Genomic DNA, 60948 nt, shown 5'->3' with positions numbered 1-60948 from the left:
ATATAATTCTTCGAGCAACCGCGTTAGGCATCTTGTACAAACTCAGGTAATAAATAGGCAGGCTGTTGATTACCGACTTAATAAGTACCAACTTACCAGCCTTACTAAGTACCTTTACTTTCCACAAACTGAACTTCTCTTCCACCTTTTCTATAACCGGTTTTCAAGTTTTTACCAATCGCGGATTCGCTCCTAGGATAATGCCAAGGTACCTTACCGGTAGAGCTGCCTCTTGACATCCTAGTAGCTGGCACATCCGATTAACCCACTCCTGACTGCAGTTCACTAGTATCAAGTTAGACTTCTCAAAGTTAATGTTCAACCCAGACATCATTTCAAAGCACCTCAGAAGTCTCTTATAGTTCCTCAGTGTCTCCTCCTCTAGTGGACATAATAATATAGTGTTATCAGCAAATTGTAAGTGTGATAACTTTATATTATCCCTACTGACTAAGAGTGGAGATATCCACCCATTTCTAACTGCCTCCCAGATCATCCTATTGAGCACATCCACCACCAGAACAAACAAGAACGGCGATAATGGGTCGCCTTGACGTAGTCCTCTCTCCATTTTGAACGGTTTTGATGGTTAACCATTAACTAGAATAGAGATAGAAGCCGAAGTAACACACTCCCTAACCCATGCCCTCCATTTCCTTCCGAAGCTCATCTTCTCCAGCACAGTATCAACAAAGCACCATTTGACTCTGTCATAGGTTTTTTGGAAGTCCAGTTTAATAATCGCTAATTCTTTCTTCTTCAGTTTCAACCATTGCACGGTTTCACATGCAATTAACGTTCCAACGTGTATCTTTCTCCCCTTCACAAAGGCACTCTGTAATTCCCCGATTAAGTCTGGCATAATCCTCTTCATTCTTCGTGTCAACAATTTAGAGATAACCTTATAGACACACCTATCATACTGATAGGTTTGAGATATTTTATCTCCTTAGCACCAACAAAATTCGGAGCCAACACTACCCATGTGACATTAGCGTCTGCTGGTAGTCGTGCTGTCTTAAAGAACTCCATCATAACTGCAGTGAATTCCGTTCCTATCTCGTTTGAGCACTTTTTAATAAAAATTTATGTTGTAGCCATCACTTCCTTGAGTCTTAAAAGATTCACAATCTCATACTGCCTCCTTCACTTCCTCTACTGATGGTAACATCTCTAAAGTTTCCACTTTCTCCTTCTCCAACTGATTTACTAATCCGTTCCTAAAACTTTCAAATAAAGATTACTATAAGTCATAAATAATATTTTTATGGCCGTTTCTGATTATGAGTTAGTGTTTAATTTTTGTGTAATTTATTTTTTATAATAAATTTTAAATATTTAAAAATAATTTAATTTTATATTTTTAAATTAAATATTAATTATTAATTTTTTAAATAGGTTAAATATTATATTTTATGTACTATAACAATCACTTATTTTTATATCCGGATATTTGTGGAGTATATATAATTCCAATACTCTATTAGAGCAACATTTACTTTAACTGACAAATTAACGGTTAAAGCAGGTATTTTTAAGTTGCTATAATGCTATTCTTATCTTTTCCTTTTATATTAATTGATGTAGATTACAGTATTATCATCAGGACCGTGATACAAAATACAGATAAAAGTTTATTTTTTTCGAATGTGTTTGTGAAATCATGTTTGGTATTAAAAACATGACATAAATATAGGTAATAAACTAATAATGATCCAAAAATTGTCTTCTGTATTTCGAATTTCTATGTCGAATATATATATATATATATATATATATATATATATATATATATATATATATATATATATATATATATATATATATATATATATATAAAGTGACCTTGCTGAAGCGATAAATTATATAAAAATTAATACAACGAAAAATATGGTTGCAGTTTGTTTTGTGTAAACAAATTAATCTAGATTTTAATTAAAAAATGTATATGTTAAAAGTAGAGTTAATATTCAAAATGATCTCTGAAATTTGACCCTAATTTAATTTAACCTTCAAAATTTCAATTGATTCTAATTTTATTTTGAAATTTTGACTCGCGCTTCAAGTTGGTCCTTCTATTGTTTTCTGTCACCGAAAAGCTGACCTGACAATTTTGGTTGACACCTAGCAGCAAAACAGTTAGATGACATGGTGAAATATTTGAAAGTATTAATTTAACCCCTAAAAATTTTAAATAAAACCTAGCAGCCCCAATTTTTCCAAATTGCAAGAGTCTCTCGAAGATAATCAAATAACATCAATCAATTGGATCCAAAAAACATTTAACTGTGTATGATAAACGATTACAAACTAGTCAACAGTTTATTAAATATTAGAAACCAATCACTATCTGTTCTTGATTTTCTGACTGTGAGTAATCTCTGAAACTTGTGTATCATCAACAACAAGATGTGGTGCTAATAGAACATTTTCAATCACCTCACCAAATCTCACATGTATTTTCATAGATCAATGCAATTTCTTAAAGATATACAAAAGTTGTTCGATTGTTCTATACCACGTCTCATAAATTTCACTGCATAGATTATTGTATCTATTAGATTTAAAATGATCAAAACATAACAAAAATATATTGAATGACATACAACATGAGTCTACCATTAACATTACATAGTTTTTCAATAAAAAATCAATTAAAAAGAACAAATAAACAAACTAACTAGAACTATGCAGCTAGAATGTCAAATTAAAAGCTAATATTTTACAACAAATAATAGAATCAATTTTCAATTAAAATGGAATATAAAGGAGTAAGATTGTTATTTTAAAATGGAATATGAAAAATCAATGATTGCGTTACAAAAAATTATAGAATTCAGTTGATCACAGCCACATACATATAAAAAAATAAACCCTAACATACAAGAACTCTACCATTATCAACAACTGTAATCAACCAAAGTTTTCCAAAATTTCATTGATAAAATAGTGCGAAAAAATGAAGAACAAACCTCATGCAACATTTTGCAGAAAATAGAACATCGTATGTTGAGAGTAACGATTGTGTTACTAACCTATTTTTGAAAAGATGGTAATTTCCAGACAATTAGTCTTTACAATGGAAGCGAAACAAGTAAGAAAAGTTTCAAGCTTTAGTTACAGCGACACTTATGGTTCTTCTCTGACGGTACGTATATGAGGAGAGGAGGAAGAAGAAGAAGGGTCGGTTGGAGGTTTCATTTTTAATTGGTTAATGTTTAGGTTTTGGTATTAACCTCTTTCTCATGTCAAACGACGTCGTTTTGATATTATCACGTGTCAATTAAATTTGTTAGATCAATTTTTTAATGACGAAAAATGACGAAAGAGTCAAATTAAGAATTAAATTTCAACAGCTATTATAAATATTAACTCATTTAAGTACCAAATATTAAGACTCTTTCTATGGAAGAGTTTCTAAATTAGATTAAAGGATAGAAAACTAACCGATTAGAATGATAATAACTTAAATTAATTGTTGTTTATACCTTTTTATGTTACTTAAGACAAAAAAATTAAAATAATATTCCAATATTTGTATAGCTGACAAAATGATTCAAATAATAATAAACAAAGTTTCTAATGAATTAAAATTATGATAAAAATAATGATTAAAACTATTATTCTTTTATAAACTACAAACAACTTTTGCAGTTAATAAATAGTTTGTTAATTTGATTCAATTTTTATAAAATATTTAAATAATTATTTAAAAAATAAATACAAAAATTAAACCAAAATTTGATCTATAACCTCCTTTTATTTAATTTTTTTGTAAAATATTACGTTAGAATCTTATTTATAAATCTCTTTCTAAAAGTATATATTTAATATTTAATTATTTTTATCATATTTTTAAATATTTTAAAAATTTATTTATTATTTGTATTTTTTAAACTTATTTTTTTCAGCAAGACAAATTTTTTGATATTATTTTATTAATTTATTTAAATAATTATTAATAAAATAATGGAATTTTTATGATCATATAAATTGGTAAAGACAAATTAAAAGCTTATTTTTAATCTAAGATACGAAGTTATTTAGAGACGGATGAATTAGAAATGTTTAAGAATGAATTCAAACTAAAAGTATATTTTGTGATCTAATTTAAAATATGTTTCGGGTCATTCGACCTTATCCAAATGTTTTTTTTATAATAAAAAATATTTTAAAATTAAAATAATAATATTATACTATATTTTTATATATCAATTAATATTTTTATATGATATAAAATTATTTTTATTTTAAAATAATTTATTTTAATATAATATAATATAATATAATATTTTTTAAAATAAATTTTTGTTAATTTAATATATAAAATTTATATATATTCATTTTATATGAGATGAATGTGATTTAATCCGATTTATTTTAAGTCATTTTTAAATTGAATCAAAATGGATCTAATGATCTATAATCTTTTATCATCTACACTCCTAGCATGAACGACGAAGGATGATCATGTTCTCTCTTTCTTGGTTCACTTTACTCGTTGAGTATTGTCTTTTCCTGTGATCATGTGATGCTAACCTCACTCTCAGAGCTTTCATATATATACCACGTTCCTCCCCAACCGTCCAGTGCTAAGATGATCATGATGTCGCACCTTGCCTAACGGTTAGGACGGACTTAACCCTTGAGGGAGCACCATCTCTCGTATATAGCCACCACACCCAAGCAAACACTCTCATGTTTATCTACATTTGAGAAAGTTAAAAAATGAATAAAAGACAAAGGAAAAAAAAAAAAAAGAAAAAACTTATCCGCGACAATTGACAATTGGTTATATATTAATTATTTAATACTAATCCTGATAATGCCGCCTCGTTGGTACCTCTTGTCCTTTCCGTCCAACGATAAACGCGTGTTGTCCAAAAGATTTGCCACGTGTCGCCCAATCACCATGAAAACTAGATTTTTTCTTTAAAAAATTAATTCTATTATTTCTTCTCATGACAACAATAAGAAAACGGAAAACCCCTCTCTAACATCGAACATTTCGTATGGATGCAACTTTAAGAATGTATTTAATTATAGATATAGATACAAAGAAAATAAAAAAATGTCCGTCTTAATAAATAAAGTGCTAGTTAAAAAGATACTATAATATAAAAATTTGAAATTGTATTTATAAATGTACATTGTCCGTATTGTGTTTAAAAAATACGGAAATGGTGTAGTGATTAGAGTATTAGAATACTAGAGTAGATGAATAAGAGTATGAATATGGATAAAGAATTGTGAGAAGTTGAGAAAGAGAAAGAGTAGTGTGGAGGAGGAGTATGTGTGTTGTGTTAGTGAGTAGCTAAGCTAGGTAGGTGGGTAGCAACTAGCAAGTAAGTGAATATTGTTTCGTTTCCTTGCTGTTTTCCTCTCTTAGCTGTTTCCCATCTCTTTCTCCCTCCCTTGCTTCACTGCCAGGTTCCAAACATTTCTTTTTCTTTCATCAGTAATCCAGTTGCTATGTGGGTATAGAAACATGTTCAAACCATTCTTCTAACTGCTGTCTTTATTTGTCAACAAACAAAAGAAAATGGTTTCAAGATCTTATTCAAATCTACTGGAGCTGGCATCGGGTGAGTCTCCATCATTTGGGACCATGAACAGGAGAATCCCTCGGATTATGACTGTGGCTGGTTTGATATCCGATGTTGATGATGACCCTGCTGAGAGTGTGTGCTCTGACCCCTCTTCTTCCTCTGTCCACCGTGATAGGATCATCATTGTGGCTAATCAGCTTCCTATAAGGGTTCAGAGAAAGCCAGACGGTAACAGGAACTGGCTCTTCACTTGGGATGACAATTCACTTCTCCTTCAACTCAAAGATGGCTTAGGTGATGATGACACTGAGGTTATCTATGTTGGTTGCCTCAAAGAGGAAGTGCATCCAAATGAACAAGATGAGGTTTCTCAGATACTTCTTGAGACTTTCAAGTGTGTCCCTACTTTTCTCCCTCCTGATCTCTTCACCAGGTACTACCATGGCTTCTGCAAGCAACAGTTATGGCCACTGTTCCATTACATGCTGCCTTTGTCACCAGACCTTGGAGGCAGGTTCAATAGGTCACTGTGGCAGGCTTATGTATCTGTCAATAAAATCTTTGCAGATAGGATTATGGAAGTTATTAACCCTGAGGATGATTATGTCTGGATACATGATTATCATCTCATGGTGTTGCCAACTTTCTTGAGGAAGAGATTCAACAGAGTCAAACTTGGGTTTTTCCTACATAGTCCATTTCCTTCATCGGAAATATACAAGACATTGCCTATTAGGGAAGAACTCCTGAGAGCACTTTTGAATTCAGATTTGATTGGATTCCACACCTTTGACTATGCAAGGCATTTTCTCTCATGTTGTGGTAGGATGCTTGGTCTAACCTATGAGTCCAAAAGGGGTTATATTGGGATTGAGTATTATGGTAGAACTGTTAGTATCAAGATTCTTCCGGTTGGGATTCACTTGGGACAGCTTCAATCAGTTTTAAGCATGTCCAAGACTGAAGAGAAAGTTTCTGAGCTTATTACACAGTTTACTGATGAAGGCAAGATAATGTTACTTGGTGTTGATGACATGGACATCTTTAAGGGAATAAGTTTGAAGCTATTGGCAATGGAGCAGCTCCTGATTCAGCACCCTGAGTGGCAAGGAAAGGTTGTGTTGGTTCAGATAGCCAACCCTGCAAGGGGAAGAGGGAAGGATGTGAAGGAAGTGCAGGCCGAGACGAAGGCTACCGCGAAACGAATCAACGAAACCTTTGGGAAGCCAGGGTATGATCCTGTTATTCTTATTGAAGAGCCACTGAGGTTTTATGAGAGAGTTGCATACTATGTTGTTGCTGAGTGTTGTTTGGTGACTGCAGTGAGGGATGGAATGAATCTCATACCGTATGAATACATAATCAGTCGTCAAGGGAATGATGGGTTGGACAAAGTTTTGAGAGTAGCCTCCTCTCCAAAGAAAAGCATGCTGGTTGTGTCTGAGTTCATTGGTTGTTCGCCATCTTTGAGTGGCGCAATCAGAGTGAACCCTTGGAACATTGATGCTGTGGCAGATGCAATGGACTCTGCCCTTGAAATGGCTGATTCAGAGAAGCAGCTTCGGCATGAGAAGCATTATAGATATGTTAGTACTCATGATGTAGGTTACTGGGCGCGCAGCTTCTTGCAAGATTTGGAAAGGACTTGTGGTGATCACGTACGGCGAAGGTGGTGGGGGATTGGCTTTGGATTGAGTTTTAGAGTTGTGGCACTTGATCCTAACTTCAGGAAGCTCTCAATGGAGCACATAGTTTCGGCTTACAAGAGGACGACAACTCGGGCGATACTTCTTGATTATGATGGTACATTGATACCTCAGGCATCCATTGATAAGAGCCCAACAAGTAACTCCATTAAGATGCTTAACAGTTTGTGTAGGGATAAGGACAACATGGTGTTTCTCGTCAGTGCTAGAAGCCGAAAGAGGCTCGCAGAATGGTTTTCTCCTTGTGAGAGTCTTGTAATTGCTGCTGAGCATGGTTACTTTCTAAGGTAACATTTTTGGACCTATAAGTTATAACATTTCTAAAGATTTGTTATTTTTCTCGCGGCTGATATTGGTTTGTATGGTTTGTGGTTTTAGATTGAAAAGAGATGCAGAATGGGAAACCTGTGGGCCTGCTATAGACTGTAGTTGGAAACAAATTGCAGAACCTGTAATGAAGCTTTATACAGAAACAACTGATGGATCCACCATTGAAGATAAGGAAACTGCACTTGTTTGGTGCTATGAGGATGCAGATCCTGATTTCGGATCATGCCAGGCTAAGGAACTTCTTGATCATCTGGAAAGCGTGCTTGCAAATGAACCGGTAACAGTCAAGAGCGGACAGAACAATGTTGAGGTTATACCACAGGTGTGTATAATTTGCAAGTTATATTTGTTTTTCAATCAGCTAATTATTTCGGGTTAAGACTGATAGAATTGGTGGTGTTAGATTCAGTATCAGTAATGGTTCATACTTCAATTTTGTCTCCCTGAATGAATTAATTTATGTATATGTATCAAACTTTGAGAAATGACTATTTAATGTGTATAAACGTGCAGGGCGTAAGCAAGGGGCTCGTGGCGAAGCGGCTGCTTTCCATGATGCATGAGAAGGGAATGTCACCTGATTTTGTTTTGTGTATAGGAGATGATCGGTCGGACGAAGACATGTTCGAAGTAATCACCACTTCCATGGCTGGTTCTTCGGCAACACCCAGGGCTGAAGTATTTGCATGTACTGTTGGTAAAAAACCAAGCAAGGCTAAGTACTACCTTGATGATACCGCTGAAATAGTGAGATTGGTGCATGGCTTGGCTTCTGTTTCGGAACAAAAAGTGTTACTCTAGGCATGGTAGTGCAAGGTATTGAGATTGCCCTTGCTTTCTTTCCTTTGTCACTCACTATTTAGCCTCAGTTGTGCTCTCCATACTTTTGAGCTTTTTTGCTTTTTCTTGGTTGTGATAATATTCAGTGTATATTGTTACATTTGTTAATGAGAATCCTGTAGGAATTCTCCTCTCAAGTGTTTGTTTCTATTATCAGGAGAACTTGTAAATATAATTTGTTTTTGCATTGTGAACTCTGTTTTTTGTTGCCCTTTAGTGCAGATGATACTTGATACTGGTTTGTTTTGGATATTGAATCTTCTCTTGAAATCAGTACTTTGACAAGGAAAATGACTATGTCAATATGATGCTTGTGTTCTGACTTGCAACAGTTGCGATTATGCATGTTATTTTCATATTTGTATCATATAAGTTGCCTTATTTGTCATAATACGATACATGCCAGGATTCATTGTCAATGGCTATTGGCAAAGCTTGAAATTCTTGTTTTCTCAAAGGAAGGGGACGAAAGAAAGCGATGAGTCAAAAGAAAAGGCAGCAGATGAAAGCTCTATGAAAATGCTTATACTCGTTTTCTTCAGGCATGGGTCAACCGTCAAAGGACTTTGACTCCTTAATTAGTACTATTTTCTTTATTCATTGCATGCACATTCCTACACCGCAAAATGCTCAAACAATGGAGATTTCTTTTCATAGTTTAGGGAGGAAAATATTTACCTTTGAATTTAAAAATAATAGAAATAGAATAAAGATAGAGAGATGGTGGATGAAGAAATTTTAACTTTTCTTGTATAGAAGAATCTTTCCCAATAAGGACTTCCTCGTTAAGGTTCTTTGTAAGAAGTCTCTAGTATTGCGTGTACTTTCTCTGGTATTTTGTTTTAGGATTTCTAACGGCATCTGTGATTTAATGACTGGAAATTTCGTTGTAAACTTGAGGAAGACAGCAGAAGGAGAGAGAAAAAAAAAGGGGGGGGGGGGAGGGTGCATAGTTTTTAAAGAACCAAAATAAGGTTGACATTGCAATGGGTGATATCCAATGATCATAATTCATAAGTTAGGTTAAATTTGACTGAGTTATCAGGGTCAAACTTAACAAAGATGTAATTGGACTTTAATTTGTAATCATAAGTTAAAACAATATGGGTTATTACCTGAAAAATGATCTAAGGGAAGAGCCTCAAATAACATTAATTGACAGATTCCACAACACCATTGTGGTTTTGCTGATCCAGCAATTCCTGAAAAACGAATTTTTAAGAACACAATGGATTATAAGTTATCAACAATTCCTGATTTCAGTGTGTGTGTTTGCCAAACTCTTGCTTAGAATTTTAATCCACCTCTCAGTTTATCAGTGCTGCAGCTTACCCTTCCCTTATTGCTGGCAAGGTCGCAATGCACATGATTGTCAATCATAGTTGCTACATTAATATTACCAATAATCTCCACATGAACAAGATCCATTCTTAAAATGGTGAAATCGGCTATTATCCCAGGAAATGATTTCTCTGCCAACTATTGCTGCAATAAACTTAATTGCTGCATGGCAGTCCACACAAACCCGAATATTCTTTATTACGGGGATAGTTGTACCAGAGTGCTAATGATTCCAAATGCTATGGCTAGCCTCTCACTGTAGGTGAGTAACAAGTCACGTCTGTGTTCCTCATCAACATCATGAAGTGCCTCACTTGTCAAGCACATAACCTTAGTTTATTTTGTCATAATATGGATGTGATTTATCTCCAGCAGTAAAAGTATGGACTTTGTTTCCAACTTCAATTCAGCTGCATGCTGAAGTCTTCTTCAAACCCCTTTTCCTCATCTAGATTCTCAACTTTGAAGCATCTTTCCATCCTTGAGCAGAAAAATAGATGTTTGACATCAAAGTATTGGCACCTATGTTTTCAGGATCAACCAATATTATCTTGTCAAGAACCTTCTCAGCTAATTCAACATTCTTATGAGGCCTACAAGCAGCCAATAATGTCAACCACACACTTGCTGAAGTCATAGGCTTCCTCCAATCTTCCAGCTCTGCCAAGCAAGTCTGCCACAGCAACATAATGGTCCATGCCAGGAGTAATACCAAACTCTTTCCGTACTGTTTAAATACTTCCAAGCTTCATCTACCAATCCTGCGTGACTGCATGCTGTTAGAACAGCCATAAATGCTACATAGTCAGGCTCTACTCCATCCATTAGCATCTGCTCAAACAAGGAAACAGCATCAAGAGCATGGCCACGCATAGCGCATCCCATAATGATGGCAGTCCATGATACCATGTTATTTGCCTCTATTTTGTCGAAAATACATCTAGCCATCTTGATGTGGCCACATTAGGCATACATGTCATCAGAGAGCTCGCTATAAATTCGTTATCAAGTCCAATTCTAATTATACATCCATGGATCTGTTTCCCCAAACTGAGGGCAGTCAAGTGAGCACAAAGCTTGTATTACACTGGAGAAGGAATCATGCATAGGTTTGACTTTGTCCTTCAACATTTGACGGAATATCATTCGCCCCTGATCGAATTTACCATTTAGCACAGAGCCTGCAATGATAGTGTTCCACAAAATAGTGTCTTTCTTGGGCAAGAGGTAGAAGGAACGAAGCTAGTCTTCCAGGCGAGTACATTTTGCGTACATATCAATTAAGCTGTTTCCAATGACCGTTTCTGCTAGCATTATGAATCTCCTTTCCTTTCATAAGATCAACATGCTATGCAAAGATAGGGAGAATGCTTGACAAAGTATAGGAATCGGGCTTCATTTTGAGCATTTCCGGCAATAACAGTGCTCCAAGAAACAACATCCCTGACAGGCATTCTATCAAAAACCTTGCTAACACTATCTATGCCTCTGCGTCTGTCAGGCGATCCATCAAGCACCTTACCTGCATAGCCACCCAAGACATGTTTGCATTCCCTCTTACTTCTCTCTGCAACTCTCATTCCGACATTCATCAACACCACCACAGGTAGAATCTAAATGGGCCTGCCATTTAGGCAAGTCCAACCCAAATACTTCTTGCGTCAGCTTGACGTCTTTTTTCTAACTCACAACACAGCTTTCGTCACTTTGCGCCTTCTTCTGCTACTGCTATGCTCATAAGTCATAACTTTTGACCATGCGCATAGCACCCACATACTACGTTTGAGACCCAAAACGGTGCCTGATAACTTAGGCAATTTATGTAGCAAATCAAATTGAAACTATAACATGAGGTCCATGAATAAATGAACATATGCTTTATTTTGTTTTGCGATTAAATTCTGAAAACGACACTTGTTTATTTATTAACGCTAGAGACCCTTTCAACTCCTTGATCCTGAGTGCGTGTGGCGTACGTCATTTTTCTTTTAACTGTTTCCATTTAATAATATAAATCACTCTCCATATAATTTAATTTTAATTAAGTACATTTTAAAAATGATTCATATCGTTAGAGATAAGAGCCATTAATCTAGCCATAAGTCCGATCCTACTTACAATTGGTTTAATAAGATATTTGGATATGAATTTATTTGAACCTCACAAAACGAGATTATGGTAAATAAATAAATAAATATTTTTGTTGTTTGTATTTTGCCTTATTGTACTTACCAACCCAGTGTGTGAATGGGGTCCCATGTTTCCTTGTTTCCATAGCAACCGGAAAGAAATGGAATTAAAAAAAAAACTTAGAAAACAGAATGACCAAACAGGAATTCAAACTCTCCAATTAACCTAAGGAATCACAGTCAACCCCAAGAAAAATAAATGATGGCACAAACGATACAACCTAGAAAGTTAAAAAATAAGTGGCTGTGTCAATTCCATTTTACACTATAAATGAATGAGTTGATCAATTTCATTGAAAAAGGGAATAGAAGGAAGGGAGAGAGAGAGATATATGATGGGAAAAGAGGAGATAGTGGAGGAAGCATTCAGAAGCTTAGGAAAAGGGTTTGACTTGACCTCAGATTTCAGACTCAAGTTCTGCAAAGGCGAAGAGCGTATGGTTGTTCTGAACGAAACGGAGAGAAGAGATGTCAGGGTGCCTGGTTTCGGAACCATTAAGGATGTCTCTGTTGACATCAAATGCGACAAAGGTGACCGCACTCGCTACCAGTCCGACATCCTTTCCTTCACCCAGGTAAGTATTAAGCTTTAAACATGTATACATATAAAGTTAATAGTTAAGAACCCTTTACATGGTAATTTAGTCAAAATTCAAATATATTAACCTTATGTGTCATTCATTTTAAGCTTTTAATATATTATCAGATGTCGGAGCTGTTCAACCAGAAGAGCTCAATACATGGGAAAATTCCGTCAGGGTATTTCAACAGAGTATTTGGATTTGATGAAGCTTCGTGGGCAAGTGATGCAGCCAACACAAAGAATTTGGGTCTTGATGGATATTTCATAATTCTCTTCAATGTTCATATTGATCGATACCCGCTTCAACTATCCAAACAAGTCATTCAACATCTTCCTTCTTCCTGGGATCCTCCTGCACTTGCAAGGTACTCTCACTTTATTTGTATATATTTCTTTTTTTTAGATATAAGTCAAAATAAATTTTCCATGAATGCATTATAAAAATTATCAAAAATATTATTTATATACTAAAATTAATTATTAAAATTAATTAGTTATATTTAAATATAAATATATATTAATTAATTTTAATATATACATAACAGAGTTAAAAAATTATATAATTCTTTAATTAAAAATGAAGGAATACTAATAAGCTAATATTTTTATTTCTTATGATAAAAAAAAATTTTGATTACTATTTATTTAAAAATAAAATAAAAATATTAATCATCAAATATTTCTGTTAAAAATGAGCCACACAATATATTGACTAATTGACTTGCACGCAATTGCGAGATCAACCATACGAATAAAAAACAATATAATATGAACATCTCATCCATTAAGTTCATAACTAACTTTCGTGAGAAATTTATTGACATTACTCTTTTTCTTTTCTATTTATTTATTGTTTTGTAAAAGAAAATCGAATGACAGGACAAAGATATCAAAAGCAAAACAGAATGTGCAGAATATGTTTTTATACTTATTTAATTTACAAAACAACAATAATAATGTTTTTTTTTTCTTTTGCTTCAGTCATCTTTTACTCATCAACAAATTTTTCATGTTTAAAATAACCAAGTAAAATAATATGACTGTTTATGAAAATAAAAAAGATTACGTTAATTAAGTGTGATTAGCGAACTAGGTCAAATAAGTATACTTATTTGTATGTAGCATCAGCACGCATCACATACACACTGATATATTAGAACTTAGAAGTGGTCCATTTCATCTTTTATTGTAGAAAAAATATAGTTGGAATTATTTTTAATCAGTCAATTTTAAACAAGGATAATTAATAATTAATAATTTTATATTTTTAAAAAATAAAATTTAAATAATTTTAATTAATGATAATTAATTAATATAAAATATAATTTAAAAATATTTATTAACTTATTGTTAGTTAAACTCCTATTAATTACCTAAGGATAATTGTTTACTATATTTATACGTTAGTCAACTACGACTCATTGTTGCCATTGAGAAATGCACTCCATCGACCACTTTAAATAAAACTAGTTATTGAATTTAGGTGTGAAACCAATACTAGGAATTAATGAGAAGAAAATGTGCGAAAATGGTACTCCATAACTACTGTGTATGTACCCAATTTGGGTTATTTGAATGATAAGCTTTTTTATATGCTTAAGTAAATATTGGTCGAATCTCAATCTGTGCATGCAGTAATTTGTTGGTTAACAATAAACTCTTAACTAATCATTAATCTGTCGAGTCAGAGAATATCATGAACAATTTAAAAAAAAACTACTACATATATGTAGTAATAATTTCGCTAAAGAAATATTAGTTGCCTCAATTCATAAGCTTTCTACGTCAAACTGGTAATTTCTTTTACGCGTGATGATTTAGAACACACTTATATTAATCATCAGCAATGAGTTATAGGGATTGGAAATTAAAGAAATTATTAGTGGAGACGAGATCAGAGAATGTGAATAATAATGTTCTGTATTTATCGTTATTTTAATTTTAATGTGCACGTGCCGCTGGAATTTCATTGCAATGAGGTTCATACGGAGAAGCTAGCTCAATTAGTTGTCATGCAATGCATGCTATCCCAGCAAACAATCCTACGTTTGAATTGACTTTTAGCCTTTGATCCTTTCAATTCAGTACTCATCGTCTTTCCCAAAACGCCTTGTAACGTCAATGGTTTTCAACTACTTTATAAAAGAAAACGCCACATGCCCTATAATTATTTGATTGAACTTCAAGTTTTCACCAATGCTTATCCTTTATTTTCCGGATCATCTTTCTCTTAAATAATTCTCAACAAACTAGGTCATTAATCATTATCTATGTTTATTATCGTCCGCAATTTTATCCTTAATTCAACTTTTTAATAAAAACTCACATGCAATAGTTATTTGTATGTGAAGTTAATATTTTAAAATTGTTAAATAATTTAATAAATTTAACTAACAGTTATTAATTATGAATTTTTCGTAAAAACAATTGCATATAACTGTTTACCATAAAATAATTTCACGTCTACTGAATTTCTAGGATGCTAACTAGAAAGTAAGTGGAAAAAATAGACAATAGACTATGTATGATGTATGATTTATTTTTTATATTTTATTTTTCCACCACTGCTGTTCATGGGTCGCATTCTCATATTATTGGACAAGTAGAGGTCAATTATATGCATTTTAAAAATAACAAATGATATCGAGTTATCAACGTTGCAATAATGTTGGAAATTTTCTAAAAGAAAACGTGTTACATAAGCTAACTAAATTATCCTTTTTGTCTGATGATTTTTTATTTGATGATTTTGTGTTACACAATTTGAACTCAAAGCACTTGAATTTGTTTATTTTTTCGGAATGAAATTCTAAAATAATTAAAAAAAAAAACAGAAGATTAATAGCATCTTTTACTAAGAAAGTTGCATAGCCATCATTAATAACTTTGAAGAACTCCATTTGTTAGAGAATTCCTCTGCTCTGTAATCACTGATAAGACATATTTAAGCAAGGTTGGTATCTAAACCTGATTAATTAACTTACTTAAACAGATTCATTGAGAAATATGGGACACACATCCTGGTGGGGCTGAGCATTGGTGGCAAAGATTTGGTGCTTGTGAAGCAAGACGTGTCTTCCAATTTGGGGCCATCAGATCTGAGGAAGCACTTGGATGACCTTGGAGATCAGTTATTCACTGGCACTTGCAATTTCCTTCCTAAAACCAAAGATCACAAGAACAAGGTTTTACACTTTTACTTTACTTTCTCTTCTTGGTGAATGCTACCGTGCCTATCACTTTGTACCTAAGTTACTAAAAGAGGTAAATAAATTATATTTAATAAATTTTACATGATTTATTTTTTATTTTAAACATTTTATTTTTTATTTTAAAAGGGAAGTTAGGCAATTTAGGTACCATAATAAAGACACCATAGAACTCACCTCTCTTCTTATGCCTGACCTTTTCTTAAAGGACAATTCTATGGTGGCTTCTTTTTTTTTTGCCTAATTTTTACTTAAATTATTTTTTATAGTAACTTTAAAATATTTAAATTTTTTTAATTTTTATACTTTTAAATTTAAAATTAATTACTTTACCTATTTTAATAATTAGACAATACTTTTTAGGTACCATAGCAAACACCTTTCTTAAATCTTATTCAATGTGATGTATACAGGCACCACAGGCTTTTGATGTGTTTGGTCCCAAAGTTGTTGCCTTCAATAGCTCCACATGGGTTTGTGCAAAGGATGTAAGTTGTCCCAGTTGAGTTCAGTTAGTTATATAATTTTGTTGAGATAGATTATGGTTTTATATGTGGTAATAATAATAATAATAATAATGAGTGCAGGGAATAACAGTGATATGTTCAAAGAGAGGAGGAGACGCACAAGTGAGCAACCATTGTGAGTGGCTTCTCACAGTTCCAGAGAAGCCAGATGCAGTTCATTTCAACTTCATTCCCATCACTTCTCTTCTCAAAGGTGCTCCTGGCAGAGGCTTCCTCTCACATGCTATCAACCTCTACCTCAGATGTAATAACCTTGTTTTTTGTTTTCATTTAGTTGAAGTCGTCATCATGGATGGTAATTTAGTTAATTAGACTTTAATGTGAAATATGTAGATAAACCTCCTATGTCAGATTTGCCATACTTTCTTGACTTCCAAGCACACAAACTTTGGGCTCCCATTCACAATGATCTGCCCTTGGGTCCACTCACAAATAGAACCAATCCTTCACCTTCTCTCACCTTCAACTTGATGGGTCCCAAGCTTTATGTCAACACAGCTAAGGTACATTATATTCATTCAACTACTCACATTCCATGCATCTTCTTCTGCCTAATAAGTTTCCTAGTCCTAATTACATAACAGGTTACAGTGGGTAAGAGACCAATCACAGGGATGCGTTTGTTTCTTGAGGGCATCAAGTGCAACAGGTTCTTTCCACACTAGCAATATATATAAGGTTAAATTATACAGTTGGTCTCTACACTTTCAATGAAACTGCAAATTGGTCACTACACTTTAAAAATTTATAATTGGGTCTCTAAAGATAATTAAAATTTGCAATTTAGTCCCCGTTGTTCAAAAAGTGTTTGATTTAACAGAATATTTTCGACATATTCTCTATTTTAACAGAACATTTTTCATCATATTCTGAGAAAATATTATGTTAAATCAACACTTTTTGACCGACGGGGACTAAATTGTAAATTTTAATTCTCTTTAAGGATCTAATTACAAACCTTTAAAGTGTAAGAACCAATTTACAATTTTACTGAAAATATAGGAACCAAGTGACCAACTGTGTAATTTAACCTATATATAATTATAGATATCATGGTGGTTTAACATTGTTGACAATAATGATGTTATTTGGTGAAACAGATTAGCCATACACCTGCAACACCTGTTAAACACTCCAATAATGTTTGATGGGAAAATAGAGGACACAACAATATGGTCAGAAGAAGTCAACGATGACCGTTTCTATGAAGCAGTCAACAGCAAGAAATTCTCCCATGTGTGCACAGCACCAGTGAAATACAACACTAGATGGAGAACTGAAAATGAGGACGTGGCATTCATTGTCACTGGGGCACAACTTCATGTGAAGAAACATGATTCAGTAAGGAATGTACTTCATCTTAGGCTACTGTTCTCTAAGGTGTCTAATTCAGTTGTTGTGAAATCAAATTGGACACAAGGGTCTTCAGGGTTGTCCCAGAAATCTGGGATATTCTCAGCAATAAGCACATCAATTATTTCTGGAAGTAACAAAGATCATAAAAAACCAGCATCAGTGGTTGTGGATTCAAGTGTGTTTCCAACAGGGCCTCCAGTGCCAGTGCAAACACACAAGCTACTGAAATTTGTTGAATTGTCACAGTTATGTAAAGGGCCACAAGATAGCCCTGGCCATTGGTTGGTCACTGGAGCAAGATTGGTCTTGGATAAGGGTAAAATACGTTTATGGGTTAAGTTTTCTTTGTTAAACACTGGTGAATGAAACGACATAAAAGGAAGGAAATTTTTTCAAACAATTATGTTTATATCATAGAATAGTTTATAGGTTCAATCATTAGAATAGTTACTCCATGGTCCATGCCATGTACGCTTCATTAGATTCTTACTCTTTTTTTTTTTCATTCTTTCTTTTTGTTTTCAAGAAACGAGAATGTATAATTCATTTTTTTTTTCAATCGAAAAGACATATGTATATAGAATTTTGATATTCATGAAAATAAGGGTCAAAATAGGGCAAGAGAAAGACATTTTCCCTGATCTTTCTAACATTTGAATTCACTAAGAGGATCTCCGATGCTAGTTTTAATTTTATTTTATTTTGGATTTTATAAAGATATTTGTGGATCATATGACATAAATAGTGATTTGAAGCTAAAAATAAAATTTGCTCCTCTAATGTTTAGTATTAATTCAAGGGAATAGATTCTTCATTTTTTTAATAATTGAAAGAGTAAAGTGTGATCTTTTACTATTAATTTTATAAGTGAAATTAAAAATAAATATGAGAGAGAGTAATAGAGGGTTAAAGATCACATTTTACACTCTTAATTTTTTTTTTTTACAATTGAGAGAATCTATTTCCTTAATTCAATTATAATTTTATATTATTTTTAATTATTTTATTAACATAATTATACAAATGACAAAATTTTATTAGTTCTCTATCAAAGTAATACCATTTCTTAAGGTGATATCGATTTTATTTCATAAATTAATTGTAGTACATATTTTAATTCTAAATCAATTCACTTCTTAAAAGTATTAAAAATGACATTCTAAAAACACTCTATTAAAGATGCTCTAATTATAATTATAAGATCAAGGAATTTCTTATCTTTGACTAATCTTAAGTTAATTATTTTTAAAATATAGCATAAACAAAATATGCTAATGTCTAAAAGTATTAACTCACTAATAATTTAACCAAGGATTATAAACAACAATTTAGGATAATTAAACAAAAATTCACCGAATATATATAACAAAATAGTTTAATTTTAAAGCACACAATAAAAAATTTTATAGGATAATATTTTTTTACGGAATATATAGGGACTCAAACACACAACCTCTTAAATAAGTATAAAGAGATTATGTCATTTGAACTATAGCGTATTGATAAGATCATTTAAGGACACGTTTGGAAAGTTTTAAAAATAACTTTTTTTTAGCTTTTGACTTATGAAAAATAGTAGTATTAATATTTGGTACAAATTTTAAAACCAAATTACGGCTTTCTAAGAAGTTATTTAGGAGCTTATAAAGAAGTTTAAAAAAATGATTTCTCTCCTAATACTACTATTTTTTATCATATTTTTATAAAATAAGCATTTTTAAAACTAAAAATTTAAACACAAAATAACTTATTTATAAGCTATTTTTAATACAATTATTTATTGTTTAATTTATTTTTTCAAAAAGAACTTAATTAAGTTGTTTTTAATCAAATTCTTAGACGATTTTTGAAATAGTAAATTTAAAAATAGATGATTTATTGTAGCCGTTAGATTTGATCTGATCTTAATCTTAGAATGAAAGGAAAACGAATATATGGTAATGTGAAAGAGATTCCGATTCCCATTCCCATTCCACGTCAGAGATCGTTGGCATGCGGCAGTTGTTGACTGCGTGGAACTTGTGTGCTCTTGTTTTCCTCTCCCTCGCTTTCTTCCTCTATTCTCATTCGCACCCTTCTCCCTCTTCCATGGCTCAAGAATCTTCCAAATCCATCTACGATTTCACTGTCAAGGTCACCTTCCCCTAATTCTAAATTTCCAGGGTTTTGCTCAAATCGCTATGCTGTTTTTCGATTTCGAGGATTGTGTATGCCTGTGGTATAATAAAATTGAATTGAATTGAATTTGCAGGACATCAATGGTAACGATGTGAGTTTGAATCAATACACTGGCAAGGTTCTGCTCATTGTCAACGTTGCCTCCCAGTGGTAACTGCTAACATACTCATTTCTTATACTCTCAATTGACTCTTATTGTTCTTGATAAATCCCGAACCCTAAATATTCATTGTTGTTATTCTAAATAATTGCTGCAGTGGTTTGACACAAACAAATTACAAGGAACTCAATGTACTCTACAAGAAGTACAAGGATCAAGGTTTATCACTTTACCGAAATGAATACATGTCATGTTTTGTTTATGAGGTGGTGAATTTTGTAGCACTATGTTGTGTACAGGGCTTGAAATCTTGGCATTTCCATGCAATCAGTTTGCTGGACAGGAACCAGGAAATAAGGAAGAAATCCGGGAGGTTGTATGCACAAAGTTCAAAGCTGAATTTCCTATCTTTGATAAGGTACTTTCTGAACTGATCAACACGTTACAACATTGTTTTTCCAATCCTAAAATACTTTAACTGTGTCTAGGTTGAAGTCAATGGGAAGAATGCAGCACCACTTTATAAATATTTGAAGGATCAGAAAGGGGGAATATTTGGAGATGGCATCAAGTGGAACTTCACAAAGTTCTTGGTAAGCAAAGATGGTAAGGTCGTTGAAAGATATGCTCCAACCACCTCACCTCTCAAAATTGAGGTAAGAGATATTTTGGTGCATCTCTTTTAAAATCCTCTTTTTACACTTAATTTTAACTCAATCCCTCGATCCAGAACCATGAAATTTTACATGTCAATAGTTTCTAATTTTCTATGTATATGTTCCCTTTTACAGAAAGACATCCAGAACCTCTTACAGGCTTCTTGAGTTGCATGATTTGACTGTCTCAGAGGTTAGTTTTGCAGTCATTTAGTTTTCTCCCTTCCTTTCTTCTTGATATATGCTCATGCGAGTTGACAATAATATTTGCTGATTCTATATATTGCTTATGCAAATGCTTGCATTTCATTCAGTGATCAAGCCAACCTTTTCTTCACCCAAATATTCTGGTTGTGGCACATTACTTCTAAGAGAAATACTAATAATCCCCTTTATTTGGAACTAGTGTATTTCAAACACTTTTGTTGAAGGGTTTCCTCTCAAATGGGTAAGATTATTACTCCAATGGAAACTACATCAGCTGATGCTCTACTCTTGTGGTCTTGTGTACAGGTCACAGGAAATGTCTACAGCGCTTTCAAAGAATCAGCAGCTTCTCAGTGGATGTAGTGCTTCATTGCCTAATTATTATCATTTTGTAACACATATCCTTTGCCTGGATTATAAAATAAGTATAGTTTGGCACTATGATCATGTCGCCAAAACAATGTAATTTGGATGCATGTTTATGTTAATGTGTATGATCCATAGATTTAATCTGTTGCCACCGCTGTTGTGGTGTTGTTACCAATCACAAGCATTTGTTCCTATTGAATTTTCACGCACAATTTAAGCATAAATGATGAGCACACTTTTTTTTCCCCTCTTACATTACATGACACATTAAAAAAAAGTTTTTATATTGTACATACATTTAAAAAAAAAATTGCAGCATTAAAAACCTAATGCCAACAAGAGTTGTCATTATTGTCGATATAGGTAAAAAAATTTTTTTTAAGTTTTTGAAAAATTTTAAAAAATTTGATCATATTGTTTGAAATATGTTTCAATTTTAGTTCTACTAGTTAGTCAAACTTTTAATTAATTACTATATCTAATAAGATGACCCTATTGTTAATAGATAATTTGCTAAGAAACGTAACTTTTTAGAGATGCTACCCTATATAAGTTTTTTTTTATAATTAAGTTGGTGCAAAGTCTAACAAAAAAAAATATGTGCATATGTTATTACTTTATTTTGCGTATTTTTGTAACACATAAATTTTTGCTAAAAAACACAAAAACTTATTGATATAGCACATAAATCTTTAAAGCATAATACATAAAATTTTACATATAATACAAATTTATTGAAATAGCACACAAATTTTTGCATATAATACAAATTTTTTGTTACGAATATATTTTGTTAGTTAATGTTTTAGGTATGTAATCTTCCAAAAATTTCTATGTTACATATAAAAAATTAAATGTTATGCAATAAAATTTTTGTGTTGTACTTGTACGCCAAAATTTATGCGTAGGTGGATGTGTGTCAATATTTTAGGCATGTAGTTTTAAAAATTATTTGTGCTTTATACTAAATTTATATGTTGTGCATCAAATATGAAGAGAATAGAAAGAGAAAAAGAAATTAAACAATATCAAAAAGAAAAAAAAAAGTGATGATCATCAAATGAGAGAAAAGTGATGTGCAAATAAACTTTTAATTTTAAACAACTTGATTAAACTTGATTACTCAAAAAGACGTTGATTTGAGTTGTATCTTATTTTTTACTTTGCTAGAATAATTAGGATTAATCCATCTAAATAATAAAAATTGAAAATTTAATTCTAATGCATTAATATTATCTTATATTATTAAATTTATTCGTCTAAACTAAAAATAATTATTTGCACAAACTTGCATAAAAATAAAAAATAACTATCATGCTGTTATCTAATTACATACATCATATGAGTTCTAAAATAGAGAAGATAAAAATTGGAATAATTTTATTGATATTGCAATATATGAAATGAAAAAGTTACAAAACGATGCGTTGAAGGGGTTATCAGCTTTGATGTTCTTTCCTCAGTCGTCGTTGGCCAAGAACGCAGCATTACCCTCTCAGCAATCAGCATCAACCTACTTCAACCAAAATGCATATTCGTGATACACAATCTCTTCACTTTTGAGACCACCACAAAATTTGTGGCTTCTAAATTTAGTTTTGTTTCGTAAAGGTTGTTCCTTTCAGCTAATTCCTAAAATGGCTTCCACGATTTTCAGAAGCTTTCAAGTTCACTCCTTTATGCTTTACCCAACATCATTAATCACAAGGAGAAATGGGGTTTTCCGCTTCACAACAAAGTCCTCACAATCCCAAACAGAGACCCAACAGAGGCAACAAACCAAAGTTTCACAGAGCACACAGTCCAAAAAGCTTGACAAAATCCCAAAAGACTATGAAGCAGTTATTGGGATTGAAACCCACGTTCAGCTCTCAACTCTCACCAAAGCATTCTGTGGTTGCCCTTACAATTATGGCTCCCATCCCAATAGCACAATTTGCCCAATTTGCATGGGTTTGCCCGGTGCATTGCCTGTGCTGAATTCTAAGGTCATTGAGTTTGCTGTGAAGTTGGGTCTTGCCCTTAATTGCAACCTTGCTTTGAATTCCAAGTTTGATAGGAAGCAGTATTTCTACCCAGATCTTCCAAAAGGGTATCAGATTTCTCAGTTTGATGTCCCAGTTGCCACTTCTGGTTTTCTTGATGTGGATATTCCAGTGGAGTTTGGAGGGGGCCACAGGAGGTTTGGCATTACAAGGGTTCACATGGAAGAGGATGCAGGCAAGCTCCTACATACAGAAGGTGAAAATTACTCACAGGTAATCCTTTTTTCTTCTTTTTTGGAACTTTAGTTGTTCTAACTTCAGTGCTTGATATGTAGTTTTTATTTGCTGAATTGCATACTATTAGGATGTGGAAATGGTTGAACACATCTATATTTGGACAATTCCTCATAGATTTTATAGTGTACAATTCATTATTTGATCACACATAAGATGCTTAACAACCTTTATCCATGATAAGAGAGTGTTGAAGTTGGTAGCGTTTTCATGATAGGTTGATCTAAATAGAGCAGGGGTACCTTTGCTTGAGATAGTTTCTGAGCCTGATATGAGAACTGGTATTGAAGCAGCAGAGTATGCAGCAGAAATACAGAGATTGGTTCGGTATTTGGGAGTGAGCAATGGCAATATGCAAGAAGGATCTCTTCGTTGTGATGTCAATGTCTCAATTCGACCCATTGGTCAATCAAAATTCGGGACAAAGGTATGTAGCTATTGGCCTTTTGCAGGTCTGTTACTGAATTTTTGGAATTGGCACTTTGTTTCATCATTATGAAGCTTGTTGGATATTAGTCACTTTAAAATTGTTATTACTATTTATTTGGACAACAATTAAGTGCATAGAATTTTTTGCTTTTACTAACCTGAAGGCTAAAAGAATTATGAATAATATTGTTATAAGCAGGTCTTGTGTGTTGGAAAAACTTGTCAAATATATTTTTTTTTGTAGCAGTGCTTTAGCAAAGTTCATCTACCGTTGCTTTTGGTAGAAATAAAGTTTCACAGAATGACTATATCCTTTCTCAATGCAATAAGAGCAAAAGACAATTTATTTCAGCTTTAGCAGCTAATTTGGAAAATTGTTCTGGCAGGTTGAAATAAAGAATTTGAACTCATTTTCATCCGTGAGCAGAGCCATTGATTATGAAATTGCGAGACAGGTCCAACTCCATAGAGAAGGCCAGGAAGATCGGATAGTACAGGAAACTCGTCTATGGGAAGAAGGCGCTCAGGTTAGTATTGTGATATTGTTTTAGTTTTCTTTCCAATCTAGCAGGCAGAAGATAGTACTATATTCCTTTGTAGTCATTTAAGTGGATTACTTTTTTTTATCTGTTTAGAAAACAATTACAATGAGGAAAAAGGAAGGGCTTGCTGATTATCGATATTTTCCAGAACCCGACTTGCCAGCAGTAATACTTTCTCAAGAATATGTTGATGATATTCAAAGTTCTTTACCAGAGCTTCCAGAAATTAAGCGGAGAAGATATGAAACCATGGGCTTAAGCATGCAAGATGTTCTTTTCCTGGCTAATGACAAAAATGTGAGTTTGCTGCTGTTTTCTAATATTTTAAAATAAATAATAATAAATGTCAATTAATTGTATTACACTATTAATACAAGTGATCTAACAAGATTTTTATTGTCTGAAATGATTATTAGGTTGCAGATTTTTTTGATGCTACTGTTGCAAAGGGTGCAGATGCAAAGCTGGTTGCCAACTGGATTATGAGTGATGTTGCTGCCTTCATGAAAAACGAAAAGTTGACCATAAATGAAATAAAGCTTACACCTGATGAGCTGTTTGAGTTGATAGCGTCCATTAAAGATGGAGTCATCAGTGGCAAGATTGGCAAGGAGGTATAGCTTGGTTCGGCACTAACGAATGGTGCTTAGCTAAGTTCTAAGCTTCCATCATACTTTGCTCATACAATTTGTTCATGCATTTGCAGATACTATTTGAACTATTATCCAAGGGAGGAACTGTTAAGGGAATTATAGCGGAAAAAGACTTGGTTCAGGTTAGTTGTACAATCATGCATCATTGAAATTCAATTAAAAATAGTGTGATATTGGTGCTCTATTTTGATGCTAAGAAAGAAAATGTAATGTTCATGAGGCTTGGAAATTGACAGATAGTAGATCCCGCTGAGATCGAAAAAATTGTGGATAAAGTGATTGCAGATAATCCGAAACAGTTAGAGCAATATCGCGGTGGCAAAACCAAACTACAAGGTTATTTTGCTGGCCAGGTATGAACCTGTGGAGTTGGAAGCAATTCATATATTATTTTTCTCATCATCTATGAAGTAATCTTTATACCTCTTTGTCCACAAAGCAGGTGATGAAATTATCTAAAGGCAAGGCAAATCCAGGTCTCCTTAACAAGATCCTCTTGGAGAAATTGAATTCAAAGAGCTGATCCTAATAGGCTGCTATCGGATTACAGATCATACGCATCGCCTGACAATGGATATCGTCGGACATTTTTGGATTAAATGGCAATCCTTTAGAAAAATTGCCAGTGAAAATTAGAAGAGGAAGATAAGTTCTTGGCTAATTAATTTAGAAGATTTTAAAGATAAACCTTGTAAGGTGGATGAGTTCCACAGGGTTTTCAGTTCAACTGATGCATATCTTTTGTTATTCTGCAAAGAAAATAATCAATCTGTAGGGGACAAGAAAGAACAAGTAGCCTATCAAAACGTATCACTTGTATCCCATGTTACAGGCTTCAAATGTATTGGTATATCTCATGTTATTCTCTATGTTGTAGCCTTGTAGGTAAACCATCATTTTGGTCCCAATCACGTATCAATGTTCTTTTCGTGATGGAATGTTTTTCTACTTTGAACTCAATAAAAAATTAGTAATGATAGTAACTAGTGACATAAAAGGTAAATATTGCCTCTAACAAATTTTTATGATATTATTGTTGTGAATAAATTTAAAAGATAGTTAAAAAATAATAATAAAATTAAAAATAGGGAAACAAATAAATTTTAGTATATATATATTGACTCCGCGTCATCATTAAGTTTCTATAACCATATAAATCCAAGTTTTTTCTCTATTGCAAAAAAAAGTAGGCCTAGAATTTAGTGGTCCCAGAACGTTTGGATCATTAAATGGTTTTATAACAAACATGTTTTTTAAGTTGTTTTAATAACTGCTAAATAGTTTTTTTTAAATTTAATTATAAATTAATCTCATATATTTTATTTAATTAAAAACGATTTTTTATTTTATAAATAATTATTTTATCATAAATCTATTATGTTTATTAACAATCAAAATAAAAAACAATAACGAATTGATCTAATAAACTTTTTGGCCATTTTAATCGATTAAAAGTTTATATTTGATCCGTGACGTTCGTTCAAGTTGTGAAATCGTGTTTATTTGAAAATCAATCTATTAAATTATCAAAACAATTGATTGAATTTCAGGTTTCCATAACTCAATCGATTGGATTACAGTTATCACAAAACAATCGATTGAAAATTGCAAGGCAGCATGCTTTTGATCGATTGAATGATGACTGAATTTTTTAAAATTCATTTGATTACCCAATAGATTGAATTAATAAATAAAAATTGGAGCTTATAATATAAATAAATAATTAATTAATAAAAATTGGCATTCCTATTAATGATTCAGCGTTCATTCACCATTTTCCATTTCCCATCAGCACGTTCACTCTAAGAAAAATCCCCAAAAGCTGGTCAACATCCTTCGTCGTCTTCTTCACTTCGAAGCTTAGAGATCGATGACGACGTACGGAACCATCCCAACCTCCTCTTCTCCCTCCTCAAATCTGGAGTTCCTCTCACGCGCCAAGCAGCGGATCAAGGAAGGTCTAGGCACGCGCCGCCTATGGAAGCTCATGTTCAACCTCCACTCCTTCGGTCTCCCATCTGGATTCTCAGACGCGCTCTCGCGCGTGCGCACCAACATGGCTTACTTCCAGATGAACTACGCCATCGTCGTGCTCCTTGTTCTCTTCCTCAGCCTCCTATGGCACCAACATAAGAAATCGATTGAATTTTAAAAAATTAACATTTTAGTCATAGTTCAATTAATCGATTGTTTTGTGATAACTTGTAATCCAATCGATTGAGACTTGAAATTCAATCGATTGTTTTGATAATCAATTGATTGATTTTTAAATAAAAACGATTTCACAATGTCACAGATCAAATATAAACTTTTAATCGATTAGAATGCGCCAAAAAATTTATTACGAAAGATCTAATTCGTTATTGTTTTCTATTTTGATTGTTAATAAACATAGTAGATGAATAATAAAATAATAATTTCTAAAATAAAAAATAATTTTTATAATTAAATAAAATATATGGAATTAATTTGTAATTAAAATTTAAAAAGAACTATTTAGCAATTGTTAAAAAAATTTAAAAAACATGTTTTATTATGAGATCATTTAATGGTCTAAACGTTCTAGAGCCATCGAATCCAATATCAAAAAAAGTAGTATTGGAGAAAATATATTGTGTTAATATTCTTAAAACAATTAAAAGTGAGGATAACTTTTGAAAATATTTGGAACACAAATATGATTAAAAAAACCGTTAAAAATAATATAGACATCTACTCTAAATGTTTTAAACAAAAATAATATTTTATTAAAAAAATTCTTGTTTGTAGCACATGAGCATGGTAGAAGAGAATATTACTCATTTTTTTATAAATTCATATAAATATATAACTAAAAAATATATATATAAAGAGTGATATTACCAAAAACAAGAGGGAAATTATCATTTTTTTAATTTATAATCTTGATAGGTAATAATTGGTTGCTTTATATTAATACTTTATTTCATCGTTTAATCAAATTATTTTATGCCTTCACATTAGCCAGTATAATTGAAAAAAATAAAGTTAATTATAATTTGAATATGTTGATCAAATGTGTTTTTTTTTCATGCAATTTTTTTTTCTTTTCATATTTTCTTTAGTCCCTCTCAGAGATTGCATGATGCAGGATATAGTAGCTGATTTTGTCGAGTAAAAATCTGCTTCCGCCAATGATTATTTTATTTTGGAAAGAAACGTAATTATAAAAGAAGATTCAGTATACTAATAAAAATAATCCTAAAATTAACGATTTCTATATCATCATTACCTATCTATCTCTCCATGCATGTTTCACTGTATAGTTTATTCATTCATGTTTTTCATTCAATTCATTCCTTCCCCCATGCATGATGCAATGTCGGCAGCACCATACCAAATATTATGGTTGATGATATGTTACTATCCTTAGCATAGTGACATGAACCATAATTGAACAATAACAAAATCCCTGACACTTTGTTACTTCACAATCATGTTTTCTAAGATTTCAACTCTATATATAACAACTTTATTATTAATATGTGATATGTCCATGATCGATCTTATGTGTATGTACTAGGTAGTAGGTAATGCAACTTGCACATACCCACCATCATTTCGTTAAAGATCAAATTGGGACAGTTCGAGACTGATTCAACCCATCAATTTCTCATGATGTATCCACTTATTTGCTTGAATTCCTTATTATATATGGAGCTTATTAATTATATGTAATAATGTTTCCATTCCGTTACTTTTTAATCTTAGAAGAACATATTATCCAAAATTAATATTTTACTTTTACATATGGTCATATATAATTATATAAATGCAATTCTGCGATAATGTACATCATTATAAGCCACCAGTAGTGCAGGAGAAAAATTATTGTATGGCCAAGTATTTGTTTATAATTAACTTTCTTGCCTCACATGCATGCATGATCGCCCTCATTGTATGTTCTCGTTTTAATTATTATTATTATTATTTTTCATTCTTTTTTAAATGTTTTCTTTTTGAAAATAAAATTTAATATATTTTGAAAATTTTAAGTTGTTTCATGTGTAGATGTAAAATCATTTTATAATTAATTATTTGACCAAAAGATTTATATTTGAAATAAATGTTAAAATATCTTAATAAGAAAGTTTAAGAAGTAGCACTCTTATTAAAATTTGGTCAACACTTAACTATCAAAAAAAATGAGAGAATTTTATACCTGATCTCACACCATTAAAAATACTGATGATGGCTAATTAATGGCTACACATTACAAATTCTGCTGGCTCCTAACACTCCTCATTTCAAAATACATATATAATACATATATCTCTTCTCAGAAAACAAAAAGCAAAATCAAAATGAATAAATGGAAGAACAATAATTTACACCTTTGTGTGAATTGACTTAACTAAAAGCAATTCAGGTAAAGATTGATTCTAGCTAACCTATATTTAAAGGGTAGTGTTAGGGAGCCAATGGCCTAAAGGTACAATGTGTATAATGGGCTAAATTTTGATCCATGAATAAAATGAACATCACCCATACTATTCAGAATAACCATCCGGATACCAAGGATAATAAACATCTCATGTCATAAGATGACTCATCCCAAAAACTTAAGTTGATTTTGAAATGCATCAAAGATCGAACCCTTGACCTTTCGGATCTAGAACTCTAATACCATATGATAAACCCACTCATTCCAAAAACATAATCTGACAGGACAATGTAACACTAATAATTATATCTCTAATACTTCCTAAACTTCCATTATACACATTGTACGCTTAAACCATTGACTCCCTATACTTTCTCATATTTAAAAGATTCTTAGGACATTGTAAAAATGCAAAATATCATTTTCATGAGTTTAGCACATTGTTCAGATTACATAATACTCTTTTTACATCACGTGATGAAGTTTTTAACTATTATTATTCAAAGTGTTTTAAATGTTATTGAGCAAACTTTTGAGATTTGTAAAACAAAGTGAAAATTTTTACAAAATATGACTAATTTTAAGTTTAAAATTCAATTTTAAATCCTATGAACTTGTTTTGCTTTGCATAACTACATAAGAAGAACAAACTCAAATGATGTCATGTTAATATTCTTGAGCAATTTAAAGATATCTCTTTTATAAGTTATGAATATGTATTTATTTATTTTTATTTATATAATTAAGTTGAGCAAACACATGCAGTCCTATATAAAAATATTAGATTACACTAAGAGAGATGATGTAGTATTTTATATTTTAGAGGCATATTAGTGGTATGTATATTAGGAGTTGAAATATACAAAGGATGTATTGTGGTTGTTAGTCATGAATTTTGTATTTTGATTTTATTTTTGGTTTAATTAGTCTGTTGGTTATTTTTTTATAGTTTTGCGAAATTTTTAATTAGATTTCTGTATGTTTTTTTCTTTTCAATTGAGTCGTTGTACCAAAATTTTTTTTAATTGGGTCTCTACACTTTTTTTTCTTTTATTTAAGTTTCTGCACCAAATTTTTTTTAGTTTGGTCTCTATAAAATTAAGTCAATTACTGTCAAAAGGGACCTAATTGAAAAAAAAATAATACAGGGACCTAATTAAAAAAAAAGATAGAAATTTAACTGAAAATTTCGCGAAACTATAGGGACAAACAGAGTAATTAATCCCTTTAGTTTTTTATCTAATTAAACTTTGTAACAAATATAAGATTTTGAAATATATCCAAAATAAACTAAGTCTAGGACACATTTAAAATAACATAATAACACACAAAATATTTTTTAAACATATCTAAAATCCCTTTAAATTTATATTCAAAATAAATATCATTAAACATTAAACTACACTCACATTAAAAAAACTTTTCATTTAAAAATTTTTTTTTAACTTTTTGTTTTTGATTTTCTTGCTTCCAGATTAAATGATTTAGTATTTTTTTATTTTAAAAAGTTATAATTCTAAAAATTATAAATTTAATTTAAAATAACTAATTTTAAAATTTTTAAATTGATTTTTTTAATATTAAAGAAAAAATAATTTAATTTTCATGCACTCACAGTGTAAAACATTTTACACAATCGTGCAATCATAATCATTTTCTTAGATGACCATTTACGCAATCAACATAAAATATTGTTATTTTTTATAATATAATTTTATGTGATTGGATGTATGTATAAAATAGTTTTACACTAATGATTTTATACTACAGTTTATCAAAATTAAATTTAAGAAAAAAAAAAGCATTAAATTTAGATGCAGTTATTGTAACTTTGTAAGTATATATTTGAAATTTTTGTAAAAAACATAGCTGAAAAATAGAAGAATTTAATGGATATTTAGTTGCATTGATAGAAATATTAGACTACTAAAAAAGATTGTATAGTATTTTAAATTTTAGAGATATGTTAATGGCATGTATTAGGATCGGAGTTGAAACATATAAAAGAGATGTAGTTATTAATAATAAATTTTGTGTTTTCATCTTGTTCTTTTCTATAATTTAAATAAAAAATATTTTTTTTGTTTATCTAAATAAAACTAAAAATACTTTTTATATTTAAATTTTTTTAAAAAAGTTTATCTAAATATAAAATAGTTTTTTTATTAAAAAAAACTTTTTTAAAAAATAAAAAATTTAAGTTCTTTCTTTCTTTCCAGAGTTAATCTAAACTAATTTTAATATATAAAGACAGCTTATATCCAAACTAACCCTAATATGTGAAGACAACATATATGAAAAAAAGAATAATTGGGGTTGAATCCATTTTCTCAATCAAAATTAAACCTCAAGGTTGATAAGTACTTGTGATTTACCTTGATATAAACCAAAGTTATAATATGTGATTATTATCCATGAAAACTTGTCCTTGATAACCATCAAGTAAGGAATCAATGGATGTTGAAGAAGAACCATATAGAGTGGGAACTTGTGAAATAGCTACAGCTGCTGCAATTCTTCTATGCAAGTCAGTTCGATACTCACATAACCCAATCACATAGTTTTTTTTTTTTTTTTATCTTAAATTCAGTATAATGGCTTTGGCCTGGTTATTTCAGCATAATGGTTTTAGACTTCAGTTAGTTGGCATGTTCTAGTAATGGATTTTTTACTCAATTTAGTTTATTTTATTAAAAGGAATTTTTTACTAGTACAAAAAATTCAAATCTTAGTAAGTATACATTATAATTTTTAAGATTTATTGTTGTAATTATAATTTTTCTTTACCTATTTAACATTATATATATTCTGAACTTTCTACAACTATAATGATAAAAAAAATTTAAAGAATTGATGGTTTTTTTTAAGAGAAAGACTGTTCAAGAAGAAAAAATAATATATTTTTTATAAAATTGACATCTATTGATAATAGTTTCATTACTTTAATAATCAAGAAAAAAGTAATCCCATACAATTTATAAAAATTCAATGATCACATCTAATAAATTTGATCTTAATTTTTTTAAATGAAATTCTAAAAATGATTTTAAAGCATCACCCAAATGTCAAAAGATTTTATCTTAAATGAGATCTATATCAAAAATATTTAAACAATTATTCTCTATTAGATACAAATTATCTAGAACATCTCAATGTACTTGGTTTGATAATGTTTTTTCTTAATTAGCATAAAAGTGCGACATTACTGTTTGTTATTTTTCAAAGAGTATATAGGCCGTCCCAAAAATTGTCGTCAAGGTCCCCGGCTGGAAGCTGCTGATGATTGTGCTGGTGGTGAGTTCTTGAGAAGAATCCTGTTGGAGAAAGGGACGATGATGATGAGGGTGGTGCTGATGATGATATATAGCCATCATTCAGAATCTCAGCAATGCTGCCACTTCCGCTGACTGAATTATTATTCATTTGATGATGATAATGATCAAGTGATGCTGATGATGATGAAGAAAATGTATTGTATTCAACAAGAGGATCACTCCTACAGCCACCACTACCTCCCCTCGTTACCCCTTGAAAAGCAGCTCCATCACCGGATTGAGGAGCCATCATTGGATAATAATGACTTTGATTACGATGATGGTAGTGATTTTGCACCGGTGACTGTAGCTGTTGGTGCTGTTGCTGTTGCATTAGGTTCAGGTTCATAGTAATATAACGACCATAGTCATTATTCTGATGATTAAGTGCCATGTTACTTCCAACAATGCCATTGTTGTTGATGAGACCAAAGGAGTTACTATTAGGGAATTTCAAAGCATGAGGTGCAGCACTAACAGTTGGCACAGATAATGAAGAATAATATTGGTGATGAAGAGGCAGTGTTTGTGGAATTTGAGGAACGTTGGTTGTAGCTTGAACCCTCAATGGTGCACAAAGTTGCTTATTAGCTTCTCTATTAACATTTAGCTTCCCAATAATATTTGTTTGCATAGTCTCCTCACTCTTCTGCTTAAGATGCATCCGATATTTCTTCAAACCAATAACAACAGAATAATTACAGTGTTCAAATAAATTAGGGTTCAAATAAATCATGTAACATACACAATGCAAGTTTATTATTTGCATTAGTAACATACCTGGAGATGGCTTGCTACATTTTCCCGTGTCAAGTCAGGGATATCCATCAATTCTAGAATTTTCTTTGGCACAGCTTCTGAAAAATTGAAACTTGCATTCATAAGTAAACACCCACGCACGTGAATTAAAAGGAAGAAGAAGAAGAAGAAAAAAGAATGGTCGTACTATCAATCCCTAGTTGGAGTACAGCATCGACGAACATTTGATGCCTTTCTGGGGTCCAAATAAAACGTGGCTTCTTGTTAGGAGTGTTGGACTGAACATCATGATCATGATCGTCTCTTTCCGTTGATAAGCTCCTCTTCCTTCTATTAACTGTTCCTTTGCTTTCATCATCATCATAGCAAACTTCTTTCTGGGTTTTCTCCACCACATTCTGCCACATGTTCCTCAAATCTTGCTCGCTAAGAGGTTTAACTAAATTATAACAAGCCCCTTTCTTTTTCATACCCTCCATCACTGCACTTGATGACTCATCATCTGTTGCACACATCACTGCAACAACAACAACACCATAATCATGATTAATTAATATCCCTAATCATCAATAATTGATCATTCCAACAAGGCCGGTAGTCAAAGTTACTTACTTACGACAGGAATATTGAATTCTTGGAGAACATGGTCAAGTAACCGAGAACCATCATCCATTATCCCTGGCATATGAACATCACATAGTACCACATCGAAGCACCCACTGCTCTCCCGAAGAAGATTCAAAGCATGAGAACCCTCGAAGCATGTGGTCACTGCATTTATTTGTGTATAGCATAAAGATTACTTTTTTATCATGAAAAATCAAAACTTGAATTGTTTATAAATAAAGAAACCTTGTTACCTTGATAGTTGCATTGAAAAGCGATATCTTGAATAAGTCTTAAGTGTTCAGGATCATGATCAACGACCAGAAGCCTAAGAGCAGGGGTAGTGGAGAATTGATGATCAAGAATAGGCGGAAGCATAGAATTCGCATTCTGATCAGTGAGAGAATGCGGATTGTTGTTGGCGGCCATAGCAGAAAAAAGAGTGAAGAGTAGAGAGTGCAGTGAACAAGTTTGGATTTAATTAACAGAAACCAGAGAGAATGGTGATATTGTTGTAACAGATTGGAATGGAAAAGAATAAGAGTGGAAAACTTATAAATTTGAGTTGAAAAAAAGGTGACTGTGAAATATGGAAGGAATACGGGGATCAAAGAGAGCAATCACACACTTTGGATCAAAGCTAGGGCTACCTCACATTCAATGCTACTTCCACCCACCATTAATTCTTTCCAAAATTAACTTGATTGATTTTTAGACTAAATCCTAGCATATCTTTTATAATTAATTATATGAATTAAACAATATTTTAATTGATATAAAAATCTCCTTTTATAAGATATTTCATTATATTATTTTTTAATTAAGAAAGTAAATAAAATTTTAAAATAACTAGATTTAATGTTTTTTACGTTTTTAAATCAAATAAAGTAGTTCTTCTTAAATTCGTTAACCCTTTTTTAAAAGATTTCAAATTTTATTTTGGAATTACATGAAAATTAGAAATATTCTTTCTTCTTTGAAAAACATTATTTTTCTTTTGTTAACCGGAAAGTTTCTGTTTCTGTTTTTACTTTTGTTTTCAAAATAAAAATTTAAATTTATTTTCCCCTAACCAAAGCCAAAAATAAATAACTAACAGGAATTAAAAGATATACAAAATTGTCAGTGGAGAATTAAATCTAACAGTCGATGAAAATTGCTTACAAATAATCCTTAACTACTAGACTATGATTAGGGGCCGGGTGACAAATTAAATGGGTATGTTTGCTTAAATGTGCAGTCACAAAGTGTACGCGTCTTTCTTAACTCACCAGAAATAATTTTTTAAAATAAAACAAATTAAAATTGTATAAACTGAAATTTGAGTAGAAGTAAGGTGTTTTTTTTAGAATTTAAATCGAAAATTTTCGGTTTAACCTGGATTAAACTAAAAAGAATAGATGAATGACAAAAGATAAGATGAAAATAACAACTCGACAATTCAATGTTTCGCTCAACATATTGAATTTCAACAACAAAAAGTATTCTAAATTAAAAAACAAGAAGTGACATTCTTGCAAAATTCAATAAAATTCGTAATAATTCATGAATATTCTAAACAACAAATAATATATATTTAATTTAGTGTATCTTGCACTACTAAAATCTAAGGATCAGACATGCATAATAGACAAACTTTTTTTTCCTGCAAATTTAAATTTAATGTCGTATAAATTTTTTTAGCGGGATAAATGAATCAAATCACAAGATAAATTACAGGATTAAGTATAATTTTTATCTTTAAAATATGGATAAAATATTTTTTTGTTCTTAATCTTTTTCTTATACAAAATTGTCCTTACGATTTTAAACTAACTCTTAAAATTGTCTTTTTATTTAAGTATTAAAATTTTGGATTAAGTTACTCATAATTAAAAAAAATTATAAAATAAAAAAAGAGAAAAGAAGAGTGGTTTTTTCCTACGAAGGGAAGGGAGAAGGGTCAGAAGAAGGGAAAACGGAAGAAGAAGAATAAGCTGTCTACGATATGCATTTGTCTCCACTTCCATCGTCACCTCCATAAAGTTGTAAACTTGTAGTCCTTAAGCTAAAAACGATTTTAAAACTAAGTTAAACTTTAGAGACGATTTTATATGCAAAAAAGGTTAGGGACAAATTTTCGACCTATACCTTAGGAACCAAAATTATATTTAACCTTAAACTACAACTCCTAATTAACTATATACGAAGAGTGAACTACCAATTTGGTCTCTATTTATTTTTCAGAATGACAACGCGGTCTATTAAGATAAAAACGATCTATTTCGGTCTCTATCCTCTACTTTCATGACACAACGCGATTTCTTTGGGTATTTTTCTGCCAACTCATAATGGAAAACGCTGACGTGTCAGGTTCAGAAATAGACTGGGACCTAATTATTTCTAAATTTAAATTGGTTAGAAGTTTATTTATCCTTATCCTTTAAACAATATCTTTTTCAGATTTTTTTATTCATTATATTAATAATTTTTTTAATAAATTACTAAATATATGGTATAATAAAAGTACAAATTGATTAATAAATTATTTAAATTTAAGAATATTATTTATTATGAAACTAAATAAATAATTCTCAAATATAATTTTTACATATATAAACTCAACAAACTCAAAACATCAATAATATTATTAATCTATTAATAATACATATTGTCATGAAGTTACAAATCGATAAAGATTTATCAATACAAAAATAATGTAGATTAATTAAAATTTACGTATACTAAAATTTAATTAAATTTACATATATTTTACTCAAAATATTAATTAATTTTGAGTAAAACATATGTAGATTTAATTGAATTTTAATATACGTAAAATTTTAATTAATCCACATTATTCTTTATCTGTAGTCTTATGACAATATGTATTATTAATAGAATTATTATAATTTAGTTTAAAGAGATAAAAAATTAAATTTATTATTACTTAAAAAAATTGAAAAAATTATCATTTGTATTCGAACGTTCACAAATGTATCCATCAAACAAAAAAATTAACGTTGTACCCATAAAAGATAAACTCCGTATGACAAAAATATCCAAATTCTATTTTTTTATTGACTTTTTAATAAAATTCCTAAATTACCCTCCCTTTACCTTCAACCCTCCCTCCCTTTTCTCTCTATATTTCTTTTCTCTCCTTGCACAGCCTTCACAATCCTCCTCTCAGCATATGTAATAAAACCCTTATTGAGTCAGAAATATTCGTTGGTTTTGTTAGTGATAAAATTACCAGTTTAAATGTGAGCAAGTTCATGAGTCACAACCTAAACACGGTTGTTATCTCCTTTGATCACAATCAGAGTTAAGAACACCATCTTTGGATTCTTCATTCTGTTATAAGAAAAATTTGGCGGTAGCACCAAAAAATCAAACCTTTTTCGATTGTATTTTTCGAAGAACTTGTCTCCTTCTCCAATTCTATCCTCTGATCCCTCGAACTCATTCGTCATTGAGTCTAGTACCGTCGAACCCTCCTCCGCGTAAGCCCTAGTCTTAGGTCCCAACTGCGAAGGCAAAGAGGTAACGAGGCATCAGCTATTCCATCACAAACTTCTCTACCACACGGTTTTGGTTGTACCAGTTCAAGTTCAACGAGACGAAGACAGCGGTGTTGTCGTCACGTGGTTAGCAATCATGACTGCGGAGAGTTCAAAAAGGATGTTGAGGATGGCAGAGCAGTAAATCTTTCAGACAGGAGTGTCGTAGGAGGGGAAGATAGAGTGTACATAGATAGCTTGGCATTGAGTGTAGATGTAATGGTGAATTTTGTTGCAGATTTCTGGAGGAAAGAGCCATTGGAGTGTGGAAGAGGAAGGGGAGGTGGAGAAGGTGAGAACACAAGAAGAGTGGTTAAAATGCGTAAGAGTGATCTGAGGAGAGTGTTCTTGATGGGGTCAGAGGTGGTGGAAAGGGAGAAGGGGATGGCTTCGTCGGCGTGAAGGACAGAACGGATGGTGAGAGAACGAGTGTCGAGAAAGAAGGGGTCGGAGTGGGGGGTTTGGAGAGTGAAGAGTGCGGAGGTGTGGATGGTGGAGAAGGGAAAGTCGAAGTATAGAGTTAAAGCTGTGTAAGTGACGATTGGCTGAGTTGACTCAGTGAACGAGTGAGGAACAATAGGTGCCATTGTTAAAGAGAGAGAGAGGGGGTTGAAGATAAAGGAGGGTAATTTGAAAATTTTATTAAAAAATTAACAAAAAATAGAATTTTGATATTTTTGTCACACCGAGTCTAATTTTTTATGGGTACAACGTTAATTTTTTATTTGATGGGTATATTTGTCAATGATCGTATTTTTCATGGATACAAATAATAATTTATTTCTAAAAAATTTTACTTTATATCAAATAATGATTCATTAATTTTTACTTTATTGTAAAAATTATCTAGATGGTATATCATAGGGTTATTATTATTAATATTTATTATTTATATATTTAAAAATTATATTTGAGAATTATTTATTTAGTTTTATAATAAATAATATTTTTAAATTTGAATAATATATTAATTAGTTTGTCCTTGTTATACAATATATATATATATATATATATTTTAATAGTTTATTGAAAAAAAAATATTAATATAATGAATAAAAAATAATTTAAAAAAGATATTATTTGAAGAATAAGAATAAATAAACCTCTAACTAATTTAAATTTAGAGACTAAATTATTGTATACGTCAATATTTTTTATTTAAAGTTGATAAAAAAATACCTAGAGAAACTAGTGTTATGTCACAAAAATAAAGAACAGAAATTCAAGTAAATTATTTTTGTTTTAAGGAATCATATTATTCTAAAAAATGGACAAAAATTAAATTATTAGTTCACTCATATACAAATAATTTTATATTTTATAATATAATATCTCAATAACGCTATTGAAATAATCTCGTCCAACATAATTAATTTCATAATAACTAATTAAATATGCACCAAAGACTATAATAATTAGAAGTATTAATTAGTCGTTTTATTTATGAACGTCAATTGCAAATTATTGTTATAAAATTTTACAGAAGAAGTTAAAGAAATTGTTTTGATCGTCTAATTAAGTCCACCACCCCTTAGCTTATTGGTTTGTTCGTTGATGGAGAATACAAACTCTTTTTCCGGCTTTTGAAGAGGAAATGGATAATTGGATATTGTTACTTTAATGTTATTTTTTTTTTTTTGTAAATTTATTCAATTATAAAGGTAAAATATTCATATATGGAGTGATATAAAAAATAAGAGTAGTATTATCATTTTTTTTAAAATAATGGGGTAGAAATATCTAAAAAAAATATAGATTACATATTCATTATTTTAAAAAATATGATTTCAACCAAACTAGCAGAGAAATTAAGAGAAATATAAGGAGGTAGAAAAAAAAAACATATCACAATTATATTATAAATTATGCCATATAAAATTAGAGTTTGTTTAGGTGAGTTTTTAAGAAAATATTTTTTTTTTGAGTTATCTTTTTTTAAAAGATTTTATGAAAAAGTAAAAGTAATTTTATGTTTGGATATCTCATGTAAAAATATATTTTTATTTATCAATTATGTTTGGGTATAATAATACAAAAGTACTTTTTTGTCTATTTATTATATGAAAAACATTTTTTTAAGGAAAAAGGATGTTTTAAAAAAAGATGTAAATTACATCTTTTCAAAAAAGATATTTTTTATTTTTATAATGCTTTTACTTTTACTACTAGGTGCTTATTTGGACGTCATTATTTTGAAAAAAAAAATCTTTTTTTAATGAGAAAATGTCCTTTTTTATTTTTTTTTTGTGTTTAGCAAATTTCTAGTAGTAAAAGTAAAAGTTGTAGAAAAATCAGAAAAATATCTTTTTTGAGAAGTTATAATTTACATCTTTTTTTAAAAGACCTTTTTTCTTTTAAAAAAAGATATTTTTCATGTAATAAATAAACAAAAAATTACTTTATATTATTATACCCAAACATAATTGATAGATAAAAAGATCTTTTTATATGAAATATCCAAATATAAAATTACTTTTACTTTTACATAAGATCTTCTAAAAAAATAAGTCAAAAATTTTTTTTAGAAACTCACCCAAACCAAACTTAGAAATTTGTTAAACACGTTAAAAAATAAAAAAAAAAAATTTTTTATTAAAAAAATCTTTTTTATCAAAATAATAACGTACAAACAACCACTTAATTTTTTAAATTTTTTAAATTTATGGGGAAAGTAGTTCTAACTGTCCAATGCTATAACGATTCTGAATGGTAGAGACTAAAGGATTCGAGAAATGAATATTAATTGGTTGACTCTTGAAGACATATAGATCCAGCTACTTTTGTGTCAACTTCCATCTTTACACGAATAAAATCTATATTGAAGATAAGATATAGTCCGAAACTTATCAAGTAATAAGTGTTCAAATTAGCATTCTAAGCAGTTAAAAATTTTTCATTATGATTCTTGAAATTTATTTCACATGCTGTTTTTCGTCTTTTATCAGATAATTTTCTGAATTTAAGTTTTGGACGAGATTTAGAAGATAACTAATTCTCTTAATTTTCGCTTTCATTTAAAAATGAGAAAAAAAATGTACATTATAATATCAATTTATAATCCAATTACTTGATTATTTATGTGATCATCGAGCAACCGAATACATAATTTATTCTCTAATTTATAAAATTTAACAAAAATTTTAGAAAACATATTTGTTTTGTATTTATTTATATATTTTATTTATTTATATTATATTTGTAATTATATTATATCTATTTTTATCAATATTTTTTTTAAAATACCGTTAGTGTTAGCACATGGTATATTAACTAAATTAAATGATAGAAACACGTAACTATTTTTTTTTCAGTCAAGATTCAGTAAAATACTGTAATTTAGACTTGCAATATCAATATATTAATAATAAAATGGAGAAAAAAATGTAATATTATATCAAAAAAAATTTAAATCATAATTGTAATTTATGATTGGAATCATAATTTAAATATTTTAAATAGAAAAATTTCATTTAAAGAATTCATAATTCAAACATAATTTTTATACCTTTAATAGTTACATTTGAGTTAATATATTTAATATTATATTTAAAAAAAACACGAACAATATACATCATATTATTTATTTATTATTTAAATTATTACAATTTGAATTAATTTTAATAAAATAATTTAAAATTATAATTTTAATTTTATCACGTATATAGCACGAGTTATTACACTTATTTTTTATAAAATTATCAATCCTTCTCTTTATTCTAGACAGCTCAACTTAGAGTTATCATTTTCCTTAAAAAAAATCTGTCATTTTGTAAACACGCATTTATTTTAGAAATTTTTAATAAAATTTCTTGATGATATTAAAAGTTTATTTGGCTATTTTGTCCCTGCATTTGGCCGCCGCTATGTCTTAAAAAAAGCTCCTTAGCTTTTAACTAAATCAAATTAGTTTCAAGTTTTTAACCGTTTTTTATTTTTGATATACCAATTAGATTTGTGTAATACGTGAAAATGAGATTTTGAATGTGTAATGCGCATATATAAAATTCATAACAGTGTCTAAAGAAATCGATAACTTCAATTTAAAAGAAATCATTAATAATTATCTCTGAAGAGAAAGAAGGTGAAAAAAATTCAGGAAGTATTTGATCATTGATGAACAACTGGAATCAATTTATAAATTTTATAGTGACAGTGATTTCAAAAATTTTTTGGTCTTATTTCAAATTGTTAATCTTATTTTAATATATATTTTATTCCTTTCTAAAATCGTTAGTCACGATTTTTTGTGATATTAATAACTCTTATATCAGTACATTACATTAAATTAATATAACATTAACGTATTATCCTTTTCATTTTATAATATCCAGAAAAAATTTGCCGTTCTTAACATGGTTCAAAAGGAAATTTTCGTGAAAAATAGAATCACTTAACAATAAAAGTATAAAAAAACTTTTAAGAACCTATAATTTTCATTTCTTAAAAATTATTTTTATTATATTAAAAAATAAAAAAGTTGTCATCAACTATCAACCAAAAAATTGGTGACATAAGCAACAAATAGCAGAACGTTAAAAAAAGTTAATGAATAAGTTTAGATTTTAGAATAGCTAATGACTAATGTTGGAGATTGTTTGTAATTAATGGGCGCTGGTATCTTGGCGAAATAGATTCTCTCAATTTTTTAAAAGGAAAGTACGAGGAGTTAATGAAATATTTATACAATGTATATAATGGAGGTTTATGAAATATTAGAGATATAATTATTAGTGTTATCTTTTTCTATCAACTGAAGTTTTTAAGATGAGTGGTATCATAATATAATATTAGAGCGCTAGATTCGACGGGAAGATATTTATTATCCCTAGTACTCGGATAGTTATTCTAGATAGTATGGAGGATGTTCATTTTGTAACTCAATATAATAGTATGAATGATGTTTATTTTATAACTCAATAGGCCATTGTACATATTGTACAAATAGTCTATTATCTCCCTAACGAGATCTTTTTTTAATAATTGAGAGAATAAAATATGATTTTTTATTATTAATTATTATAAGTAGGACAAAAAAATATGAAAGAGTGCACTAAAGAGTTATCTTAGTGGTATTACTGTGTATTCTCTCGTTGAATTACACTACCCACTTATTAATTTTTTACTAGCAAAAACCCGCGCATATACGCGGGTGAGAGACAACTTTTTTCATAAATTTGTTAATTTTAAATTATAAATTATGTTTTTAACCATAGATATTTACGTATTATTGATTTATGTACTAAATTAGCATTATATTTTTAAATAATCTAACTATTAATTTTATACAATTGAAAAAATTTATGATAACATTTCACTTGGTAAATATAAATATAAAATACTTTTGTTGAATGTTTTTCAACGTTTGATTATCTAATATAATTTTTATTGTAAGAATTTAATTTTATAGCTGTTCAACTTTTGACAATTTAATTTTGTATTTTAATTGCATTGATAATTGAGTTTGCAAAGTATGAAATCTGCCCACTAAAAAGCACTTCAATTACAGTGTTTTTATATCAGTAAAATTACTAATCATTGATAAACAGAATTGAATAATAATGCAACAATTAAACCTCAGATTAAGTAAGTTGTTTCAACTATTTTAACATGTACATAAGACAACAACTATGAATTTTTAATGTACAACTAACCCTATAAATTACATCTTGCTTTTAGAATGTCAACTGTAGTATCCTGAAGAATAAAAATGAGCATGCATTAACAAGATATTAAAATATAAAATGGAGCTAAAATTAAATAATTATTTTTTGCTCTTGTCTTTTTCCTTTTTTTTTTCATTATGATCAAAACAAATACTCATTAAAATTGAATTATATGCTTCATCAGTTCAATTGGTAAATATTGCCTCGAAACTAGCATTTTATGTGAGATACACATGTTTATCGATCAATCAATTTTCTGTTTTGAAATTCATAATTTGATAAATACTCAAAATTTAAATAATTTTGTGTGCAGGTTTAGGTGCCTTTTTTGAATTTCATAAATTCATCTAATAAAAGTAACATCTCATCTCAGAATCAAATGGAGAATATTAACTCAAACATGCGTAGAGTTTCAGATAATGAGTCTTGTATTGGTTCAAGAATACTAAAAAATAGAATCTAATTCACAATTTAAAAATTTGCTATCTTAACTACAGAAATCATGACACATTTGCATACCAACATTGCAAGTGAAAAGCATCAAAAGTTTGCAAAGTACTATTAACCATAGGTCATAACTCATAGCTATACATGAAATGCAACAATGACCACAATTTGCAGGTGCAACTAAATGTCTACAATTAACATTTTAATTAAAAGCAATGCATTAAATTTAAAAGAAACTCAAACTCCAAGAAAAGCCTCAGTAAACATATCTTCAGTCCTTCATGAGTCTAAAAGCCTTAATTTTTTCACCAAGTTTTATGATTCCTTGTTCAACACGGACAGTGGCAATTGTTCCTCACTCCTTGAAAAAATTAAATTATATCGAAGTTGAGGTAATATTCTAGAAAATATACGTTAAATCAATATGTGACTTTACAATATTTAAGAATATTTCAAAACAAATCTTCATGAGTACTAAACAAAGTTGATAAAAATATATAAAAAAATTCTGCCGCTGATTGAAAAGGGAGGGGGCAAAAAGCAAGAGTGACTATTGATGTGTAATAATTTTATAATAAATAATGAATCACTAATAATTCAACTTAATAGTATGCTTAAGAAGAGAGCAAGGTCAGTTGAGACCACAGTAGTGGGGTGTCCATGATTTGTAAATCTCATTGCAAGGGCAGCTGCACAGCTCTTATTTTAACCACAATCCTTTCCCATTAAGCATGTCATATTTCCTTTCCTTCCCTGCTGCCATCTCCTATTTTAATATAGAGGGCTTTCTTGTTTCTGATATCTACCTAATTGAGACTACATATAATCTGTATAAAGGAATCTCTCTATACTCTATTTCATATGTATAATAACTTTCTATTCATATTATTAATATTTCTCCTTATAAAAAAAATTCGTTCTTCATCATTACTGTAGTTATTAGAAACTTAACCACTCCTTAAGAGTTTTAAGTGATTCTCTTGAGAAAAATCTCATAAAAATTTCAAATTAACAGCAACAAATAATAAAGTAATTATTTTCTAAATCAATTGTGAGGTCAAACAGATGAATTGATTGATAAAAAGAGATACAAGAATGCTACCTTATGCCATATCTAAAAGTATTATGCATAACAAAAGTTATTAAATACTCACATTCAGCATTGGCATTGGTTTTTAAAAAATAAATCAACCAAATCAGTATAAAATTATTATAATTACACATAGTCTTAGGTCATATTTTCATCATAAATAAAAAATTATCATTAGTAAAAAATGGTAATATATCATATTTTTTAAATAAGCAAATGTTAAATGCATTATTGAAGATAAATTAGTATCTAATATTCGAAGACACGTTACCTTTTGACTATTAGTGGAGATTTAAATATTTCTGAAAACTTCAAGGTAAACGACATTTTCTGTTGCAGTAAAATTGTTAGAATTATCATGAGATATTACAATCTTGAGTCCATCTTTGGCCGTGACCTATAAAATTATGACATAAAGTTGTTCATGTGTAAAAACTGGTTGTTTCAGAAATAAGTCAACATGATTTAGAGACTGCCCTTGACTTTTATTTAAGGTCATTGCATATGACAAAATCAGAGAAAATTGTCTACATTGAAACTTGAAAGGTAACTTTACATCTAATGGAGTTAATGTCATTCTAGGAATGAAGACCTTTTCACCTTGATTGTTTCCCAATAAAATTTTGGCTTCAATAATCTTATTTCCAAGTCTCGTGACAATTAGTCTAATTCCATTACAAAGTCCAGCAGAATGATCAATATTTCGAATTAGCATAACTAGACAACCTTCTTTAAATGACAGTTCGTGATTTGGCAACCCAGAGGATTTTATTGTTGCCAAAAATTTTGGTGTATGTACGCAAGCAACTGTGTCATCAGTTTCTTTTTTAAAGCAAGGTGAATATGAGCTCAGATATGTTTTCAATTCATTCTTATTCAAAGATAGCATGTAATCATTAATCTCTTCAACACTGTTAATAGCTGGGGCTAAAATTGCTCTACTTTGCAGGTGATATGAATTTTGACAATCCTTTAGATAGTCACTGTATTGAGCCTAAACAATTGTCTCAACTGGATCGCCAAGAATATTGATTAATAGTTTAGACGGTATGAAAACTAAATTGCTCCCATCATCGGAATTTCCAAGCTTCCCATTTCCAAGATAAAGGATCCATTTTGCAAATCTTTTTGTTTCCTCAGTGCTTTGTCTTTCATTTGAAGACTTTAGTTGCATGTTTTGGGTCAAATTTAAAATTTGACAGTTACGCCATAGGTAAGAAGAATTTATAGATGCACTAACAATATCCTGCCTAGATCCTTTTGTAATAACTAGAAAAATTTGTCTAAAAGCTCCACCAAAAAACAACTATTTTTCCTCCAAACGGCAAGATTAAGCTTGATTCATTTGTATGCCGAAGTAAGTCTCTCATTGTTCGGTCAAGTGCTTCAAAACAAAACTTATTCATCATTGGTGCTTCATTCCAAATAAGGAGTTTTGTTCTTGAAATTGATTCTGCTAACGGACTGCCTTGTTTAATGTTGCAAGTAGAAAATTCGTCAGGAATAAGAAGAATTGCAAAATCTTGAATGAGTAGTTCTCCCTCCTAGTAACAAAAAAGATGCTATTCCACTTGAAGCTACAGTTAAAACTATTTCACCTTTAGATCTAAGAACAGCTGAGAGTGTTCTCCAAAGAAATGTTTTTCCAGTACCTCCGTATCCATATAGAAAGAAAAAACGACCATTATCTAAATTTGTAGCTTCAATAACTTGGTCGTACACGTTTCGTTGTTCTGTTGTCATTTGAGATAAGTATTGTTTGTGCTGTTCAGCTAACAAAATACGGTCATAGTTAAGTTCATCTAATATTAATTTGTTGTGTAGAACATCTTGTCTTCTGAGATTAATTTATCTATATTTAGATATATGGCATTGTTGGGAATTCTTAAAGTGACTTTCCATTGCTTTTAAGTATTTCCTCAATTTCAATGAGAGTTAGTTGTAATAACTCCTCATCTGACATGACCAGATCTAAAAAATGAATAAAAAAATATAAGCAGAAATTAAATTAATCCATTTAATATGTATTTTTTAAATATAAATTAGTTATTGTATTTATAAATATAGTTTTTTTAACAGCATGCAAACAAAGATAGTGTATATGTTTATATAGACTTTAATATTGAAATATACCTGGTAAGTTAAACATATTAATTTATATGATTATGCAAAATTCCATCTGAAAATAGTGTCCAGCATTTCTCCCAAACGACTTCTGGTCGTATCATTGAGTTTGACCATAATAGGGTTGCAAAGAGTTTCCGTAAATATTGACCTAAACCCCAATAACTTGCTTCTTTAATTTCATCAACATATTCCTGTTCATCGTCTAATAAACCTCATGCGTGCATAACATGCATCTCTATACGAAGAGTAAATAATATTGTTGTAGGTTCTTAGATCCTTGAAACTTCTTGGTCCCCTTACAATATTCAATAGCATTCTCAAGTAGTATAATTCACCGGATGATGGTGGTACAAAGAATAATCTTCCAATGATAGTGCCGGCTTTTCGTGGTTCCCATACTCGAAGTTGGCTTTTCCACACAAATTTTCTTGGAAAATCAGTATAAGTTAATTGTCTGGCTTCATTGTATTTTCTATTAGCTCTGAACCATGCTATAAACATCGATTCTTTAACAGTTGTCTTTTGAACTATCTCTGTTAGTGTGTCTCTATCTTCAAATATGACGATCTGTTCATCAGGCAAGTGAAAACTTAATCTTTCAACAGATGGCTTTCTATAGTATATATCATATGCAAAGATTCTCCATGCAGATTCACAGGGTGAAATGTACCGACAATCATAAAATATTTTGATCTCATCAACGGCACAGTTTGTATTCTCAGCTTCTAAATTTGAATAAAAAGATGTTGTAACCCGGTCACTTCCCTTGTTGACATATTTGAAGAGATATTTGACTTATCTGGATTGATTGCACCACTCAACATTTATATGAGCACGATATTTTAACAATAAGAACTTATTGTGAGGAACAACATATCAATTATCCAACTGAATTCTAGATATCTCAATAGTGCGACCATCATTTCGCCGTTTGTAAACTAGATACCCATTCTGATCAATGGTGGTATGTTCAACAAATTTTTTAGGGAAGTGACGAATGCATTGTCCATTTTCCATGCAAGGTGAGTTTTTTCGTGCAGTTCAGCATGACCCATGCATCATTAAATTCTTATTAATTTCTTTATAGTATTCTACATCTAGCACTGGATCTGGAATTTCAGCTGATATGATGGTGTTAATGTCCTCAGGAGTAGGATAGTTATGTCTTTGCACAAGAAACAATAATATATGTGCATGCGGTAATCCGTGCTTCTGGAATTCAATAGTATATATGATTGTAAAAAAAAAAAAAATATTGTTCTTATAAATAGAGAGATGTATAATATAAGTATAAATACTCTTGGTAAATATAAAGGTCAGCGATTTACCTACCATAGCCACGCCAAATAGTCTGTTCTTGTCTATGTCTTTAATGATCTTATCCAATTTAGCTTTGAATAGTCTACATACAACATCAGGTCTATCTTCTGGTCTAAGGTTATTTTCCTTGCAATACTGTTTAATTTCTTCCCATTGAGGATTACAAGTAACTGTTATAAATAAGTCCGGGTACCCAAGTGACCTACATATAGCCATCGTATCTTGGTAGTTTTGAATCATATATCGTAGACCTCATGTGAACGTTGCTGGTAGTATGATGCGTTTTCCCAGTGAAGAGGCTTCAGTTTCACCATTAAGCACTGCATCTTTTAAGCCTTTATAAATTTCAGCTCTGTACTGCTTTTGTTTTGAGTATACATATTTTAGTCTGGCAGCTTCAATCATTGAAAACGCATCAACCGAGAATTGTTGAAAGAGTCTTTTAGAATATAACAAAACACCTTCACGCCAAGGTTTGTGTTGAATTCTAAATGCAAAAAAATCTCTCATGCTAACAAATGACTCTTCATTGTTAGCATTTGGTTTTATATGATTCAAGAGAATTTTTTCTCTCCATCCATCTTTCCCGTACGAAAATAATAAAGGGTATTGTAATCTCAAGTATGATGGATTTAGTTCTGATATTCTTTGAAGTTCTCCTGATTTAGTTTCAATAATGATATCTCTCTCTTGTCTATTTGCATCAAAGTCTCCCACAACCAAACCTGCTATTTCATCAATTGATGGCAAGTTGTATCGTCTTCCATCTTTTCCTCTCTTTCCAATAAGTAGAAGGCGCACATCAGTAGACGGATTAGTTCTAAATACCTCCTGCACCATGCGAAATGTTTTTGCAAGCACATTATGTGTATCGAGCATCTTTATAATGTCAGACACTATTTCTACGTTCCATTTATCAGTGTTGTTTCCAAAACTGTAAAACCAAAATTATGCATTAAAAGTAAATAAGGGATTGCAATAAAGGATTAAAATATACGAAAACAAATTTGTTTAAATTAGATTTTTAGTACTTGACAACAGAGGTCCGGTTGCTTATCTCATTTTGTGTGTCATATATGTAAAGTTGAGCAAATTTTGTAGTACTTCCTTCCGCTGGAAATAAACTTCCCATTAGATGATAATTTTGTCCATGTAGAATAAACGTTGGTGGCCCGTGACTATTGCTTCGAGATTTATGTATTTTTCCACCAAAGAAAGTGAAGGCAAACATACTATTATATGTGCGGGTGTTGTTCTGAAAATGAGTGGCTTTTGCACTGGTGCTAAAATAGAGATCTTCAAGTATTTGAGGTGGTTGCTGTAACATTGGTAATTCTACCTTTCCTTGACGACAACATAAACTAAATCTTGGATTTCTGGAATTGTAATGTTTATCCATCCGTTCTTTGTACCAAAATTTAGAACCACAATACTCGCATTGATATTCTGGATCTCCAACATCCAGATAACCTGTAGAATAAGCAATATAATGAATTGATTCTTTTGCATTATTTAAAAAGGTTTAATTACTCTGTTGTTTCTTATAGTTTTGCAAAATTTTTAGTTAGATCTTTACACTTTTTTTCTTTTTAATTGAGTCCTTACACCAATTTTTTTAATTAGGTCTCTATGTTTTTTTTCCTTTTATTTGGACCTCTGCACCAATTTTTTTGTTTTAGTTGGGTCCCTATACAATTAAATCAATTATTGTCAAGAGGGATCTAATTGGAAAAAAAAATTGGTGTAGAAATCAAATTAAAAGGAAAGAAATTATAGGGATCTAATTGAAAATTTTGCGAAACTATAAGGACCAACAGAGTATGAATAGAATATGAATATAGGAGCTAGAACCAGGGCATTTTGTTTGTAATTTTCTTTAACTTGAATTGAATGCCATTCGTCGATGAATCTTGGTATGATCTGTTTGAGTGTGAGAGAGAAAAAATTGAGAAATTGTTGAATGTTCTCTTATGACCAGTGAATTATACTCAACATTATGAAGTAGTTATTATAAATTCAATGCAACAGATGGTAAATTTGTTCCTTTATTATATGTAGTATATATGCTGTGTTCCTTGAAGAATTAAATTTTGAAAATCTGTAGGATAAGGTCAATCTCATCTAGTGTTGTTTCTTAAATTTAGGTGCATGAGAAAACAACTGACCGTGGCAAAGGATACCAGACGTGTGGACATACTTTGTTACCGTGTCTCCTTATGCCAAAGACTTCTTCAAGGGACTAAAATGTATCAAAAGCTTTATGAAATTGTTGATGAAGCAGTGAAGAAACTTGAACCTGACGTGCGTCCATTGACCAGCTCACCAGCAAAGATTGGTAGGGAGATTGTGAATAGGCTTTCATTTGGACCAGGGGTTCAGAAACTCTGTGGATCTGCTCTGGAATCTCTTGGTTCACTACTTTTGAAAAGGATCTCACATATATCACTTAATCTAACTACTCAAGTTGATCAATTAACACCTAACGGTAAATAACGTCTACTTTTACCCTTTAGTAATTATGTTACCTCCACCAATTAGCCAAAATTATGTTTAGATGAACATTACTATGATATTTTTTTGCATAGTGAAGGTGTCAGCAGATTGTTATTGAATTTTACTTGACACTTCCAGATGTAAAAATGCTTGCTCCAAGCATGGTGAGGTTTGAAGACATCACTGCAACATCCCTTGCTATTATTTTGGGATATGAAAATCATGGAGAAAATATTTCTGGTTTCACCTTGTGGCATCGCAAAGCTGATGATGAGGACTACGCAGTGGACCCTACTTGCACTTTGCTTCTTCCAAATAGAAGGTTCAGTGTCAGAGATCTTATTCCTGCTATAGAATACACTTTCAAAGTTGTTTCTAATGACTCGAGGGAGTCGGGCATGTGTGAAGTTCATATCTCAACAGAGCATAGTGATGATGAAGCCCCTAACTGCTCGGCAACGGAAAGAAGCCAGAGCCCAGTAATCAACTGCAGCAGCCTTCCCAATCCATCTTCAGTGGAAGATGAAACTAATAACAGCAATCCATATAGTGACCAGACTGATAATCGCTCAGAAAATTATCATAATTATTGCAAGGATTCTCATCAAGTTGCTACTGGAAATTTATCAAATGGTACTATTATCTGTTCCAATAATTATGATATATCTATTCTAGGTTGTTCGTTCTTGTTATAATTTTATTTTCAATTTTAACTACTACATTAGTAACTTAATTAGTAAGTAAAAGTGGTTTCCACTTTCTCTAAGTGTATTATATATATAATATTAAGTTCTTAATTTTAATTTCCATTTGCAACACATGCAGCCACAAGTTTAGTTGCTTAGCGAGTTCAATGTCCTCGATTTTGGTGTGATTTTGCTGAGGATCCATGTATGTTACTTAGGGTTTGAGAAGAAAGCATACATATTTATATACATATGTTTTTACCATGGCAATCAATTCTGATCTTCGACTATTTTAGCTGTGCTAAATTAAAGGTATTGTCCCTATTATCACTTAGCATGAATGTCTTTCTGGAGTATTTCTTAGAGGATTATCACTTAGCATTGTTAAGCTATTCTCTAAGCAGATATGTCAAATCTTGAATTCAGCTAATACCACATCTGATGCTGCAGCTTTCACTTCTCAGACCCAAACACACTTCATCTTTGTTTCCTCAGGTAAATTCTTTTAATGATGGACTTGTTTTGACTGTTCTTTGATGCATCCATTTCTATTTCTAAATAATGCTTGGTTGTTCACTATCTGTTTGAGAAAATGCCCAATTGCAAAACACCCTCATCTTGCTGTATGAAACTGTCTTTGTGTGCGCGCTCGCGTGTGAACTCGATTGTGATGTGCTCTGGTTGTTTGAATGACCTGCCTTTTTTGACCTTCCAAATGTGTTTTAATAGCTTTATCAGACATTGTTTATAAATGGGTGAAATGAAGAATGAACTCTAATGAAAATAGTTCCATTTCTTAAGTTTGAGTTTTCCAAGCTTAGCACCTATAAAAAATTTTACAATCTGTGCTTGATTTTCATTTATCCTACTTTACAATTTGGTCCCTTCTGGCAGATTTGTCCTATGTACAATTTGGCCCCTACTTTACAATTTTCCTTTGTTCTTCTACTGTACTCACTGTTGTAAGGAAATTCTGCCTTTCTGGAGTATTTCTTAGAGGATTATCACTTAACATTGTTAAGCTATTCTCTAAGTAGGTATGTCAAATCTTGAATTTAGCTATTTCATCTTGAGGTTGAATGAAATTGTGTTTCATGTGTAGCACTGTGAAGCCAGCATAAATCAAAATTATTGACTTTGGATCAGTATGCACATGGAAAACCGCACTATCAGTATCCTAACCAATGAAATTTGTTGTTGAAACTTTTTTCCTCAAGGCTTTTTAATTTTAGTGTTTCCTTTTACTGCACTATCTCTTTTCTTTTGCTGCTGCTTCTTGCTGCAGTGTGATAGTAATCCTTCTAAGAGAATACGATTATGAATTATGCTTTACAAGGGTTGAACTTAGTGATCTGCTTAGAGCTCTGTTAGCTGCAATTCTTCTATTCCATATGTCTTACTAATGAATCACCTGCAATTTTTCTATTGGTGATAAAGCCATCAGAAGAAAGGAAAATTTTGTTACTGATGATAAAGCTAACCAAGGCAAGCTTGTCTCTACTTAAATCCTCCTGCATATATACGATAGAATAATATTTGGTTTAATTACACTAGCGGTTCCTATATTTTTACTCAATTTTCAAATAAGTCCTACTCTTGATTTTGTGGTGTTAGCAAGGTAGACTCTTACTAAACTTGTGATTGATTTCTAATGTTTCAAATAACATTATTTTATATCTATTTCTATTTCAGGGTCTAGGTGTACGTTTTGGAAATTGTAAAATCCGTTTTTTAATAAATTATGTGACAGGATGGACAGGATGGAGGCCAAAGAGGTGAGTTTGGTATGGGATTTCTTATATAAGCTTAGTGATCTGCTTAGAGCTCTGTTAGCTTTATCATTAGTAACCTCAAAATCCCCTTTATTTTTTGCTTCTTTCTCACTTCTTCTTCTGTTTTCAGATCAAGCTAACTTCAGGTGATTCATTCCTTCCTTTCTGTTCCCTTTTCTTTTTGTTTCTCTATTTCCTTGCTAATTCCAATTTGTTTGGTCCAATTCCCTAAATTCAATATTCCCCTTCCATGCAACTGGACTGTACTATGATAGTGTTTCTACCACCTAGGGAATCGGAATGCTTCTCACGCTTCCCTTTCTCTTAGCGTTTCGTCTTTGATTCTAGCTAATCGTTGTTTACGCTTCTTACAGGGTGCAGTAAGGTTTGATCCTCTTGTCTAATAATCACAACAATAGCGAAAAATGGTATGCTTTCTAGTGTAATATTGCCACAAAGGATATTTGTTAAGAGATATTTTGACCTGTTTTTCTAATGCAACCAGCATGAATGTCTGTCTTCTATATATGTTGCAATGGAAACTATATTTTCCTTTAGGAGGTAATTGAAGCCCAATAATTCTGATATGAAAACACTTGATTTATGTGATGCTATTTTCAGCAAAAATATTTCTATTGACTGAATCTAATGTTATCATCCTTTCAACTCCAACCTTAATTGAGGCATAGAAGTATTTACTTCTCTGAAATTTCTAAAGTTGAAATTTTTTCAACATTTTGAAGGTAACTCATATTGAGAAGTAGTAAAATAGCAACCTTTGATGCCATCTTCAATTTCAGGTAATCCCCTAAGTTGTGTTCCATTTTTTCCCTGTTTCCCATATCACTATTGAAAGTTGTTCATTTTTTATAACATTATTTTAATTTAGATTTGGAATATCTTAATAAGATTTCATATTTTTCATTATTGCATGTTTGAGTTATGAGAATTGAGAATTTCTTTAAATCACAAATTAGGTTTCATCTACAGTTGCTACTAAATGAAAATGTTGCAGGAAGCTAATGAAGAATCAAAAGCCGTTACAAAAGTATCTGCTATGAAAGGTATATTGCAATGTAAACTCCCCCTATATATTAGTCGAAAGCATCAGAGTCGAATTGGGTCATAATCCTAAGTGAGATTTTTTTTTTGCATCAATATTGGCTATGTAAATATTCATGGTTCATATTGCATCAAATCAATAATTTTTAAATATATTGCCTTTTCCATTAGGACATTATGTGTGGCTGAAACTTAATACTCTATGATCACTGACGGAAATGCAACATCATTTTCAGCTATCAAGAAGAGGATGGAGAAGGATATTGATGAAGTTAGAAGGATTGAACATGGTGTCAAAACAAAAGTAGAAGCTGTAAACAGAGATGTAATGAGATGAAATAATGACTTGATCTTTTAGTAGATTTTCGTCCTGAAATTTCAAACATATGAGGAATTTTTATATGGCCTTGTTATTTGCATAATTTAGTATAGTTGAACAATACATTGAGTTAATGTTTTGAATTATAGTTGATGTATCAACATATTTTGATGTATGGTTGTTACTTATTATTATAGTTGATGTATCAATACACTTTGTTTATGTTTTGAATTATATTGACTTGCTTGTTTATAGTACTTTTCTTTTAGTTTGATAATACAATAAATTTGTTTATTTTTTGAAATATTATAAATATTCGAATACAAATTAGATAAAAATTTGTATTTATTAAATTTATATTTATTTTGTATGAAAACAGGTTTATTTTGCAACGAAAAAATCTAAAAAAATTATTTTACCTTACTGACGAATTTACAGGCGAATTTTCTGTCTGTATTCAGAGTTTGGAATGGTTTTTCAAGGTTCTAATTATCGATGGAAAATTTGTTGCCAATTACCGACAAAAAATCTGTAGAGAAATCTGTCTCTAGTTACAAACGAAAAATTCGTCGAAAATTTTGACGCTCGGGAAAATGGAGGAGAAAATTTACAGAAGAAAAATCGGTTGGTAACTGGTGAAAATCTGTCGGTAATTTACCGACGGAAAAAATCCGTCGGTAAATAATTTTCGACGGAGCTTTTACAGAGAGATAAAATCCGTTGGTAATTTCGTCAGTAACCAAAAATCCGTCTGTAATATAGACCAAATCTATCTGTATTAAGCAATTTTTTAGTTGTGATCTTCTGTTGTAAATCCAACATATGGTTGACTATTGGAAATATTGACTGAACGGAGAGTATCTAATATTGGTGTTTGGGTGATTAAGCTGTTATTTGCTTAATTGATTTCTTCTTCTTGATTATTGGTAGTAATGTTGTTAAATATCAAAGAATGATAAGAGTTCTTCTAATTTTTTGGCATCCTAAAAAGGACAGTAGAGTTAATTTTACAATACTATCCACGTTTCAAATTAAGAGATAAAGTTAAAAAATTTAATTACCTTCCATAGTGATATGAATAGGTCATCGGAGATCTGAAAACTTTGCTTGAGATCTCCAACTGAATTCAGAATGTGAGTTAATAGAAAAAGACTCATTAATTTCTACTGATTGCCTAATTTCCGTGATGTTTCCTTGAGTTGAAAGTGTTCATTGAAAAGTTAAATGCAATTCACCTAAAATTATATTTGAGAAGAATTTTAAAACATCAATTAAAGTCTTATTAAGAGGAACAATAAAAATTTCCTTAAATATTATCTCTCATATTAAATAGTGTTGCAGAAATGTATATATATATTTTTTAGAATGTTATATAAAATGTAGACTTTTAAACATATCTAATTGAAAGACTTTTATCTTAAATGTTAAATTTAAAAAATTAAAGTGTATATAATTTTCAGATCTTTAACAGTATTATTTTTCATAAATACAAAATTTAATATATATATATATATATAGAGAGAGAGAGAGAGAGGGGAGAGAGAGAGAGGGGAAGAGAGAGATAGCAAGTTTAGAAAATATTTAAATTGTGACTTACATAAATTATATTTCATCCAATAAATAATTTAATTTAGATGAAAAACTCGATAAAACTGTAATAACAACTATATAAAAACAATTTTCATACATATTTTTAAACTTAAAATATAAATTAGCTACTAATTGCAGTATTATATTTCAAAATATTTTTGTTAAATGTAGTTCAGTTTTTTAATTTTTAAAAAAGTTTTAATGGCATTATTAATTGTGTCAGATAGATTATTCATAATTTAAAAAAAGTTCATTTTGGTATTACTAAAATATATATACTCAACTAATTAGTTGGCTTAGCCAAAATGATTATTTAATTTGAACAAATTATGATTTTAATATATTGAATACAAAATTTTTATACAAATTTAAATTATTTATTATTTTTGATAGAGATAGTTAGGATAAATTTCACCATAAAATCAGATACAATATAAAAATAGTGAAAGTGTATTCATTGGTTAAATTTTTTTATTTTAAATAATTTTTTTAATTAGATATTAGTTGTCATTATTATTTATTACAAAACAATAATATTTTCATATAGATTATAGAAGATAAAAATGTATAGGATAAAAAGAGATTTAATAAATTCATTAAAATATAAAATAAATGTCTAAATTCATCAAAATGTAAAATAAATGTCAAGACTCTGGTACCTGACAATAATAGTCTAATGTAAAAATTTTCGAAAGATACATGTTTTTTAAGTTTTAATGTTCAAATATTATAAACTTAAACATCTTAATGCAACACTTCCAATTTATATAGGAAATAAAGCACTAATTTTGTATGAACAATAAACAAATTTGTCCTTATTATATTAAAAATTAGTTGTGAGAATTCAATGGAGGAATAAAATTAAGAGTAACAATTATGATTATCTTTTTAAATTTTATTGTATTTTATAATATTTAATTTGAAAAATATTTGATATTTTTCGTTAAATTGTGAAAGAAATAAACAAACAGCATTAAATTGGATTTAATTACAGTATCTAAAGCATAAGCTAACTATGAAGTTTGAGTGATTCTGCATTAATAATTTTTCTGAAACAATGATTATTTTAACATATTAAGTAGATTTATATGCATTGTCATGCGAATAAGTAGCATATCTTGTTAGAAGCAATGCTAACTTAATCTAAATATTTATAATAATGGCAAACTAAAAAATAAGAGACAAAGATATCACTTATGTCTTTTGTAGCTGACTTGTTATACTAAGATTGACTTAGTCATTGGGCTATATAGAGAATATGTGTTTATATTGAACGAAGCTATAGATTTTATATTTTTTAAGACTTTTAAAAATTGTCTATAACACAAAGCTACAACAAAGAATTTAAATTTAAATGTAAGAAGTAACATACTTGATTGCATTTCAGATAGTGGTCCTCTGTCGATGGTGAACTCTGAGTTCTACATTTTTTTATAGGTGACGTATATCGTGTTTTTCCCTTACTTGTCCAATAATGAGAAATATTTTCTTTATGGTAATCGTTGAATGAAAAAAAGATTGGACAAAATAAATTTTTATATGAGTTCTAGAAAAGAATACGTGCATTGAGGTAGTGAAATTGTAAAATATTTATAATGAAAAATATTTGCTGACTAGCCTTTTTGTGCTCCATGATTTAGTCTTGTTTTTTTTCCACATATTATAGCAGATCTAATCTTGTATTTTTTGAGTCTTTCAAATTCATTGCATTTAGGAAAGATATAATCTATACATTTCAAGTCTCAAAAAAGATTAAATAAAAATACTGAATCAATGGAATTTACATTGAGATAGTAAGAATGCATGCGGTCACCTATTGTTTTTTTCAGTGTTCTTTGATAAAAATTTAATTTTTACACAAAGTGAACAGACAAAGATGGTTGTATAGTTCATTGTTTCAAGAAGGAAGTTCTTGTGAGGAGCAAGATGAAATTTTTCTTTTTTTGTTAACACACAGTTATGAGCACATATTTTTTTTCTTTCTTAATAATGACATGTTAACTTGGAATTCCAATAATAATTTCAGACCTCCCATGGCTGGCCTCCAAATTTTTGGACAGTGGAAAAAGACTTCACACTTAGTTAATAACATAATTAAATCACTACAAGTTAAATGTTTAAAGATTTCCGTTAAACTGTTTGTAAGAAGTAATATTTTATTTATAACATAGATACGTAACTGTGATTATTCTGATGTGATATTTCTATTATTATATATTATGTTATATATAATAATATATATAGCAATTTTTATTAAAATATAAAGATTGAAAATATCGTTGTGTTGTCAAATTATTTCTGCATTCAGGGAAGTAATTAACAAAAGATGCGAAAAAGTTTTGTTAATATCTATAGTTTTATATTTAGATTCGAAATCAAATATCTAGTTTTATTAAAACTAGTTAGGTTATAATTTAATTAATTAAATCAATAATAGAGTAGTCATCTGATATATTATGTAAAATATTTTGAATAGAATGTTAGTACTAAGAAAGCTCTCTTATCATTAAATTGTGTCATCTATTTTAAATTAAAGAAGTTTACTAAAAAATTTTCTTATATTATAAATTTTAATTTTTTACTACTAAAAATATATCTAGCAATAATTTTAAATAGTTGAATTCTAAATTTGTCATAATTTTTTTTAAATTTAAAAATATAATAAATATGTTGTATGGATAAAAAATTAGTACTTTTTTATTATATAAAAAAGAATACTATGTTAGAATATATTAGTGTGTAAGAAAGAGTACTATATTAGAATACATTAGTATTAAAAATAGTGATTTTGCACCTCTTAGCTGTTTCAATAGGTTCTTAATAATGTAAGGACCATAATCATTGTTATTCTGATGATTAAGTGTCATATTACTTCCAACAATGCCATTGTTGTTGATGAGACCAAAGGGATTACTATTACTGTTAGGGAATTTCATCAAAGCATGAGGTGCAGCACTAACAATGGGTTGAGATTGATGATGGAAACGATGAATTGATGATCACACTTTGATGACATAATAATGGGATCTGTTTTGGCATAGATAATGAAGAATAATATTGGTAATGAAGGGATAGTGTTTGTGTAATTTGAGGAATGTTGGTGGAAGCTTGAACCCTCGATGGTGGATAGATGAATAACAAAAGAGGTGAAAAATTGCTTGAGGTAATTAACAAAAGATGTGAAAAAGTTACAATAGAAATTCGTTCTGTTATAATTTAATTAATTAAATCAATAATAGAGAGTAGTCATGCAATATATTTATTTATGCATCTATTTTTATTATATAGAAGTCGATACTAAATTAATATCAAGATGAGTTTATATTAAATAGTTATTTTTTATTGTATCATGTAAAATATTTTGAATAGAATTCTAGTACTAAGAAAGATCTCTTAGTCATTAAATTATGTCATCTATTTTAAATTAATGAACTTTACTAAAAAAAATTATATTATAAATTTTAATTTTTTACAACAAAAAATATATATATCTAACAATATCCTTAAATATTTGAATTCTAAATTTGTCATAATTATATTTTTTAAATTTAAAAATATAATAAATACATGGATAAAAAATTAGTAAGTTTTTATTATATAAAAAAAATACTATATTAAAATATATTAGTATATAAAAAAAGAGTACTATGTTAAAATATATAACTTCAAAGATATTTACAATTTAGAATTATTTACTCCTAATCATTATTGGAACCTATTCAAATCTTAATACTTGATTGACAATTATCATTTTATTTTAGTATTATCAAGTGATGAGGTTGGAATATAGCCATCTTTGAGGATATCAGCAATGCCACCACTTTCGCTGACTGAATTATTCATTTGATGATGATAATGATCAAGTGGGGCTGATGCTGATGATGATGATGAAGATGAATATGCATTGTAATCAACCGAGAGGATCACTCTTACAGCCACCACTATCTCTCCTCATTCCCCCTTGAAAAGCAGCTCCATCCCAGGATTGAGGAGCCATCATCGGATAATTATAATTAGATTGTTGAATAATGTAACGACCATAATCATTATTATTCTGATGATTAAGTGTCATATTACTTCCAACAATGTCGTTGTTGATGTCAAAGGGATTACTATCACTAGTAGGGGATTTCATCAAAGCATGAGGTACAGCACTAACAATGAGTTGAGGCCGATGATGGAAACGATGATCACACTTTGATGCCATAATAACGGGATAATGTTTTGGCACAGATAACGAAGAATAATATTGGTGATGAAGGGAAAGTGTTTGTGTAATTTGAGGAATGTTGGTGGAAGCTTGAACCCTCAATGGTGCACAAAGTTGCTTGTTAGTTTCTCTATTAACATTTATCTTCCCATCACTATTTGTTTGTTTAGTCTCCTCAATTTTCTTCTTAAGATGCATCCGATATTTCTGTAAATCAATAACAGAATAATTATATAGTGTTCAAATAAATTAGGGTTCAAATAAATAATGTAACATACACAATGCAAGTTTATTAATTATTTGCATTAGTAACGTACCTGGAGATGGCTTGCTACATTTTCCCTTCTCAAATCAGGGATATCCATCCATTCTAGAATTTTCCTTGGCACAGCTTCTGAAAAATTGAAACTTGCATTATTAATAAGCAAAGACCCATGCACGTGAATTAAAAGAAAGAAGGAGAAGAAAGAGTGGTCGTACTATCAATCCCTAGTTGGAGTACA

At 30.3% G+C, this 60948-nt stretch overlaps 5 protein-coding genes and 1 pseudogene across 54 annotated transcripts; 5 read left to right on the top strand and 1 right to left on the bottom strand.

The window, feature by feature from the left end:
- Positions 1-4942: 4942 nt before the first annotated feature.
- On the top strand, positions 4943-9307 carry LOC112792038 (alpha,alpha-trehalose-phosphate synthase [UDP-forming] 6). The gene is made up of 4 exons (XM_025835115.2): positions 4943-7542; positions 7634-7907; positions 8099-8401; positions 8832-9307. The coding sequence occupies exons 1-3, from the start codon at positions 5543-5545 to the stop codon at positions 8384-8386; spliced, it is 2562 nt and encodes an 853-aa protein (XP_025690900.1). The 5' UTR covers positions 4943-5542; the 3' UTR covers positions 8387-8401; positions 8832-9307.
- Positions 9308-9639: 332 nt separating this feature from the next.
- Positions 9640-11500, bottom strand: LOC112792039 (putative pentatricopeptide repeat-containing protein At3g23330; annotated as a pseudogene).
- A 219-nt stretch (positions 11501-11719) lies between these two features.
- On the top strand, positions 11720-18292 carry LOC112792037 (MACPF domain-containing protein At1g14780). Its single transcript, XM_025835113.3, has 8 exons — positions 11720-12530; positions 12662-12903; positions 15531-15723; positions 16161-16235; positions 16335-16518; positions 16608-16777; positions 16859-16923; positions 17375-18292. The coding sequence occupies exons 1-8, from the start codon at positions 12288-12290 to the stop codon at positions 17994-17996; spliced, it is 1794 nt and encodes a 597-aa protein (XP_025690898.1). The 5' UTR covers positions 11720-12287; the 3' UTR covers positions 17997-18292.
- A 1250-nt stretch (positions 18293-19542) lies between these two features.
- LOC112792036 (probable glutathione peroxidase 2) lies at positions 19543-21315 on the top strand. Its single transcript, XM_025835111.3, has 7 exons — positions 19543-19763; positions 19882-19958; positions 20066-20127; positions 20208-20326; positions 20397-20564; positions 20700-20757; positions 21078-21315. The coding sequence occupies exons 1-6, from the start codon at positions 19623-19625 to the stop codon at positions 20730-20732; spliced, it is 600 nt and encodes a 199-aa protein (XP_025690896.1). The 5' UTR covers positions 19543-19622; the 3' UTR covers positions 20733-20757; positions 21078-21315.
- Positions 21316-22524: 1209 nt separating this feature from the next.
- LOC112792035 (glutamyl-tRNA(Gln) amidotransferase subunit B, chloroplastic/mitochondrial) lies at positions 22525-25912 on the top strand. The gene is made up of 8 exons (XM_025835110.3): positions 22525-23398; positions 23637-23846; positions 24235-24375; positions 24484-24687; positions 24807-25004; positions 25097-25165; positions 25280-25396; positions 25486-25912. The coding sequence occupies exons 1-8, from the start codon at positions 22778-22780 to the stop codon at positions 25564-25566; spliced, it is 1641 nt and encodes a 546-aa protein (XP_025690895.1). The 5' UTR covers positions 22525-22777; the 3' UTR covers positions 25567-25912.
- Positions 25913-50175: 24263 nt separating this feature from the next.
- Positions 50176-54854, top strand: LOC112792034 (VIN3-like protein 2). Of its 50 annotated transcripts, none has more exons than XM_072212809.1 (10): positions 50180-50344; positions 50458-50798; positions 50945-51439; positions 51632-51804; positions 51919-51987; positions 52930-52977; positions 53185-53692; positions 54008-54064; positions 54280-54328; positions 54563-54854. In XM_072212809.1, exons 2-4 carry the CDS (start codon positions 50462-50464, stop codon positions 51649-51651), a joined length of 852 nt encoding a protein of 283 aa, XP_072068910.1. In that variant the 5' UTR covers positions 50180-50344; positions 50458-50461; the 3' UTR covers positions 51652-51804; positions 51919-51987; positions 52930-52977; positions 53185-53692; positions 54008-54064; positions 54280-54328; positions 54563-54854. The 50 variants fall into 50 exon arrangements, with proteins under 50 accessions (XP_072068863.1, XP_072068910.1, XP_072068881.1 ...); XM_072212780.1 differs by lacking the exon at positions 51632-51804 and having other exon boundaries at positions 50182-50344; positions 51943-51987; positions 53185-53267; positions 53639-53692; XM_072212765.1 differs by lacking the exons at positions 50180-50344; positions 51632-51804 and having other exon boundaries at positions 50353-50798; positions 51943-51987; positions 53185-53267; positions 53395-53410; positions 53639-53692.
- The last annotated feature ends 6094 nt before the right edge of the window (positions 54855-60948 follow it).

Source organism: Arachis hypogaea, chromosome 13 (assembly GCF_003086295.3).
Source record: "Arachis hypogaea cultivar Tifrunner chromosome 13, arahy.Tifrunner.gnm2.J5K5, whole genome shotgun sequence".
NCBI classification, from domain to species: Eukaryota; Viridiplantae; Streptophyta; class Magnoliopsida; order Fabales; family Fabaceae; genus Arachis; species Arachis hypogaea.
The sequence above is the reverse complement of the archived record's forward strand: the minus strand, read 5'-3'. Positions and strand labels throughout refer to the sequence as shown.

What these genes read in the sequence shown, in the direction of transcription:
- LOC112792036 (XM_025835111.3), top strand. Translation starts at nt 19,623, where the DNA reads ATGCGGCAGTTGTTGACTGCGTGGAACTTGTGTGCTCTTGTTTTCCTC. An exon ending in CAAGAAGTACAAGGATCAAG is followed by an intron (nt 20,128 to 20,207) that starts GTTTATCACTTT and finishes TGTTGTGTACAG; the next exon opens with GGCTTGAAATCTTGGCATTT. An exon ending in CCTCACCTCTCAAAATTGAG is followed by an intron (nt 20,565 to 20,699) that starts GTAAGAGATATT and finishes TCCCTTTTACAG; the next exon opens with AAAGACATCCAGAACCTCTT.
- LOC112792035 (XM_025835110.3), top strand. Translation starts at nt 22,778, where the DNA reads ATGGCTTCCACGATTTTCAGAAGCTTTCAAGTTCACTCCTTTATGCTT. An exon ending in AAGGTGAAAATTACTCACAG is followed by an intron (nt 23,399 to 23,636) that starts GTAATCCTTTTT and finishes TTTTCATGATAG; the next exon opens with GTTGATCTAAATAGAGCAGG. An exon ending in AAGGTTATTTTGCTGGCCAG is followed by an intron (nt 25,397 to 25,485) that starts GTATGAACCTGT and finishes TCCACAAAGCAG; the next exon opens with GTGATGAAATTATCTAAAGG.
- LOC112792037 (XM_025835113.3), top strand. Translation starts at nt 12,288, where the DNA reads ATGATGGGAAAAGAGGAGATAGTGGAGGAAGCATTCAGAAGCTTAGGA. An exon ending in CCAAAGATCACAAGAACAAG is followed by an intron (nt 15,724 to 16,160) that starts GTTTTACACTTT and finishes TGATGTATACAG; the next exon opens with GCACCACAGGCTTTTGATGT. An exon ending in TTTATGTCAACACAGCTAAG is followed by an intron (nt 16,778 to 16,858) that starts GTACATTATATT and finishes ATTACATAACAG; the next exon opens with GTTACAGTGGGTAAGAGACC.
- LOC112792038 (XM_025835115.2), top strand. Translation starts at nt 5,543, where the DNA reads ATGGTTTCAAGATCTTATTCAAATCTACTGGAGCTGGCATCGGGTGAG. An exon ending in GAGCATGGTTACTTTCTAAG is followed by an intron (nt 7,543 to 7,633) that starts GTAACATTTTTG and finishes TTGTGGTTTTAG; the next exon opens with ATTGAAAAGAGATGCAGAAT. An exon ending in ATGTTGAGGTTATACCACAG is followed by an intron (nt 7,908 to 8,098) that starts GTGTGTATAATT and finishes ATAAACGTGCAG; the next exon opens with GGCGTAAGCAAGGGGCTCGT.
- LOC112792034 (XM_072212762.1), top strand. Translation starts at nt 50,462, where the DNA reads ATGAGAAAACAACTGACCGTGGCAAAGGATACCAGACGTGTGGACATA. An exon ending in TGATCAATTAACACCTAACG is followed by an intron (nt 50,799 to 50,944) that starts GTAAATAACGTC and finishes TGACACTTCCAG; the next exon opens with ATGTAAAAATGCTTGCTCCA. An exon ending in TACTGGAAATTTATCAAATG is followed by an intron (nt 51,440 to 51,942) that starts GTACTATTATCT and finishes CTGATGCTGCAG; the next exon opens with CTTTCACTTCTCAGACCCAA.